General features: G+C 39.5%; 2 protein-coding genes across 4 annotated transcripts in view; both read left to right on the forward strand.

Moving 5' to 3' along the window:
* Positions 1 to 31,082: 31,082 nt before the first annotated feature.
* On the forward strand, positions 31,083 to 58,302 carry map1b (microtubule-associated protein 1B). 2 transcript variants are annotated; one of them, XM_041810087.1, is made up of 7 exons: positions 31,083 to 31,460; positions 35,488 to 35,589; positions 46,011 to 46,093; positions 47,969 to 48,109; positions 48,336 to 53,400; positions 53,502 to 53,737; positions 55,054 to 58,302. In XM_041810087.1, exons 1-7 carry the CDS (start codon positions 31,277 to 31,279, stop codon positions 55,207 to 55,209), a joined length of 5,967 nt encoding a protein of 1,988 aa, XP_041666021.1. In that variant the 5' UTR covers positions 31,083 to 31,276; the 3' UTR covers positions 55,210 to 58,302. The 2 variants fall into 2 exon arrangements, with proteins under 2 accessions (XP_041666021.1, XP_041666022.1); XM_041810088.1 differs by lacking the exons at positions 31,083 to 31,460; positions 46,011 to 46,093 and having other exon boundaries at positions 35,520 to 35,589.
* A 9,031-nt stretch (positions 58,303 to 67,333) lies between these two features.
* Positions 67,334 to 72,089, forward strand: part of ptcd2 (pentatricopeptide repeat domain 2) — a 7,652-nt gene continuing 2,896 nt past the window's right edge. The window contains exons 1-8 of one of the 2 annotated variants that reach the window (XM_041811277.1): positions 67,334 to 67,463; positions 67,866 to 67,958; positions 69,143 to 69,272; positions 70,132 to 70,249; positions 70,762 to 70,840; positions 70,980 to 71,071; positions 71,880 to 71,993; positions 72,082 to 72,089. The exon at positions 72,082 to 72,089 is cut by the window's right edge and continues 67 nt beyond it. In XM_041811277.1, the coding sequence (XP_041667211.1) occupies positions 67,334 to 67,463; positions 67,866 to 67,958; positions 69,143 to 69,272; positions 70,132 to 70,249; positions 70,762 to 70,840; positions 70,980 to 71,071; positions 71,880 to 71,993; positions 72,082 to 72,089 (764 nt within the window). The remainder of the gene's footprint in view (positions 67,464 to 67,865; positions 67,959 to 69,142; positions 69,273 to 70,131; positions 70,250 to 70,761; positions 70,841 to 70,979; positions 71,072 to 71,879; positions 71,994 to 72,081) is intronic. The other variant, XM_041811278.1, reaches the window with a different exon arrangement.

Here is a 72,089-nt window from a genome sequence, read left to right on the forward strand (position 1 = left end):
TTGTGAGGATCTGTTACAGGCTGTGTAATACCTCTGGAATGGTAAATCGAGAGGCAGCTGTATGCTGTACATCTTTAGAAAACCAGGCAACGGGGCAATGTATGTCTTATGCATATTAAAGGCATTGAAACAACCCTCGTATTGCTTGTCTAAGAGATTCAATACCTAGTCTGTATGTGTTTTATCACTAACAAGCCTCTAAATATTTAGACCTAAAGTGCATTAATGCAGTTTCTTTAGGATGTGCATGGAAGAGAAACAGAGATTTGCAAGGCCAAAAGAAAAAACCAGGACTGCAAGCAGCACTGATCAGGCCCTCGCATCCCAGTACGTCGGGGTTTGGTGCATATGGGCGTCATGGCAAAACTGCGACATGAGCTGACGCACTGATGTTTATCAGTCACAGTAAAGTTTAACAGCTATGGCACTCTGGCACATAATTGATGTTGTCATACAGATAGGTTATGACGAGGTCTGTTATCACACAACATAAGTTTGAGGCAGTTTGAACCTTATGTGTCAGAATAATACCTACTTCCTGTGATATTGCAAGACATTTAAGATGAACAAGCTGCCTGAGCCGTGCACCACAAGTTTCACTCATGAACTGAATAACCTTTTGCATACAAAGTCTTTTCTAGCTCCACACAGAATGATACATGTGATTGCATCCATTTTGTAGGAGTAGTGCATCCTGGAATAAAATTGTTCGGTGTTACTAACGTTTTTAGCAAACATTTTGAAATGTCGGACTTCCTGTTGATTTGGCAGTATTAGTCCAAGAGGCTTGTTTGTAGGTCCAAGCATGCTGGATAAACCTGCCAAATTTCAAAACCCTAGGTTGAAACTGCTACAGGGGCTGATTTTTTGAATCACTGTAGGGGGTGCCGCTAAACAATTTTGCCACGCCCACTGACAAAATCCATGTCAGTCATCTTCTTTTTGCCAGTGGGTATTTTTGTGTCAAGTTTTATGGTTGTACAAGTGTTTTATCCCTTCAAGGAATGACTTCCTGTTTCATGGTGAAAAAGAGGTAACTGTGATGACAGCTTTAGACTCAGTTCTTTGGATTGTAAAGATAGCATGGGTTCTCAGGACTTTTAAAACCACTTTTGAGTGAGATTTGATCAACTTTGAAGGAACTGTGCTTGTTAGTTTAAGGAAATGCCATTTTGAGACATCAAAGTATGACAAGCAGGCATGACCACGCCCTCTAGGATTTGTACCACATTTGAGGAATTTTTCATCCTTGAGGCTCTTCTAACTTTCAAGCAAAAATTATTTTAATGAACGGAAGCCATCAGTGCAGATAATCCTGAAAAACCCCAGGAACAGCTACTTCATGCCATTTTTTAAGCAAAAATTAAAATGGCAAACTTCCTGTTGATTTGGCAAAATGGGTCCAAGAGGCTTTTTGCAAGTCCTGAAATGCTGAATATGCCCGCCAAATTTCAAAATCCTAGGTTGAATCCTAGGGGCTGATTTTTTTAATCACTGTAGGGGGCGCCACTAAGCAATTTAGCCATGCCCACTGAGATAAACGAATTAAATAATCACTTTCTGCCAGTGGGCATTTTTTTTTTTTTTTTTTTTTTTTGTGCGAAGTTTTGTGTCTTTAAGAGTGTTTTAAATGTTTACAAAAGCTACTTCCTGTTTCATGGCGAACAGAAAATTGTCATGGTAGCAGTGTTGGACATGTCTTTCATTGTGGCGCATAGTGAGGGTCTTGGGATGGACTTGACCAAACTGAGTGGGATTTGATAAACCTTAGGGCCGCTATGTTTCTTTGTTTTTTGTTTCTTTGTTTATTGTAACATTATAGGTTGACTTGATTTACATATGCTGCATCGCTATAATATGTAAAATGGTGTGTTATGGTGATGTTACCAGCACATCACAGATGATTACATTTGTCTGCAAACATTTTTTGTCACTGAATATTGTCTACAATGTTGACTCATCTTTTTCATCCTAACTTGAGAGCACTTAAAACTTTTTTGTGAGTACAGGCCACATACTTTTGAAATTAGCTTTTTCAGTCCTTGTCCTTTAAGGGCCTCCGTACATCCAGGGACTAGCAGTTTAACATTTCATAGCAGGCCCACTTCAAGCCATTTTTCATCCTAAACAAAAGGCTCTGTATAAAACTTTTTTGTCAAGTTACCACAGATAAACCATGGCTTAGTTTATTACTCAAAAAGATTACCCATAATTCTCTCTTAGGCTGTGCCAACAGATGCAGGGAGACTAGATGAGATGGGAGATTAGGTGATTTGGAAGCTCTTCATGGGATCATCTTGACAAATTGTGCTCAACAGAATGTGCTTCACTGCCTCTTCAACTCGGACCAGAAGATTTATTAAAAAAGAACAGCATCTCAAAAACATTCCCAAGGATGCCTGTCCCTTGGCCTTTCTTGGTTTCATAAACAGTGCCAAAAACATATTGGAGTCTTGGAAGACGATCAGTTCAGTAAGAAGCTGAAATCCCAGCTGGCAGGAGGCAGTGACATTGACCAGGTTGGGCCACTTCAGCCACGCAGATCTCCCATCAACAGACTGTCAGACAGGAGGAGTGCGTCTCTTCAGACTGATTGATAGTAATACCAACAACATCCATGTTAAAGGGGGCAAAGCATGAAAAACATACTTCTCAGTATTTTTGAATACCTGTATTTGTTTATTTTATTTCTACTGACCCACAAAATGTGAAACAAGCTCACCAAGTCTTTTGTCTGTGTCTGAAATATGTTCAGAATCTGTGCTCCTTGTCATAAAGAGTTATAGTAATACCTGCCTCTCACCTGTAAATCCACTCATAGATCTCCACCCACAGCTAAACAAGCATCCAGCTGTGCTCACGATGACACACCCTGTGGAATGAGCGGCGGACGGAGGAGGAGCATTTAAAGAGACACACTCCAAAACTGAGGGGCAGATCTACATAAGGGTTAATGCCTGACAAGGTGTGCAATTATCACATAAGTGGATGAACCATCAAATAGTGCTTCTACAAAGCATCCCTGATAACTAAACTCCTCCAACGACATCAACCTGCTTATACCACGGTCACTTGTCAAAGAAAATTATCAATAAAGTTTTACTAAAGCAACATTTCCTTTTCCTGCTACTCAAATACCACTGTTCAGTCATCAGGAGGGTTTTCAGACAGTAGGATTTAGTGCTCTCTGACAGGAAATGTGGGGCAAACATAGTGGTTTTATTCTAAAGCGCCTCACCTTCAGGGACACTAAAGGGTCCTACCAGCTCCCTCCCCAAGACATGACTCCTTCACCTCCTTGCTGACGCTGCAGCCTTGTCGGGACATGGTGGCCATCCACCAACCATCCACTCCTCCTCCCATATGGACCATCCAGGGTTGCACAATACCATCCATGAGTTTAATCGAAAAACAAAAAAATTAATGTTTATGACACTAAAATCCAGTTTGCATAATAATGTGGAATGCGGTGTAGTCACTCAATTCTGAACTCTCTATAACTTTGGCTTCATATAATAATGTTTGTTTTGCAGATTTGAGGAGGTGAAGCGGTGACACCCTGGCAATTCTCTGTGCATCTTTGGCTTCAGCTGGATTCAGCAGAGCAGAAGTGGAGTCCCATTTTCCTTTATGAGTCAATGCCTTCTGTCTTACCTTGTCACTAACAGAGCAGTGGACATCATAGTGACGAAGAGAAACATGAGGAAGCAGTTTCACGACACATTCACACAGGTGGGGCACCAGTCACATGACCTAATGTCATCACCTGCATGCTTCCTTCAAGTGAATGTTCCTGAAAAAGACCTGCTGCATCCTCACAGCGGCGCAGAGCTTTTTCTAAGGGGTCCTAAAAGAAATGTGTGTTTGTGGTCATAGGTTTTCAGGTGTTTTGCACGTGTTCAAACACTTAAAGGCTCCTTCAGCTCATCACTTTTATTGCCTGTGACTGACTTGTTTTGCTTTCCACTTTGTGTTACATTAATTGCCAGTTTGAGGTGCAGAGGGGAGCAATTCAATATTCCTTCCTTTAATTGTGCCTCTTAGACTTTATTTGACCCATCTCTGACCTACGGTGTTTTCTTAGTGTGTTTGCTGAATGCTTTTACCAGAAATCGTTCCTGTTGGTCTGCCCTGTAAGCATCATGTTTCTTTTGCCATGTGTTTGTTCAGCTCCTTCCATGAAACTTTCAAGGGCTTGATTTCCTGTAAAGGTCGTTTCCTTAGAGTCTACTGCCTTCATCAGGGTTATTTAGTTTCTGAGATTAAAGGACATCTGACCCATGTGTCAGACATGAGTTAATGTGAGCTCATTAAATAAACTACTGTGTGTTTTCACTGCACATGTGGACTCCGCCCACAAAGTCAGTCTATACACCGATATCATGTTATGACAAATGTAGAGATGTGTTTTTATCTCCAGAGTAAATCTGAGCGTGCTCCACGTGTCCTTCTGAACTTCTACACAGGCTCACAGCTCTGCAGAAAATTTTCTAAATGATGTTTCTGTAACCTTGATGTGTCGGAAAACCCCAAGGTAATGTTGGGGAGAGAGTGCAATATTTAGATCTATTTATTTGTATTTTTATTATTATTAATCATATACTTTTTGTTATCAAGAAACTAAAAAATATGTCTGTATCTTTGTTTTAAGCAGCAGTCATTTAGCACATTTAAAAACGTTGTTTACCAAAGAACTGCACAGAAATAGAACACAAACATACAGACCACTGATCAACTGGTGGCCCGGGGGCCCAAAGCTTTCAGTCCGGCCCCAAAAAGATCATTAAATTCAGAAAAGGAAGAAAAAAGGATGTTGTGGTTTTAAGAGTATCCTTTGGCTTTAAATGTCTGCAGCTGTTAAATCCACCCCACAAACTGAAATACTGAAATAGTCTTAGAATGAATCATTTGATCTGTTGTTACTGAAATTTACAGTCAAAATCAGCAGATATTTAAAAAATGGTTAAGTTTGGCAGACATGCTGCAAAATGAACAGATAAAGTGGTGAAAAGGGGGTTAGAGAGTAGCTAAAATAGGTTGCGGAGTGGCACAAAGGGACAAAAAATTGGCAGAAATGTGGCAAAAATTGGTAAAAGATGAAAAAAGAGGCAAAAAGTATCAAAAATTGGTTACAAATGACAATAAAATAGTGCAAAAAAGTCATAAAAGGGATAAAAAGTGGCCAAAAATATAAGAAAAGTGACAAAACTGGAGTAAAGAGTGGCACAGAGGGGATAAAACATGCATGAAAAGTGGTTTTAATGGGTTAAAGAATGGCAAAAATTGGGTTAAAGAGACAAAAAGTATCAAAAATGGGTTAAAAGTGGCAAAAATTGTTTTTACAGGTACAAGAATTATTGAAAAAGAATGTAATGAAAAAGGGTTCAAAATAACAAAAATAGAAAAAAGTGACAAAAAATGGATAAAAGTGGCACAAAGGGGATAAAACATGCAGGAAAAGTGGTTCAAAAGGGGTTAAAATCTTGCACAAATTGTGTTAAAGAGGCACAAAGTATCAAAAAGGGGTTTAAAATGACAGAAGTGTGTTAATACTGGTGCTGAATCTCATTGTGGAGGGCCCATTCTTTGGGACTTTCAGGACCCCAGCCAGTTCTGTTGTCAGGCCTGCTGCATTATAGATAATAGGAATAGATCTCATTGGTAATGACTAAAAATGTCCTGCCTTTTGAAAGAAAATACAAATAATACTACATTGATATTTCAATCAGACCAAAATATTTATTTATTTTTTGTTTATGTGAAAGTCCAGCCCCCAGAGTTTCTGTCGAAACGAAATTTGGCCCCTGTGCAAATGTACTTGATGACCCCTAATGTAGACTATAGAAAGTATTCACCCACTTGATGTTTTACCCTTTTATTGGTTTTATAAATCATCATGGTCAATAAAATTTTTGTCTTATCAAAAAAAAAAAAAAAAACTTTAATAGCTGAGTTGCTTGGAGTGTTCTTTTGTCTACATGGTGTAATGGTTGCCAGGAATACTGATGAACCAGTATCTGGACCTTCCAGACACAGGTGATTTTATATTACAATCACTGGAGACACATTCACTAAACTCAGGTGATCCCCATTACAATACTTTTTAGGAACTTTACCTGTTCAGCTGCTCATCAGTGAAATATCTCATCAGCCAATCAGATTGCAGAACCCATGCATTAGACATGTCACCTACCAAATTCAAACCTTCTAGCTCATACTAATGCTTTAATTGCACATCATCACACCATCTTGACAGTGTGTCAATGAGCAGTTGAACAAGTGTACCTAATAAAGTGGTCGCTCAGAGTAGTACTGATTTGCAGGGCTGTTTTGATGAGTAGCAGATTGTTTTCTTCTCAGAGAAGCAAACCAACCCACCAGTCTAAAGAGAGCATGAGTGGGTAAGAGCTCTGGATGAACTTCAGTCGTTTTCATGATAACAGGTGGAAAGTTTACAGTTAAAAGATCCAGATAAGCAGCGAATGAGCCAGAGCCCCGTACAGTCCAGTACAAACACAGAAGGACATGTTTTAACTTCTTGTTCTGAAACTCAGAAAGAACTGGCCTGGCTGAATGGGAAAGCTTTGATTTAGAGTTGCACCCATGGGAGGTCTTTATTCATTTTTTACGTATAGAGGCATGTGACATCACTGTCAACTTGAGTAAGCAGCTCCAGCTGCCGAGCAGCAGGAAACTGGTGACAGAAATGAGGAGATGGGGGGCCATCTTTTTAAGAAGTATATGCAAGTTTCCCTTCACAGGAAAAATGACCTTTTCCTATAATGGTTGTAAAGTTTGTTGAGGTGTTAGGAAGCTCAGCAGGAAGAAGGTCAACAATAACTGTAGTAAAGTGAGGGAATTGCTTCTACCACTGTGAGTCAGACATCCTCACATCACTGTACCAACTCCCCTGTGTGTACGCACACAAAGACAGTATCACCGTAGCTCTACTCTATACATGTGAACACACCAGGTGGGATTGTAAGGAACTGAGGTCAGAGGTTCCAGATCAGCCGCTCCTAACCGGAACACTTCCTTTAATCAGGCCAGCCATGTGCAGGCTGTTGTTACAGACCTACAGAGTATCAGTATCCTCATCTAGAAAATGTTCAGAGCATTCCTTAAATGTTAAGATGAGATGAAGACGTCATGAGAAAGTCAGGGAGTTTTTGCGTAGGAAGAGGGGAATTCTTCTCGGTTATTTATGGACATGTAGGCCAGCGTACACGTGCGCTTGTGTTGTTGTATGCCAATGATTTCCAGTTCAACAACAAACAACAATACTGAACCGACTCAACTCACTTCAGTGGAATTACTTGGCAGCAGATTGGCATTTCATACGGCAACACCCTTCCCCTGACGATGATTCATTGTGCCAAACAGCAGAAGATCAGAACATACACCAGAACGTGCTTTTAGCTGGGAACATCCAAAGAACTAATTAAAATCCTCTTCACCTTTAATAACAGTACATGGTTTCAGCCATTATCATAATCACTGAGAAATATGTGACCCAGAGATCGGCCCCTCCCCAGCTGTTTTAATGATCTGTCAATACAGGTGTTGGACCAGCAGCATCCCGGCTAACTTAATTATTGAGCAGTAGGTGAAGTTATTATTGGGTTCTGATGTTGAAATTATTCATTCATTCAATCCATCTAACTAGTTTTTACCCATTTGTCACTTTTGTTTGCCACTTTATACCTATAGTTGCAGCTTTATTTTCTTATCTGCCAAATTTAGGCCACTTGGAACATTTTTTAACCTTTTTTGCCCATTTTGCCAATTTTTTTGCAACTGTAACGCGTTTTTACCTCTTCTTTTTGCAACTTTAAACAATTTTTCTTGCTTTCAGCCCATTATTTTCACCTTTGTCCCATTTTTGCCACTTCTTGTCACTTTAATATTTTTTTCCTCACTGTTTTATTTTTGCCACTTCTTTTTGTCACTTTAATATTTTTGTCTTTACTGTTTTATTTTTGCCAACTCTTTTTGTCACTTTAATATTTTTATCTTTACTGTTTTATTTTTGCCACTTCTTTTTGTCACTTTAATATTTTTGTCTTTACTGTTTTATTTTTGCCAACTCTTTTTGTCACTTTAATATTTTTATCTTTACTGTTTTATTTTTGCTACTTCTTTTTGTAACTTTAATATTATTGTCTTTACTGTTTCATTTTTGCCACTTCTTTTTGTCACTTTAATATTTTTGTCTTTACTATTTTATTTTTGCCACTTCTTTTTGCTATTCTAAACCTATTTTGCAGCCTTTTGCCCATTTTTTACATTTTTCCCCCTTTTAGACCATTTCTGCCCTTTTTTCAACTTGTTGCTTTTTTTGCCACTTCTTTGCTACTTTCAACCCATTTTTGTTGCTTTTCACCCATACTGACACTTTTTTCCCCATTTTTGCAACTTTTTCACAACTTTAAACCATTGTTGCTTAACCTGACACGCCAGATGGATTTGTTTCACTCATCCATCTGGAAAACCTCTCATACACAGTTTGGGAAAGGGCGGAGCCTTTGAAAAAAAAACTCAGGGGGTGATTGGATGAACGTTCTATCTGTCACATCTTTATGGGCCAATCAGAGCAACAAAACACGTGATATAGCTGTGACTGAGGAGTAAACTCCATGGAGAACAGCATAACGGGAACCATGGCAACTGTAGACATGTCAGTACACGACTTTTGTCATTTTTGAAAAGAAAACAACTCACAGCTGTTCTTTGTTCTTCTTTTAACGAAGAAATGTCCTCAAATGGCGCTTTAGCAGCATCCATGCTAATGTCTTCCGCCATAATTGCACCGGCCTTTTGTTGCTGCTTGCTTACGTCTCGACTCCGCCCCGCCGAAAGTACTGCCCCTCGATGCTGATCAATCCTGTCACTTTCTAACCGGGCCCAAACTGTTCAGACGGGAGCTTTGCAAGATGGATTCGCCAGTGAGAACCACGTAAACGGGCAAATCCATCTGCTTTGCAAGGTTACCATTTTCCCCTGTTTTGCACCTTTTTGCTACTTGAACCATTTTTTGACGTTTCTTTTTGTCACTTTGACCCTTTTTAGTCACTGTCTGCCCATTTTTGCAACTTCTTGTTGCTATTCATCACCCTTTTGCCAACTGGTTTTACCACTTTCAACCCACTTTTTTTTTTTTGCCCCTTTTTGTCACTTTTGTTTGCCACTTTGACCCCATTGTTGCAGCTCTTTTCCCATATTCTCCACTTTAAGACCACTTTTTGCCCATATTTGCTACTGTAACCAATTTTTACCATCCCTTTTTGTAACTTTCAACCCAATTTTGCCACTTTTTAAAATGTATTTAACCTTTATTTTACCAGGTTAGTCCCACTGAGAGCAAAGATCTCCTTTTTAAGGCAGACCTGACCAAGAATGGCACCCTGTTTTTTGCCTCTTCATGTCATTTCCTTCCACTTTTTCCCATTTATACTGCCGTTTGCGCATTTTCCCTACTTCTTTCTGTTACTTTAAACCCAATTTTGCCGCTGTTCACCCATACGGACACTTATAGCCACTTTTTCCCCATTTTTTGGTACTTATTTTTGCAAATATCAACCTATTTTGCTGCCTTTTGCCAGGTTTTTTGCTACCGTGTAGCCACATTTGACCCATTTTTATCCCTTTTAACCCCTTTTTGGTCTCTTTACACAGTTATTAAATTCTTTTCCATGACAGTTGCCTAAGTTTTTTCTAGTTTATTTCCTTGCATCTCATCTGGCACTACTTTCCCATTCCTTCACATCAGTGTGCCTGTCAACATTAACATTATCAATAAAAGGTCATTCTGTTTTAAGAAAAGGGGTTTACATTTGAATACCTGCTGCAGCGTAAAGGAATAAAATTATTTTCAGTCTTTAGTAGCTTTAATAAGAGTGGTTATAAAATATGGTTAATGCAGTTTAACTTTACAGCAGACCTCAGCATCAGGGACGGATTTGAAACAGGATATCGATTCTCCTTTGGGCATTTGTCCAGCCAGCAGTCTTCCTGTGAGGGTGGTTGTGTGAACTGAACCAGAATGAGAGAATGAAGATAAGGAAACCTTTGCTAACTGGACTTTTCCAGAATATTCTACTATTTTGAGGGAGTATGTTTTGATTTTCATTAGTTGTAATCATCAAAATTAAAACAAACATTTTTGACATGTTTCACTTTGTATGAGAAGAATCTAGAAATGTTTTGAGCTGCACCTGTAGGAGTTTTAACCTCCTAAGATCCTTCATGCACACATGAGGACATTACATCTTGTCTTTCCTACAACATAGCAATAATTTCTGCTGTTAGAATTTTGGAGTTATTCATCCAGATTGCCATCAAAGTTTAAGTAATTAGCTTAATTATTAAATATTTCAAAGTTGGAAAATTTTCAAGCATTTTCATGGAAGTTTGAGGAGAATGTTTTATATTTCAGAAAATTGGATTTGAAGTTTTAGGGGAATTAGCTTCGGATTTTTCTTTTGGCATTTTGGTAAAATTTCAGGGACGTTTGGGGAAATCTGTTGGAAATTTTTAAGTCTTTTCATGGACATTAGGAAATGTTTTTGCATTTTGGGGAATTTAGAGGTGGGGATATTTCCTTAAAATGCTTACAAATTTCCTTTAAAATTTGAAAGAATTTGTTTGAATCTTTCATTAAATTTTGGATGATTTTTTAAAAATTCTTTATGAAATTTACTATGAAATTTTAGGGCGAATTTGCTTTGAAATTTTGTAAATTTTCAGGAACTCACATGGATTTTTAGAGGAGTTTTTACTGGGATGTTTAGGCTTTATGATAAAGTTATGCTGAAACATTTGAGTACTTTGGAGAGTTTTTATGGAATACTTTAGAAATATGTTCAGGATTTTCCACAGAAATTTCAGGTAATTTCTTTGAAATTTTAGGGAATTTGTCTAGATTTTGGTTAGGAACATTTTCAAGGAATTCCCATCCAAAGACCAGGCTGTTGTTTTAATTTATCAGGTCCTGCTGATCCTAAATAAGAGGGAGAAACTGAAAATGCATTCAGAACAAAAGTTCAGGTCTCACGAGGTTAAAGTCAAGTTTCGTCAGAAACCAAATCTTTGTGTTGAGATGAGTTAAAACGTTCAGCTGCTTGTGCTTCTGCTCTCTGAAACATAGTGAAAGTCTACCAGTTTACTCTGCTGGGACTGGGAGACATTTATGATTTATGTCTCTTACAGCAGTGACTCAGTCTGAAGAAATTTATTTCTTCAACTACAGTCTAAAAAAACTGTCTATAACCATGGTACGTCACACTAACTGTTTTCATGGATTTATGTCATCATGCTGATGCGTAGCATCGGGCTATATGACTCCTGCATCAGAGTGAGTCATCACTGAGTACCTCTCTTATCTCTATCATGGCGTCCTGGGACAATTTCAGCACACACATTTACACAATGATATGCTAGCTCCATCTGGTTTTAAAAGAAATGGAAACAAGTGTGTAGAAGGTGTTAAAGGTCGCATATTATGCAAAAATCACTTTTTCATGCTTTTCTAACAAAAACACATGTCCCTGGCCTGCCCACAATCCCCCCAAGAATCAGAAAACCTTGCAAAGCAGATGTATACGCCCGTTTCTGTGTTTCTCACTGGTGAATCCATGTTGCAAAGCTCTCGTCTGAACAGCTTGGGCCCGCTTAGAAAGTGACAGGACCAATCAGCGATGAGGGGCAGAACTCTCAGGCACGTTGGAGTCATGCCGTAAGCAAGCAGCAACAAGAAGCCGGTGCAATTATGGTGAAAGACATTAGTGTGGATGCTGCTAAAGCGCCAGTTTTATCAGAACTTGATGACATTTCTTCGTTAAAAGAAGAACAAAGAACAGCAGTGAGTTGTTTTCTTTTCAAAAACACCAAGTGTCCAAATCTTTAGTAAAACTTAGAAGTCCTAAAGTCTATAAAATACGTGCCTTTTAATTTTAGCTGGTAATTTTGACATCACTTTTAATTTGGTCAATAACTAAATACGTATGTGATATATCAGATAATATGAGACATGGCTAAAATAATGCCAAGCCGATTTAAACTTAGGCACTAACCCTTTAGAACCCAACATAGTGCTGGCGCTGTGATTAGCACATTCATTTTTGATTGGCAGTAGATTTGAAATCGGATAAGCTAGATCAATCATTCATTTTGCTTATAAAATCTGGGGAGTGGCACTAACATTTCACACATTCACCATGTTTCAGAGCGCTTTTCGTTGCAGTGATGGGTTTGTAAAAATACACAATAAAGCGCATATAAGTAAAATCTTACATATTATTAACACATGGGATGTAAGAGTTATATTGATGTAAAGCAAATAAAAATAGTCCTAAAAAGGCCCCACAGTATGTAAAAATGTAAGAATATGTCCTGGCAGACTCACACAATGGTAGGTTTTAAAGGGTTAACTTCATGACTACATTCCTCTTAAGTGTCGGCCTTTCCTAAGGTTGATCTCTGACCTTAGAAGAACGATTGAATGAAGAGCAACAGGAGGACTTTGGCTGGGGAGTACAAAATGAACTCTGGTTTTTATTTAAAGGACACATATTATGCAAAATCCCCTGGCCTGTCCACAATTCCCCCAAGAATCAGAAAAATCCATTCCCCTCCACCCCTCTTTCTCCACCTTTAAGAAAATGTGTTCTCAGATTTTCCCCTCATGATGTCATATGGGGAGTTAGCCCCGCCCCCAGGTTTGGTTGGCCCTCCCCGCTTGAAAGAACGTTCCGTCCTCCTTGCCACATCCATTAGGCCACATCCATTTCCTGAGAGGGGCGGGGCCAGAGGCGGAGTCAGACGCTCAGTAACATTTTAAGCCACAGAGACAGAAACAGCTCGTTCTGAGCAGGGCTGAAACAGAGGGGTTTTTCAGACATGCAATAATCCAATACTGGACTGTTTTTTTCAGAAACTTCACAGGCATGTTTTGGGGACCTCTGAGACCAATATAAACTTGTTTTATAAGGGTAAAATATGTCCCCTTTAAAGTCTTAGTAAAAGTCCTCAAATTCTTCACCCTCCATTTCCTCCTGAGCTGAGCCATAATTGGACAACATCTTCAGAACATCACTGCTTGTTTACTGAATAGCATTCATACCTTAGGCTACAGCCTCCCTTGAAAACAACAGGCTTAATAGCATGAGATCACAAGGCTGTGACTTCATCAATAGTCAAAGAGGTTAAGAGTCACAAGCTTTAGCTTCTACAATAGTCAAAGAGGTAAGAGGTCTCAAGGCTAGGGCCCCTTATACATGACGAACATGTTACTCAGAAAGTAGAAGTGTGAAATTACATTAGTCATGTGTTCTAAAAGTCAGTGACTGTAAATGTAGAGGACACAGAGTGATTTAACTCCCAATACTCACATGTTCATCACATTTCTGCACAGGATGCCTAGGGTGAATTTCTAATAATGACATCATATATTCATGTAACTCTTAGCAACAAACTAAATAAAGTTTTCTTTCACGTATTGCCCCTTTAAAAGTGTTTTTTTTTAATGCAAATTCATTAGAGAGTATCATAGAGCCTTTCAGTTGGTTTTATAGTGGATGAACTGACTTTAATTTTGGACTGAGCCAGGTAAGCTGCTCCCTACTTAGAGGCCTGTATGCTAAGCTAAGCTAGCTAGCTGCTAAAGTAGCCGATAATTAGCCCTAACCCTGGCGTGAACCAAATATGTGTATGTCCAATTATGTACCAAACACTGACACCACCACAAACACACCATCCCCACTGTGAAGCACGGTGGTGGCAGCATCATGCTGTGGGGATGCTTCTCAGGACAGTCTCATTCTGACTGACAGAGAAGGTTTATTTTCCTGCAAGACAATGAGGCGAAGCGTACAGAGAAAGCTGCACAGAAACGGTTTAAAGATTTTAACTTTTTCAACTCATAATTTCACATTTTTATCTTCCCAATTTTAAATCTTAAGTCATATTTTGACCTTTTCAACTCCTTACTTTGGCTTTTTAATCCCATATTTTTACTTTTAAACTCATGATTTCAAATGTTTTTCTCATAATTTGACATTTTAAATTAATATATTTTACTTATAACACCATATGTTGACCTTTTAAACTCCCAATTTAAAATTTAAGTCATATTTTTAACTTTTTCAGTCATCATTTTGAATTCTAGCTCATATTTGAAAATTTTCAAATATAATTTTGCCTTTTTAATCCCATATTTTGACCTGTCAGGCTCACAAATTAAAATTTTAAGTCATATTTTGACTTTTAAACTCATGATTTCAAATTTGATCTCATATTTTGACCTTTCAAACTTATCATTGCAACTTTCTCCTCGTATATTTGCTCTTTAAAAACATGTTTCTGTCTTTAATATCATGCTCTGATCTTTTGAACTAATAAGTTGGAATTTTTCTCTCAGATTTGATCCTTTAAATGTATCATTTTTATATTTTTGAATTCCCAAATAATTTATTAGTGCTGTTTTTTTTTAATATTTTATCACTGGTGAAATGAGGTTGACAGTTATGGTTAAATGTTGACCCTGTTAGGCTCTCAGGTTAGACCTGAGTCCAGAATCTGGCCCCTGCTGTGACTGAGTTTGACACCCTTGCAGTAGAGCATTTAAGGCTTTACACACCTGACCTGACAGAGCTTGAGCAGTTGTGCAAAGAAGAACGGAGTGAAGCTGCAGTGTATATTTTATCTGCACAGTTACAATAACTCGTGTTTTTCATGTAATGGAACCACAGCTCCTTTCTCTGGCTGTGCATTAAAGCTACAGAAATGAAGGTAATACGCTGACTTTGCAGCTGGCCTCCTTAAAACTGCTCTTGTGGAAAACTAGCTGACAGAGCTTCCTGGTGATCGTGCATGGTGAAAAAAAGACCTCACAGACTGTCTTGCTTTGTGCTTTATGCAATTTATTCATGGGTCACTGCTAAAGCCTCTGCTGTGAGGGTGATGTTCAGGTAAAGGCAAGTCTGAGTGTTTAAATGAGTATCAGAGAGGAAGTGCGCGCTTTAATAGGCATGGATGTAACAGTGGCTCAGAGCTGGAGCTTACGGGTAATACGATGAGCTCCTACGGCAGAAGGGCCTGCAGGTTAAACTTTGCCTGAGAAGAAGGCAGCACAGTACAAGTGGTGTTTATTTTATCTGTTTGCTCACGTGAATTTAAGGCTTCTGGATATGCCCCAGAATCACCAGGACAAACATGCAAACTGGAAGAGGTGGTTTTGAGTCATGGTCCAAGCATGGCAGAATAACTATCTAAAAACAACACCAATCATTTGTTTTTAAATGACTTCCTGTAGCATAAAAACATATTTATGTTCTATTACCTAGGGCCCCATAGTCCTGATCTTTATTTCCAAATCAAAGAAGTTCATCCTGGACTCAGACTGGATTTTTATTTTGCAGTTTTTAAAGAAAACCCTTTAAAATGTTACTGCAATTTTTCATTAACAAGCAAAGTATAAACATGAAGCCCAAGGACCTCCAACTTTGAGCTCTCCAAAATCCAATCATTTTGAAACAGACTCAAGATTTGTGCAAAGTGTGAAGAAAATCCCTCAAAGCGTGCCACTACAAAAGCCTGCTGGATGTTGTGACGGCCGTACTGGATTGTGCCTTGGTACTGGTTTTGGCCTTCTGTTGTGCAGCTTTGGCTCCATCTAGTGGCGGAGTGATTGTTGCTCTCACCTGATGGAAGCTCATGGCTGCAGGCCTCCAGGCTCATTCTTCCCCTCTCTCGCTGGACAGCTGACCCTCTGCTGTTTGGTTTGATTGTTGCTTTGTTTTTAATATATTTAAATATAACCTCACTGTGTAGCCCTTCCCCTTCATGTTAAGGCTGCATGAGTTAGTCATAACCACGTGTACAGATGGATAAACAGGCAGATCCAAAACAGTTACGGCTAATGCTGCAGCACAGGCCTAAAATGTCAACTTTGACACTTAACCAGTAATACTCGGAACATTTTGTGTTTTTCAGTTTTTTATTATCAAGCCATTTTGTTGAAAACCACTGAGAAATTGATTTTTGATCCCATGTTTATCTTAACATAAACTAACGCATTCCTTTATGTTAAGATCTCATTCTGGCCTACTAGCTTTAAATTTGTTATTTTTATATTTGTCCACCAGATGGCGCTACTTTCCCCTTCAAATCATGCTGCAAAATTTCACGCTTTTTACCATCTTCTGCAAGGGTGTTTCGCCACTGAAATGAAAAGTGTGTGTCGCTATTGATGTTGGATAACAATGTGTGTGTGTGTTTAAAAAAGTGTGTGTGTATTTTATTTAAGTTTTTGTGATTTTGTTCTATTAAAACAGTGGAGTTATGTAAACATACTGGCCTTTAAAGGGTTAAAATCCCCAAAATATGGTTTATATTTGATATTTTTATTCCAGTATTACAAAGTATAATTAAAAGAAAAAAATATCTAATATTTTTACAGCTGAGGAAGCTGACATTTTTTTGTCGTTGGGACTTCGAGTGTATGTTTTTTTAATCTGAAACTACAAAAATAAAATACAATAAAATATTTTTTTAAATGCAGTGTTTTTGGGGGGGGCAATGAAATAACGTGGAATTATGTTATTAGTGTAAGTGATTTGAGTGTAAGTTTTTTTTTTGATAAAATAATTTTTTTTTAAAAATGCATCAAAATCAGCTAAGCTACAGACGTTAAATAAAATGCTGATAAAACATGAACTTACTTGAAAATCATATTGACATATCTGTCTAAAAAAGTCTGTAATTCCCTTTTTTATTTTCACACATGCTATTTAAAAATTTCTCTGTGGTTTAACATACTTTTTTACTTTCTCTGTTCCCTCTTTAAGGGCAGACCAAGCTTACAAAGATTGATCCTTTATAAACGATGCAGTTTCATGTTTAAACCACTAGAGGGCAGCATATGATCTTAAACCTTACAGACAGCGTCCCTCTTGAAACATCCAATCATCTGCTCATATGAATACTGTGCTTAAAGGATTTTTTCTCAGTGGCTGGTCCTTCTCCTTCTCCGTCTTAGTCACACCTGCATCACAGAGCATTTAGAGAGTAATCAGACCTCTTTCACTTTTTTCAGTTTTGTTAAGTAGGGGCCTGAAGCTACCTGATTGGAGTACACCTGTGATAAATTAAACCGATTGGATGGGATTTAACACACATACCTGTCAATAGAGGGTGCAGTTTGCAAAAGACTAGTTACATGTGAATCAGACCCATGGTACTTTCTAAAACCAGTAGTTTGTACTCCTCACTTTAACCGTGTCACAACCTCAGCACAGCTGCCTCTGCACCCTGGACTATTTTCAGAGCGCTGAGCTGAATCCAGTCCACTTTCTCAGTAGTCTGCCATGTTTGCTTCCTCAGAAACATGGACCTAAGGAGATTTTTAAAGAGGGACAGAGAGTCATAATCACTGTGAATCAGTCCAGTCCAGCTGACAGACAGCAGACTCTCTGCTATAAGGGGTTTCCAGCTTTCACAATAAAAGCCTCACTGCTGTGATTTTTTCATCATTTTTTGTCATTTTTTCATCTTTTTTTGTCTTTTGTGTGTTTTTTCATCTCTTTTAGTTGTCTTTTTCATGAATTTTTTCATCATTTTTTTCATCATTTTTTGTTGTCTTTTTTTGTGATTTTTTTTAAATCATTTTTGTAATTTTTTTCATCTTTTTTGTGTTTTTTTGAGCATTTTCTGTGATTTTTTTCATTATATTTTTGTTGTCTTTTTTTATTATTTTTTCTTTTAATTTTTTTTGTCAGTTTTCATCTTTTTTTGTAGTCTTTTTGTGATTTTTTTCGTTTTTTTTTTCATTATTTTTCTTGTGTTTTTACATCCATTTTTCTCCGCATTTTTTCACAGGTAAATGCTTTATACAGATGTCTTTTGGTAAAAAAAACACGTTGACCTATATTCTTATGGTTTGTTTTATCAATTAGAAAATTCAAAGTTGATTTTTGATAACATAAAACTCTTTTTTGTGGAGGTCATGGGGGAAGGGGGACTTGGTGTCGATACAAGAAGGGGGGCTCCAAGGAAAAATGGTCGGGAACCACTGCCACAACCAATCAGCGGCATAAAAGTGGCTTTACTTAGCAGAAAAAGAAAAATTAGACTGATCATGACATAAATGCACAGACACGGCTTAAACGTTAAGTTGCTCAGTATAAAGTTTAAAAGACAAAGAACCTTCAATCAAGAAACCGAGGTATTTATAAGAGGAGACAGACTCAGTGACATCATGCTGAAACGTAGTGATTTTAGAAGGAAGTTTGCATTAATGAATTGAACTGGTGTACCTAATGAAGTGGTCACAGAGTGTTTTTGGATTCTTTAGCTCAGCATGGCTTGGATGGTTGGGACTGAGGATGTAGACTAGTTCTTATCACGTAGCAGAATTTCCCCTGTTCAAACCAGCAGGGTCTCGTCTCTGGTGTACCACAAAGATAAGTTCTAGGTCCTCTTTTGTTTGAACAAATCTCACAGATCTGAGGTGTTTAGGGTGTTCTCTAAGACTTCATCAGAAAATCTGATAGAACTTTGATTGTACAGGATCTCTGACCCTGACTGGTCCAGTAGTTTTAGTCTTCTTTTACTACACATAAATCTGTTTTTTCTTGTTAGGCTGACCGTATCAGGATGCCTTGTTTGTTCACAGTTTATTTATTGATCCTTATTTAACTGCTTTATGAAGCTGTTTATTTTACTTATGTTGACATTCTAGCCTTAAAAAATTCAGATTACTGACTCAACGTTTGAAACTGAGATTATCCAAAATAAGCTTCCATGAAAGACCATAAATAAAACCTCATTGTAAACATGTTTTGTTGACAGTTGTTTTGTCTTTGTGAGCCTCTAGCTAGTCCTAAATCAAACATATGGACAACAAACACCTGTATATCAGCAAAGCGGGCACTAATAGGACAGGGTTTACTGTCATGATTTGTTGGCATGGCGACGGCCATCTGCCCGGGCTTGGCATGTGGTCACAAATAAGAAACTTATTGCCATCGTGCTGCGGCTGCTGCAGGAGAGGGAGAGAGTGGGTTTGTGGGTAAATCATCTTCTCGCTGGCTGCGTCTCATCGGCTCCTCCTGCAAGGCCGGCACATCGTGTTCCTGGAGGCACAAATGTGAAGAAATGTTACTAGCATTTACTACATTACAACATTAAGCTTTCATCACTGCAAACATAGTTTTTAATGGCTATAAATCACTTCAGAGCTTTAACACAGCGCAACAAGCGAATGTATTACCTCCTTTAAATCACTTAAATGTTTTAACATAGCAGTACATGCAAATACAATGTTAATAGTTCATTAAATCCTTGAAAATAACATGAGAGCCAACATCTGCAGTACTAATGCTCATCAATGAAACAGTTAACAGCTGCTGAGGGTTTAATAAGTCATACTGTCATCCTCTATAAAGGCTGCTATACAGTGGTTCTTTATACAGATGTGAAATGAGTGTCTCAATTTAAGGTCAAACCTTAAATATTCATTACTTAAAATGCTTTATAAAAACATTTGACAATCTACAGATAGGCCAATAAAAGTAATATACAGATTAAAACCCAAGTAAAAGTTAAACGATTAATCAAAATTAAATGCATCACCTATAAAACAGGTATTCACCCCACTGGATCCTTTTAATGATTTTATAAAGCAATCATATAATTTGGCTGTTGCACAAGGGGAGCAATGACTTACCTGTTAACTTATCAGTAAGAGTCCATAGTAAGTTAACAGGCAAGTCATTGCTCCCCTTTTGCAAACGATATTTTTGTCCATTTCCTGACGACACAGTGTTCGATACTTTGACCCCATGTAGCACTCACCCACCTTTTTCTACATATAATTTGGCTGTTTTGACAAAAAAAAAAAAAAGAAAAAAAAAAAAATTACCGTCTACCTTTACAAGCCCTTCAGGGCCAGCAGCTAAGAAGCATCCCCACAGCATGATGCTGCCACCACCGTGCTTCACAGTGTGTATGGTGTTTGTTCAGTGTTTGGTGTCTTGTCTGATGGCCAAAAAGCTCCATTTTGGCCTCATCAGACCAGAGAAATTTCTCCCACTTGACCACAGAGTCTCCCACATGCCTTCTGGTGAACTCTAGTCCAGACTAAATCTGAGTTTTCTTCAACAGTGTCTTTCTCTTTGCCACTCTCCCATAAAGCTTTGACTGGTGAAGAACCCGGCCAACAGTTGTTGTCTGCAGAGTCTCTCCATCTCAGCTGCTGAAGCTTGGAACTCCTTCAGAGTAGTCATGGGTGTCTTGGTGGCCTCTCTCACTAGTCTCCTTCTTGCACGCTCACTCAGTTTGTGAGGACGGTCTGATCTAGGCGGATTTACACATGTGCCATACTCCTTCCATTTCTTGACAATAGATTAAACTGAACTCTTGGGGATGTTCAGAGCCTTAGACTTTTTGTTTATCTATACCCTGACTTCTACTTTTCAATAACCTTTTCACTGAGCTGTTTGAGTGTTATTTTTTCTTCATGGTGTAATGGTAGCCGGAACAGTAATTAACCAGTGACCTGATCTTGATTTTTTTTCTTCTTTTAATTTGTCATAAAAGAGGTTTTATTTTGTCTAAAAAGGCTTTTTATTGCCCATGATAGATTTATCGGCACTACAATTTGAAAAATCACTGAACCACCTAAATATTGTATTAAGTGGTAGAATGATGCAACCCAAAGCTGCTCTGTTCTTTAGGGGAAAAAAATGTCCTAAAAGACAACAAAAATGACTTGAGCTGTTTTTGTTTCTCTATTTTTGCCTTAATCACTGAATGTAGGTCTTTATGCAAACACAAGGACAAATGTTGTCTCTGAGAGGAAAGCCCAGGTGCACAGACCTCCCTTCATCACTGAGGAGTCCCTGCTCTGCCTGCCTGCATCTCTGTGGTGTTCCTCTGGGCCAGCCTGCACCCTGCTGAGCTGACAACACCGATGTGTCAGCCCACTGTGTGTGTGTGTGTGTGTGTGTGTGAGAGAGTGTGTGTGTGTGAGCATGCACTTGACTGATCAAGACAGAAACGGAGCGACATGAGGGAAGTGAAGCAGAGTTTAATCAATCAAAGCTGAGAGGGAGGGTTACACGCTCAGTTACAGCCTTTAACAAACAATATTATCATTCACTCTGCAGAGATGAGTGAGGGGTTTGTATGAAAGTGGATGAGGGTGCTTACATATGCAGATGCTCCCATGATTAATTACAGTCTAAACTGTACCTAGAACAAAGTAAGGAATTGTGTGTTTGGTAGATTATCTCTTTGTTGTAATAATTTAATTGTATACCATTGGAAAGCCTGTTTATTTCCCTTTTAAATGATGCCACATTTGTAAGGAGCATGAAAATGGTTCAAAAGTGAGTTAAAAAGGATAAAATGGGCATAGAGTGTGAAAAGTAGCATAAATGAACAGAAACAGCGGTGAAAAGGGGTTAAAACGCCACTGTTTCGCTGATCCAGCACACATGCATTGATGCCATCAATAAATCATGACTGTGGAGGGCCCATTCACTGGGTTTTTGTGTTTAAAGAAATGACCCTCAAAATGATTTTTGTTGTTAAATCCAACTGATTTTGACTTATGCTGTATAATACAAATAAAAAGACAAAATTTATCCACGTCATCGTCAAGACTGGAAAGTAAATGTATCTTCTTTCCTAATAGATGATAATTAATTAACCATAAAAGCCCAACGTGACATTTAAGTAACGTTTCCTATCGTTGACATTAGAGATATATATTTTTGTTAAAGTCAGAAATGTGTTGTACGTGGTCTACTGCAGGGGTGTCAAACTCAATCACAGCAGGAGCAGGATTCTGAATTTAGGTCCAACCTGAGGGCCTACCAGGGTCAACATTTAACCAGAAACTGTCAACATCATTTTCACCACTGATGAAATGTGGAAAAAAAGAACTGATGATAGATGATTTTGACATTAAAAAGTCAAAATTATACATTTAAAGTCTGAAAATCTCAGATAAAAAGACAAACGTATCATTAAAAAAGGTCAAGGCATGAAATTAAAATCCAAATTAAGGCAAAAATATTAAATAGAAATTTGAAATCACAAGTTTTATAGGCCAAAATATGAGATAAAATTTGAGTTTAAAAGGAAAAAATAAGACATTGAAGTCAAAATATTCAGTTTAAAAGGTCAAATATGATATAAAAAAACAAAATTCTGAGTTTAAAGGTACACATATGAGATTAAAAGTTGAAATCATGAGTTTAAAAGGAAAAAAGCCTAAAAAATATGAGTTAAAGGTCAAAATGTGAGATACAACTTTAAATTATGAGTTTAAAAGGTAAAAACACGAGAAATTCAAATCAGTCGTTTTAAATTTTTTAACTGACTTTTTAAAGGGCAAAATTAAGATTTAATTCAAAATCATGAGTTGAAAAGGTCTCTTAAAATTTTAAAATGTCATTCTAAAAGATCAAAATATGAAATAAAAAGCCAAAATCACAAGTTTAAGTTCTAATTTTGAGATGCAAAATTGAAAATTTGACATGAAAACAAAAATTGATTTTATTTTCCCACCTTCTTGGCTTTTTAAGTAATCATTTTCTCTTTCTTTTTCAAATTTGGATGACTTACCAAGGATATTTCAAACCAACAAGGTAAAATTTACATTTTTATACTGGAGGAAATCTGCCAACCTATAATAAAAATATGATATGATCTTGCGGGCCGGCTATAACTGTACCACAGGCCGGATTTGGCCCCCCCGGTCTACTGGGTCTGTGTAATGCCCTGCCATAATTATGCTTTGAGGAGAAATGGGTGTGGGCTCTTATGGGTTAAAGTCTTAACTAGTAGAGTAACACATCTTTAATGGCTGATTATGGCCCATTAGCAGGTTTCTGCAGATCTTCTGTCTACTGTTCCTTGGATGCTGAGTTTCAGAAGAAGCATTTGTCCAGAATACCAGAACTTTTGGAGACAATGTCAATCCAAAGTCACATTTTCCCTCCTCATTTCTCCACTAACCATGAGTTTGCAATCATCTCTGCTGGTCCGTCTGATCTTGCAGCATTTTCACAGCCTGAAACCATGCTTTTTCCTCACGTCCTCCCATATGCATCAAGTGTTTGGCTCCTAGCCCTTGCAGCATTGTTCATTATGAAATAATGATGACAACAGATATCTAATTGCAATAGCAATCTTTGATCTTACTCAGGTTGGTCCCTCACTGTCTAACAAGCAGTTTCCAGGGATTCACTCGGGAGTTCAGACAGAAAAAAACTCTTTGAATGTGGAAAAGCTTGCATCTACTAAAAAGCAAGCCATGATATGAAAGAAATCTGAAATCAGAGAGGGGGTTAAAGATGGATAGCGAATGAAAAGAACTGCAGATCACAGGTTTCAAGGCTGTCAGAGAGGATGCAGTGTGTTTGGGAGAGTGTGTAAAACACGTGTTGACGTTAAATGTCGCTGGCAGTGCATAATGAGCCATTCTGTCTGTGATACGGACATAAAAGACGCTCAGAATTTCCCCGGAGGATAATCTGGAGGAGCAGATGAAACTTTGGCCTCAATGGAAGGAAGGACTTCAGAACTGAGCCGACTGCTGCAGGGAGAAACGTCACACATTTTACAGAGGTACGGCGCCACCTTGAATGTTTTATTGATTTTATAAATCACTCATGGTCAATATAATTTGGCTTTTTTGTCAATTGGTACTAGAAGTCTCACAATTAGTGAAATGGGGATTGCCTGAGTGCAGTGAATGTGTCTCAGATGATTGTAGTATAAAGACATCTGTCACTGGTTCATCAGTATTCATGGCTGCCATTACATCATGAGGACAAAAGAACAATCTGGACAAGAGTTCATTAAAAGGCATGTGGGAGACTCCATGATCAAGTGGGAGAAAGTTCTTTGGTCTGATGAGACCAAAATGGAGCTTTTCGGCCATCGGGCAAGACGCCAAACACACCATCCCCACTGTGAAGCACGATGGTGGCAGCATCATACTGTGGGGATGACATTAAAGAGTTTTTTGTGTCATAAAAGCCAAATTCTATTGGCCATGATTGCCTAATAAAATCAGTAAAATGGTAAACATCCAAAGAGGTGAATACTTTTAATAGGCGCTGTAGAGGGATGCACAAAAAGACACATAAGACTGAAGCCTGACCTTCATTCAGGTATTTTCCATAGGGAAGCGTCATTGATGTGATTCCCTCACTGAGCAGGTGTGTTATTGACTTTATAAGGACAAGGAGTCCACTCAGCAGTTCCTAGATGTGAATATTTCAGGCCCTCTGCGTCCTGGTGGGCTGATCTGGGTCTGATCCACCTGAGGCAGTGAGAGGTCGAATCAAACATTCATCACATACAGCTGAGGAAGAAGGAAGGCATTAAAAATACAACAGGCTGCCACCAAAAGTCTCCCTGAACAGACACAGATGTGTGTATGTGGTGTGCTGTTTTCAGGAGGAGGTTTGATGCATTAGACCGCTGTATAGGATTCGGCCTGCACACATATATTTGTTTGTTTGTGTGCAGAGAGGCGGCTCAAAAATGAACATGCAGAGATTTTAATAATTCAGAAACCCTAAAGCCCTCTGGATCTTACAAAACATCAAATCCTGTGCAGCCTCAGGTCATTTTAAAAACAAAAAAGAGGAGTAAGACTCTGGGGGAGTGAGCAACCGAAGAGATTTAGTCAGTAAAGAAACAAAACATGTAGAACAATGTAGAAATAGAAGTGTAAATACAGTGGAACAGACAGCAGCTGTCAACACAGCCCTCCATGTGCTTTACATTATTATCTCTGTGCTCACAAGGGTTGGCAGGATTCAGGTTGACAAAAACTCGTGGGACACTTTTTGATTCTACGTGCTTTAATGAGACGATCAGTCTTACTTTTATGATCGAGACCATTGAAAACATCCTGAGCTTTAAGAATCTGCATCTAATTATAAGCCAGGTTTGCAAATAGAAGGACGCTTTTGTTACAGCTTTAAATAAAACTCACACATGCTGTCTAAATCAGTGGTTTTAAGAATTACTTGCAAATCAATGCATTGCATTAGCAGCATTTCAATACCGACATGCTGACAATGGAAAGTACTTTAACAAACTGCATAGTGTACAGGATTTCACATGCACCTTTCAACCTTGCAAAAGCTGATGCATTAACCAGATCCCATGTCTGTCATTATTAGATCCATCTTGCAAAGCTTCAAGCTGAAACACTTGAGAGTTAATGGACCAATCAGCATCATATGAGGAGAATGAAGCAGTAGCTAGGGGCGGGGTTTATGTAAGCCTGTAAACAATGGCGTCCAGTGAAGAGATTAGCATGTATGCATCAACAGCAGTGGTGTTATCAGAACTATACATTTCTTAATCAGGGTCAAGGAGCAGGATGATGCCACTTTGAACATTTTTTCTAAGATATTTTACAAATATCAGCCTTATGGTGGCATTTATGGAAAAATTGGGGGCTGGAAATAAGAAAAAGGATGATGTCTGGCTGCAAATTCAGGACATCTAGCTCTAGATAAAGTGCCAGTTTTATCAAAACTTGATGACATTTCTTCATTAAAAGGAAAACAAAGAACAGCAGTGAGTTGTTTTCTTTTCAAAAATGACAAAAGTCGATTACTGACATGTCTGTAGTCGCCATGTTTCACGTTAGATTCGGTAGCTGCGTACACCCAGCTTGATAGCGGCGGCGTCACGTGTTTTGTTGCTCTGATTGGTCCGTAGAGATGTGACAGACAGAATGTTCATCCAATCACACTCCGAGTTTTTTTCAAAGCCTCTGCCTTTTCTCAAACGTTTCCTGCTGAAGCTCCCCATCCATCTGGGCGTGTCAGGTTAGCCTTGCCAGTACCTGAGCAAAAGTCGGGATACTGGGAAAGAAAGTGCAAGGGAGGCACACATGACCCCAACAATGACATGTCAGGATGACACTGTTATACGAGACAAATGTAAGCCAGGAGGCTAGCCCTAACATTGCTAATCTTTGCGCTAAAATCAATCCAAGGAGGGTCTTTTATTGAGTCTATGGGTGGGCCTGGGTAAGAGTGTTTAAATTCAATGAATGCATGAGTATTTGTGGTTGTGGCCTTCATACCAATCCAAATAATGGTGATTATGATATCTGCCATAACTGAGCAGCCCTATTACAACCCACCATCCTTGATTTGATGTTATTTATGGCACTCTGGGCTTCAGCAGATCTGGGGAAAAGTCATGGACAGTAGAAAAGATTGGAAAAGCCTGAGTCATATCAGCCATTTGGTTTCTGAAGGGGGCTTCTGAAGCCAACTGGCAGGGGCTGCCATCCTGGAAACGCTGTCTCAAACTCATTTTTGGTCCGTCCAGACGAAGTCAAAACTGAGCATGCTGGCACAGCATGCAGATAGAGAATATGGTGACAGAGCTGTGATGTTGGGTTTTTATAGGCTGCCACCACAGCCAGGTCTCCCTCCCGTTAAAATACACGAAAATATTTTACCTTGCTTTTTGATTTTCTGTGCAGTTAAACCGTTTTTAATTCCACAAAGACAGAGCATGTACATCCTTGTAACACAACTGTGGTGTAGAGAACAATACACAATAATATTCTCCCAGAAATAGGCTAAACCTCTAATCTGTGTTTCTAGTGTCCTCTCTTATTTAAAACTAAATCATAGGAGCACAGATTGTGGTTGAACACAGACAGTAAATCTCTGGAATCCCATTTATGAAGGCATCATCTTTTAAAACAGTATGTCCACAAAAACTAAGCTGTAATCCCTGCTGTAATACCAAACACAAATGAAAAGGACAAAAATAGAGCACCAAAGAGGAGCAGTTCAACTTTAAAATGAGGAGAGACTGGTGTCAAAACACTAAAAATAAACGTGGAACTGCATTTCCCATGGTGCAACCCAAAAACCATGAAGCTTTAAAGTTTTTTAACTAATTTTTTTGCGATCTCAAAACCCCCCACATGCCCTAAAAAGACTCTGATTTCATTTTTAGAATTATTTTCTAGCACAGTGAAATAATCAGTGTTAATTTAACTCCTATTGCAAGAAATTTAAATAAGTAAAGTTTCATTTTTCCCATGATTGACTTCTGAAGGTTAAACTTCCATATATTCTATATTTATATCATACAAACTGGAATATTTCAATCTTGATGATTACAGCTCACAAACATCTAAAATCCACCATCTGAAAATGTAAGAATATTGTTGAAAAGTCCAATTTTAAAAGTTTTCCTGATCCTTCATTCTCTCTCTCTGGTTCAGTTCACATAGCCACAATCATGAGGAAGACTGCTGACTGGACAAATGTCCAGAGGACAATCACTGACACCCTCCACACAGAAGCCACAGAAGGTCCCTGCTGAAGGAGCAGGCTGTTCTCAGAGTTCTTTATCAAAACTAACTCATGGAAAGTTGACTGGAACAGAAACGTGTGGTAAGAAAAGTAGCACAAGTCAAATAAAGCAGATTCAACAACTTAGGGGGGCTTCACGAGGACTGGACTGAGGCTGGAGTCATTGGATCAAGAGCCACCACACAGACAAGTCCAGGAAGTGGACTTCAAGCATCAGGTTCTTAGTGTGGAGCCAATCCTGAACCACAGATGTCATCAGTGTCTCACCTGGGCTAAGGAGAAAAAGGTCTGGACTGTTTCTCAGTGGTTCTGTTTTCAGATGGAACTAAATTTAGCATTTCATTAGTAAATAAAGGTCCCAGAGTCTGGAGAAAGACCAGACGAGCAAAGGATCCAAAGTGCTTACAGTCCAGTATTTCCAGTCTCCACAGTCAGTGATGGTTTGGGAGGTCCATGTCATCTGCTGCTGTTGGTCCACTGGTCTTTATCAAGTCCAGAGTCAACGCTGTCTACCAGGAGACGTTAGAGGCCTTCATGCTTCCATCTGCAGAGAAGATTTATGGAGACACTGATTTCCTTTTCACCGACCCACAGTGAAGCCAGAACTACCAGAAACTGGTTTACTGACCCTGGTGTTACTGCAGGGGTGTCAAACTCAGTCACAGCAGGGGCCAGGTTCTGGATTAAGGTCTAACCTGAGAGCCTAACAGGGTCAACATTTAACCATAACTGTCAACCTCATTTTCCCCAGTAATAAAATATGAAAAAACTAGAAAAGCACTCCATGAGCGCAGACCTCCACCATCAGCCCTATCCCCCAATAGTACAGAATCCTTTAAAAGATTCCTGGATCCAGATGGTGATCCGGATCACTCCCAAAATCTAATCAGTTTATGCCATTTCCGACATTTCCTGAAATTTCATCAAAAATCTGTCCACCTGCTGGTCACATAACCTCCTTGGCGGCGGTTAAAAAAAAAACGGCACTGATGAGAAATCATTTGGGAATTCAAAAAATTAAAAATACTAAGTTTGAAGGCTCATTCTGAGATAAAAAATACCAACTTATTAGTTCAAAAGATCAGAGCACGATATTAACAGTAGAAAAATTAAGGTTTGTAAAGAGCAAATTTATGGGGATAAAGTTGAATCATAAGTTTGAAAGGTCAAAATATGAGATTAAATTTAAAATCATGAGTTTAAAAGTCAAAATATGACTTACAATTTTAAATTGTGAGTTTAAAAGGTCAAAATATGATAGAAAAGTAAAAAATATTAATTTAAAATGTCAAATTATAAGAAAAAAATGGAAATCATGATTTAAAAGTCAAAATATGACTTAGAATTTTAAACTGTGAGTCTGACAGGTCAAAATATGGGATTAAAAAGCCAAAATGATAGTTGAAAATGTCAAAATATGAGCTAGAATTCAAAGTGATGACTTAGAAAGTTAAAAATGTGACTTTGATTTTAAATTGGGAGTTTTAAAGGTCAAAATATGATATAAAAAGTAAAATTCTGAATTTAAAATGTCAAATTATGAGAAAAAATTGAAATCATGAGTTTATAGGGGATTAAAAAGCCAAAGTAAGGAGTTGAAGAGGTCAAAATTTAACATTGGGAAGATTAAAAAAAGGACATTTAAAGTCCAAATTATGAGTTGAAAAAGTCAAAATCACAAGTTTGATTCATAATCTTAAGATGCAAAACAGAAAATATGAAATAAAAACACAAATTAATTTCTTTCCCCACATTCTTGACTTTTTATCAAATCTTTCTCACTCTTTACTTCTCAGCTTTTATGGCTTAACAAGATATTTTAAATAATCAAGTTAAAGTTTACATTTTTATACTGGAGGAAATCTGCAGACCTCATACTGGTGGGCCAGTTAGAATACAAATATGATAGGATCTTGCGGGCCGGATATAATTGTTCCAGGGGCCGGATTTGGCCCCCGGCCTGAGTTTGACACCCCTGTGTTACTGTGTTTGATTGGCCAGCCAACTGGTCTGACCTGAACCCCGTAGAAAATCTCTGGAAGATGAGAATCACCAGACTCAACACATTTGTTGTTTCAGACACAGCATTAAACTTTAAGGTCACCCAGTACGGAAGCCCTAAGTGGCCACACTTCCACATTATTATTTACCCTCTTTTCCTGTGAATTTTGGTGATTTTCTAGTGATCTAGACTGTTTTTATCTTGTCATCGTGTGTTACAATCGTGGTTTCCCATGATGATGAGTTTATTTCTCTGGATCTTGACACTGACAGCAGCTGTTTTTACACAGAGATTCAGCAATAAAGGTGAAAAGGAATGCCGACTCTGTTCAACGAGCAATTCACTCAAAGGTGTAACAGGCCGTGCACGCCCGAGCTTACACACACACCCCGACGTCCCGTAATCAGATGGCAGCCGCTGCCCAAGCTGCTGCTTTCAATGAAACTCAAAACTCTGGATTTCTCGGTTCAAAACTTTGTATTTTCTAAATAAAATATGAACAAAATAATATGAAGATTCATTTTGATCGATTAGATCCAATAGAGTTTTTTTCCTCCATGTTTCTGAGTTGGAGGCCCGACTTTAAGCAGTGTCACAGCGCACGTATTTACGTCTGAGGTCAGAAACTTCAGAGTACCGAGCTCACTTGAACACATGGAACTTTGCAGACATGGCTGTGAGCAGAGATGTATCTGCTCTCTCCTCTCCTGTACAGAGCGTGATCAGCTCTCTAACCTCGCTGTCTCTCCAGTTAATCCACGTTATTCTTTGATTTATCCCGCTGTTGTTTTCTCAGATGAAATGCTGCTCGATTAAACCGCGCTGGTTTTTAAATCTCCCGTTTATGGAGACAGCAGCGCACACTCGCCGTCGCGGAATGCCGTGGCGTCCTTTCACACTCGTTGCGGAAAAGTCTGTTGCGGCTCTGATACTACCTCTCGATCCGGATCAGAGGTGGGGCGAGATCGACCCCCATTGCGGAACGGTCGCTTTCATACAGAACGGCGTCGCGGAACAAAGGCGTAACAGACACGGAAAAGAGAGGCAGCGTGAAAGAAGCTACAGATTTATAAACAAAAACAAAACATTGTTATCCTGTGATGACAAGATAAATACGTCAAGATCTCAATAAAAACAAAGTAAAATAAATGTTTGATGGCATGGCCGCTTTGGGCTTCCATACACAACAGTCTAAATACAATGTCTGATTATTTTTAAAGGCTTTTTTAGTAGTTCATGATTATTAGCTTGAACTTGATGGATTTTCCTAAAGGATTTATTCACAGGAGTTTAAAAAATGTAGGTCAACATTTAGAATTTGTGCACCTCGAATACTTCAAAATAAAAGCCTCGCTCTTCTCATTTAATTTGTTGGTACAGAAATAAACAAAATCAGGAAATAACTGCAGGATAATTTATGAAAACCCTCCTGACCAGAGGAAAACAAAGGAGTGAATCCATCCTAAAACCAGTACATTTATCCTTATTTATGAGTTTTTATTTAGAGGGAGTTTCTCAAAAGTAAAATATAAAATCTGAGGTGTAACAAGTCATAAAGACTCCAGCGCTGATGAATATGACAAGCACAAAGCCTCAAATCTCCTTGACTTCCGGAGACGTTTGATTCGTTGCGGATGACATCAGCTGTGGAGTGAGTGTGCGAAAAAGCGCCCGGCGCCCTCTTCTCTCCCCGGTTACCGTACATGACACAATGTCTGCTGGTATAAAAAGCTAGGGCCACTCCTATGCACGCTCCACTTGTATGTCTGGAGACCACTTCAGTGCTCTGCAGTAGCGACTGAGAGGGAGGAGGCTGCTGCTGCTGCTGCTGTTTGGATCCTGCGCGCGTACGGGAGATACCAGAGAGAGATAGAGAGAACAGAGGAGACGGGAGAGGATGGCTACTCTGGTAGAATCCGCAGAAATGGAGACTTTAGGCGGCCAAAGCAACACCGGGGCGTCTCCGACCTCCTCCAGCCCCTCGCAGCACTTTAACGACGGCAAATTTTACCTGCTGGTGGTGATCGGGGAGATCGTAACGGAGGATCACCTCAAGTGTGCCATTGCGGACATAGAGAAAGGTAAGGGGATGGGGAGGAGGTGGGTGTAGGCCATTTGCAGCTCAACTTATCTTTAAAACAACTCAAACAGCGGATGTTTAGCTTTAAAGTTCGCTTTGTGTTCTCAGAAATGAGGACGCACCTGTTTGTAGCGCCGGGTTTTACGCATGGGGTTATTACTGCGCAAATTACGCATATTAATGCCTAATTAGGACAGCAAAATCGTCTTTATTTGCTCACTATTCGAGCACAAGTTGATTTTATTATTTCGGGATCTCAAGCAGCCCCTCCCAGTATCATCGTCACCAAATCCAGTCTAAAAAAAACGCATCCTTTATTCTACAGGTGCCCTTTTCCGCCCACCCACTGTTTACAAGCACTTTTCATTGTTTTCTCTGCCATATTAATGCAACCAGGCCCGAGTGTTGTCATCCACGCACGTGGGCCAGCTCCTCTGAAGAAGCTGGCAGCAGTGATTCAGCAGTAAATCTGCTCTATGCGTCAGTAATGCAGCGTAAATCATCTCTTTGGTTCCAGCGCAGCTGCGCCTTTCTCCTCTCCTACAGCACCTTGCCAAAGCTTTATTCAGGTGCGTCAGGCTTTTGTTTCAGGGGAGAGGAGGGTCCCACGCAGCAGTTTACAATCAGGAAGAGCCGATAAGGGTTTACAGTTGCTCGTATTTTGTGCAGAAATGCGCCATGTATGCGCTAAAGAGGCTGAATTGATGTTTTAATGAGACTGTGAAACGAGAATAGCTGCCCACTCAGTCCCGTGAGAACATCTTTCCATCATCGCTCCGCATCCAGCTCTCTCATCCCCTCGCCGGCTGGTGGGCGTGGCTCGGTCCGCACTGCGGTCCCTACGGAAAGCCACAAGGAACGATTTTCAAACGGAGCAGCAGGGCGGTTTAGAAATGCTACAGCTGCTGTAGTGTGGTGGCCAGAGTGCTCTGTGGGTGGGTGGTGGTGGTGGGGGGGGTATGGCGCAGTTAGTGTGGAGGTGTGGGAACAAAGCTAGAGAAGAAAACCAAAACACTGGAGTTCAGCTGGTAGACCTTCTACAAGCTGGCTTTACTTTATTATTGGATTTATTCACTCTGTTATTCTGTCAACTACAACATCTTTGATCCTTAGACTGAAAGCTCACTCTTGACCTTGAAGGAATCAAAACAAACCATCTTTAAGAAGCTTTTCTAGTCTTCTAAAGTCTTCCTCTGAAGCTGGGGTCTGCCCAGTCTTTGCAAGTTTACACATCAGCTAAAAAACAGTTCTCTTTCTCTGCTGGACCTGTTTAATTCTAACACTTTGGCTTTTGTTTATGATATACACAATATTGCCAAAAGTATTCGCTCACCTGCCTTGACTGGCATATGAAGTTAAGTGACATCCCATTCTTAATCCATAGGGTTTAATATGATGTCGGTCCACCCTTTGCAGCTATAACAGCTTCAGCTCTTCTGGGAAGGCTGTCCACAAGGTTTAGGAGTGTGTTTATGGGAATTTTTCACCATTCTTCCAGAGGTGCATTTGTGAGGTCACACACTGATGTTGGATGAGAAGGCCTGGTTCTTAGTCTCCGCTCTAATTCATCCCAAAGGTGTTCTATCGGGTTGAGGTCAGGACTCTGTGCAGGCCAGTCAAGTTCATCCTCACCAAACTCTCTCATCCATGTCTTTATGGACCTTGCTTTGTGCACTGGTGCACAGTCATGTTGGAACAGGAAGGGGCCATCCCCAAACTGTTCCCACAATGTTGGGAGCATGGAATTGTCCACAATCTCTTGGTATGCTGAAGCATTCAGAGTTCCTTTCACTGGAACTAAAGGGGCCAAGCCCAGCTCCTGAAAAACAAGCCCACACCATAATCCCCCCCTCCACCAAACTTTACACTTGGCACAATGCAGTCAGACAAGTACCGTTCTCCTGGCAACCGCCAAACCCAGACTCTGCCATCAGATTGCCAGTTTGAGAAGCGTGATGGGTCACTCCAGAGAAGCGTCTCCACTGCTGTAGAGTCCAGTGACGGTGTGCTTTACACCACTGCATCTGACACTTTGCGTTGCACTTGGTGATGTATGGCTTGGATGCAGCTGCTCGGCCATGGAAACCCATTCATGAAGCTCTCTACCACTGTTCTTGTGCTAATCTGAAGGCCACATGGAGTTTGGAGGTCTGTAGTGATTGACTCTGCAGAAAGTTGGCAACCTCTGCGCACTACGCGCCTCAGCATCCGCTGACTCCGCTCCGTCATTTTACGTGGCCTACCACTGGCTGAGTTGTTGTCATTCTCAATCGCTTCCACTTTGTTATAATTCCACTGACAGTTGACTGTGGAATATTTAGGATCGAGGAAATTTCACCACTGGACTTGTTGCACAGGTGGCATCCTATCACAGTACCATGCTGGAATTCACTGAGCTCCTGAGAGCGAGCCATTCTTTCACAAATGTTTGTAGAAACAGTCTGCATGCCTAGGTGCTTGATTTTATACACCTGTGGACATGGAAGTGATTGGAACGCCTGATTTCAATTATTTGGATGGGTGAGTGAATACTTTTGGCAATATAGTGTACATCATGTATGCCAAATTCAATTCATCTGATAGATATTAAAGGTTGGGTATTCAGGCACAACTGCTGCAAGTTTCCAATTAGTGATCTATTTAGTTCACTGCTATAGTTGAAGTCCAAGTGTTTTTCTAAGGTAATGTCAGTAAAATGTGTAAAGTAAAATAAGTGACTGCCTAAATATTCACCCCCTTCAGGGCGGTGTTTAGTAGAGTCTCGTTGGCTGCAGTCACAGTCTTGCATGCTCACTCAGTTTGTGAGGACGGTCTGATCTAGGCAGATCTACACATGATGGATTAAACTGAACTCTGGGGGATGTTTAGAGCCTTGGAAAGGGTTTTGTATCCATCCCCCGACTTATACTTTCAACTTGGGCTGCTTGGAGTGTTCTTTTGTTTTCATGGTGTAATGGTAGCCATGAATCCTGATGAACCAGTGGCTGGACCATCCAGACACAGGTGTCTTTATACTACAATCACTGAGACACATTCACTGCACTCAGGCGACCCTCATTTCACTAATTGTGAGACTGCTAGCACCAACTGTCTGGACCTTTGTTGAATTACATCAGTCACTTTAAAGTAGGTGAATATTTATGCAGTCACTTATTTTACATTACATATTTTTATTTAATTAACATTACTGTGTAGAAATTTGTTTTTAGATTGACATTAAAGAGGAGGTTTTTAAATATATTTTTGTTCAAAAAAGCCAAATTATACTGACCAGGGTTGATTTATGAAATCAATAAAAAGGTAAAACATCCAATGCTTTTTATCGGCACTGTATAAGGAGGGTCAGAATAGAGAAAAAATGGCAGATGCACTAAAGATGCAAGAGGGTTTGACATACTCAGTCCATTTGGCCTTGAGGGGAGAATGACAGCCTTTCCATTTATTATATTTATTACATCGATCTGTTCAGTGACAGTAGCTTAACCATTTCCTTGGCAGCGTCATGGTTTTAGAAGAATCTGAACCAGTTTCATAATATATATTTTAATAAAATGCCCCCCATGTAATGCTTATGATATCTAAAGGGATGCTGGCTCCAAAAATAACTATCCATTTTAATTATCGTCTTATTTACAGAAGTTGTTCTTCATTCTGGTGTTGCATTCGTTTCCATACCCAGTTAGTATCATCACCTGATGCCTTCAGCCTTACTCTGCACATAAAGACAGGATGATACCGCCGTGATCTGAATGGAGGTTACCAATGTACCGTGACAAAGCAGAAACTGGACTATAGATATTTCCTATTATAGATCTGTGTCCTTTTGCCAAACCGGTAACAGGTCCATACATGTCCTCTCTGAGTTGGTCCAATGAGCTGCAGGCAGAGGATCAGTGGAACGATGGAGGACTTGTTGCACAATGTAACGTCTGCTCTGTGAATCGATTCACAGCAGACATATGTTCCCCTAACCCTTTCCTGCTTCTGTCTTCTTGCTGATTTTATTATGTGTTTGTTTTTTCTAACAGGGATCCGATCATGGGATACAAACCTCATGGACTGCAACCTGGACCAGGAGCTCAAACTGTTTGTCTCCAGACACTCGGCTCGGTTCTCTGCAGACGTCAAAGGTAAAGTGGAAGTTGAAGACGCCCTCACTCATTCTCTAATGCTGTAATGGTGATAGAAATGGCTCTAATGGCTTTCAGGGCTTAACCTGTAACACAGAAGTTTGCAGGTACTGATTTGATAACAGGTTCAAGTTCCAGATAAGAGACAAGCCAGGACTATTTGTCTCAATGCTGGATCTACAGAAGTAGGAGTAACCATTTAAAAATGTAATACTGTACCCCTAAATCCATAAACCAGGGGTGTCAAACTCAAGGCCCGGGGACCAAATTCGGCCCGTGGAACAATTATATCCGGCCCGCAAGATCATATCATGTTTGTATTCTAACTGGCCCACCAGTATGAGGTCTGCAGATTTCCTCCAGGATAAAAATGTAAACTTCAGTATGATTATTTAAAATATCCTTGTTCAACCATAAAAACCTGAAAAAGTAAAGAGTGAGAAAGATTGATAAAAAGTCAAGAATGTGGGGGAAAAAATTAATTTGTGTTTTTATTTCACATTTTCAGTTTTGCATCTCAATATTATGACTCAAACTTATGATTTTGACTTATTTATTTTATGACTTAAGGATATTTGATATCATCAAGTTTAAGTTTACATTTTTATACTGAAGGAAATCTGCAGACCTCATATTTTAGAATCTGATGTTATCTTGCGGGCCAGGTATAACTGTACCAAGGGCCAGATTTGGCAACCCGGACCCTGAGTTCGACACCCTTGCCCCGGACAGTTGAAGCATTCTGTTTGAGTAACCCAGGAGCATCTGTAGAGCAGAGCTTTCTCCCAGAAATATTCTTAAAAACATGTAAGACCTTATGGCCTTTGCATTTAAAACTTTTTAATACTTTAAAAGTCTTAATTTTTTTGCTAATTTTATTAGCTTTTAATACTTTTAAAGACCTTGCAAACCCCCCTAGTTTATGAACTAACGCATCTCATCCTTCCTTTCTTTTTCAGGTCATATATAAAATTACTAATAGAGTGATCACATCGCCTGCTCCTCAGCAGCAGTGACACATATTTATAATAAAATAAAGAGATAATCAGTGTCCTCTGTGATGGTTTTGTTTGCTCTTCCAGCTCATAAATAGACGTTAGTATTTATTGCAGTCTGTTTTATAAGCAGCTAAGAATGGGAACTTTAAACATCACACTACCTTAGTAAATATACTTGCATACAACGGCACCTTTAACAGCGTCTGGCCGCTGTCAGCTATAACTCCCCTGCAGCACACTAAGCAGAGGGGTTTTATTACTTCTCCCCCAGTCCGCCCTCTCAGCGTCGCTGCATGCAGCTTTTATTGCTGTGTTATGTGCAAGGTGAGGGAGCGGCTCCATAAAGATGGAAGCGATCCAGTGTGGCAGGACATGTGGGCTGTCAGTGGGCAGTATGGCCTTGACGGTCAGCAGCAGCTACGGCCTCTGCTTGGCCCGGCTCCATATTGAACCGACAGGCAGGGCTCCATACTGCACAATAGATTGATCCAGCCAAAAGAATGCACACCAAATACGGCGGCTCGTTTTACAGCAAAACCCCAGAAAAAGGTCTACAGGGCAGGAATATAATAGTTTGAGAGAAATGCAAACATGGTGGTTTGAATAGACTCCTCTGAATCCCTTTTTATTTTATGCTTTGTGTTGTATTTGTACCATCACATCTTTCCATCCTCCATTCTTCTCTTTCTTCCTCCCTGAGCTCTGTTTCCTTGCAACCCAGCTCTCGATGCTCAGTTGATTCGGGAGTAATTAGCAGTGTTGAATCCCTCGTGGCAAGTGTCCATGAAAATAAAGAAGGGAGGAGAACACAGAGGACTCTGGGAACAGAGAGGGTGAGGGGTAAAGGCAAACAAGGGAGCAAAGGAGGGAGGGGGTGGAGGAACGAGAGACAAAAAGGAAGAGCAGCGTAGAATACATCGATGAGAGTGGTTTAAAAAAGTGACACTTATCTGATCTGAGAATTAGTGAAGCCAAGACTCTGAGAATTAAAGCTGTATGATCAGTTAGACTGATTTATGCCTCTGGCTTTTTGCTAAGTCTCCTCCTTGAGGGTGGATTTACATTTTCTTTCAACTCTTTTCTCTATTAGTAGATGCACAGCTTCATGAAAAGGATCCTAGAAAACTACAATATTTAGCCTGACATTTACAAGACATTTATAATAATTAAAGACAATAACCCTGGATAAATCTGTTCCAGTGGATATAAAAAGTATTATAGATTTTTTAAATCAATCATGGTCAATATAATTTGGCTTTTCTGACCAAAAAAGCCTCTTCAGTGTCATAGTATCAACAGATTTCAGTCTGATGAGACCAAAATGGAGCTTTCTGGCCATCAGACAAGATACCAAACACTGCACATCCCCACAAACACACCATCCCCACTGTGAAGCATGGTGGTGGCAGCATCATGCTGTGGGGATGCTTCTTAGCAGCCAGCCCTGGAAGGCTTGCAAAGGTAGAGGGTAAAACTAATGTGGAAAAATATAGGACAATCTTATTCAGTCTGCAAGAGATCTAGTACATCTTGGAAGAGTTAAAGCCAGACCTCAATCCAATGGAGAATTTGAGGCTGGACTTGAACAAGGCTGTTCATGCCTGATCCCCTCAACCTGACAGAGCTTGAGCAGTTTACAAAGAAGAATGGAGTAAAATTGCAGAGTCCAGATGTGCAAATCTGTTTGAGACCTATCCACACAGACTCAGAGCTGTGATTGCAGCTGAAGGTGACTCTACTAAATACTGACTTAAATGGAGTGAATAGCCTTAATTTTCTGAAATATTCAAATTACTGTATGTAAAACTGTTGTGCATTTGACAGGATGACAGTGGGTGATAAGTGGACAGGCTGAGCTGCCTCCGTAGAAGCCATAAGAAGAAAAACCTCCTTTAGTTTCTTTATTCCAGCCTCTACTGGAGTCTTTGTTCGCAGCTCGGAGGAAAACACAGACCAGTAGGTGGTTTCTGTCAAAGGAAGACAGATGCAATTATCCGTCTGCTGGAAAGATGACATGATATCCATCAGTGTCTCAGTGTGAAGGGAAGCCTGGACCCCACAGAGAGGAGGAGAAGGGGAGGAGAAAAGAGGAAAGACTTAAGACCCCCTGATGGATATGAGACTCCTGGTTCCTTACAGATTTCCCAGCACTTTGCATTCAGAGCAAACAGCCCAGAAAAATCAACCACAGACTTAAAAGGCTGTCTCTAAAAAACTCAACCACTCACTGATGGAGTGTAAAAAAGACGTTGTTGACTATCACAGAGGAATTAACCTAAAATAAAAACATTTATAATATTTGACATGCACAATCACGTTTTTCCTAATAATCTCTATCTAGTCGTGTTTTTATGAGTGGACAGATCTGGAGCTATAAATAAACAGACTGAAAAAAGTATTCTTCACTCCTCCTGATCAAAGCAGAAAAAATAGAAAAAAAATATATATATATTGGATTTTTCAAAAAGAACATGTATTTTTTTTTTTTCCATTGTTTGTATTAATCAAAACTCCAGAAGTATCCTGGCCTTGCCTGGATGTGATTTTAAGCGTCAAAATCCAGAAACAAAGCTTTTGCTTTAAGATTTAAAAAAAAAAAAAAAAAATTATATTTTTTAGAAGTAGTTATAGAAATGGTGGCTCAGTTTAACTTTGTTAGCTTTAGCTAAAGCTAACAAAGCTATGTAATCAGTGTTACTAGGTAAGCCAATGGAGCTAAGTTAGCATTAGCAATATGAGCTTTGGCAACCGTAGCTACATAGAGAATATACCTACCTAGCTTATGTAGCCACTTTGTGAGCTTACCTTTTGCTACATTAGCTATGTCAGCTACATTAGGTATGTAGCTATGTTATCTACATAGCTACAGGAGCTAATATAGCTACATAAGCTATGTAGCTTTATTAAGTATGTAGCTATGTTAGCTACATAAGCTTTGTAGCCACATTAGCTATATTGCTATGTTAGCGACATTAGCTACATTGCTATGGTAGCTACATTGCAACATTATCTACATAGCTACACTAGTTACATTTGCTATTTAGCTTATGAAGCTAACAGTGCTACATGAGCTACACCTGCTGCATTAGTTTGGTTTCCTGGAGGATGAGCTTTTCCTGTTAGCGGACCGTTAATTCAGCTTTATCAAATTGTTTTGTAATCAGGTTTTTAAGGACAGTTTTTTTTTTTTTACCTTTGGTATCCTAACCCGTACCTTAACTCTGAACAAATACAGTTTATTTAGAAAGTTTTAGCTTTATTGATATACAGTGCTTAACAAATTTATTAGACTACCACCCAAAAGTAAGGTTTATGCCACAGCTGCCCTAAATTAACAGCATTGGTAATTACCAAAATCATTTTTTATGTTTCTACAATGGTCAGTACACCAATATATAGAAGCTCTTTAAGCCAAATGATATTTTTAATGCTAAAATATAATTATTATTGTTATCCATGAATTTTCAAATTTACTGATTTACAAAAAAAACCCTGAAAAAATAGTAAAGCACATTATTATTTCTTGATTAATATGTCAAGTTATAGTTATTTATTTGCATTCCTGAACAGAAAAATGAGTATTAGTGGTTGAATGTTATGCTTGATTCATTTGGGATTTATTTTACATCACTGTGGCTGCATGCCTTAACCAAAGTGTACTGAAAAGGCCATTAAAGCATGAGATTAATTAAAGAATTAGTGCAGTAATTATGGACATAGATTAATCATGATTAAGCCTAATTTTAAGGAATTGTTAATGTTTTTGTCTCCAGAGATCTGAGGGAAAATTGAGTAGGTTTATACCAAGAATGAAATAATGATCCTGTTCAACTCTTTTTAGGAGGTTTTGTTGTTGATTATTAGGTAATACTTAATGAGGTATATTTATCCTTTCCAAAAACAATTTATTCATGTAGTGTGACTATAATCACATTTATAAATGCATATAATTTATGAGTAGTCAGAATGACTTCCATATTATTTTGGAAAACCAGCAGGTTAGGCTCCTAGTGTAATTATTTTTATTTGACTGCCAGTTTGACATTATTTGGCAAAATCCTAAATATAAAGTCATTAAGAAGCTTAAAATGAACGTTATTTAGAGGCAGCAAAGCTACAAAACAAGTGATTGACTGTTGTGTGACTCAGCTGGATTAACGCTGTGATTAGCTCCCTGCCCAGACATATTATGCAGGCTGGTCCCTGTTTTAATCCAGCTGTGAGGCTGCTGTGGAGAGTTACACTGAAATACAGGGCTCAGGGGAGCCCCACATCTCTGCTGCTGAGTCGCCGCCATCAGTACTCTGTTCAAATGAAAGACAGCAAGGTGAAATGTGCTGACACATTCAGTAAATCCACCTGAGCTGATGAAATTATAATCCCTGCATGCAGGGTCTTACTGTAAAAGAGAAGGAGACCCTGATTTCAGTTATTCCACTGATCTATTTTTGGTGTGTTGCCACCCTCATTGATGTTTGTCCTGTCTGGCTCAGTCTGTGGCAGACAGGCTACACCAGTCTTGCACTTTCTATTCAGCCAAAAGGAGCAAGCTCAACGATGCATGTCGCATTACCTCGCCTCCTGCTGAGTGTGAGGCATGCTGGGAGTTCAAGATTCTTATATCGATCAAGGTAATTGTCAGGGTCGATCAAGCTCCAGTGAACAATCTGTCATGTTTCTGACAGGTTGACCGAGACACAAGGCAATTTAGTAGCGGTGGCGATGGTTGTGCACCACGCCTCACCTCATCGTCCTTAGCAGAGCGCTCTGTTTTTTGTTTCAGCAAATAAAATGCCAGTAAGCAGGGCGTAACATGCAGAGAGAAAAACAAAAGGCTTTTCCATTGCACCAGCAGTCACAAATAAGGCCTGTGCAGAGTCAGTGGCTTTTACAGGATGAGACGTCCATGATTGATTCTTCTCTTGTTTTACAGACCAATGAAAACCATCCCTCAGTCTGAAAGTGCTCTGATCTGCTGAGCCCTTCAGAACAAGGCTGAGTGAAACTGGTGTCACCAAGAGTCAAGCGAGATTTGATTATAAAAATCAGTTTTAATGTGATTAAAAAATACACATGCAAAAGGATAAGGCTGACTTTAGAAGGCTAAGATCTGAAAAGATGTACAGAAAAGCTAAAACTGCAAGTGTCACATTAAATAAACGCCTTGCGCCACTTCCTGGAAGCAATACAAATGAGCAAAAATCTCTTAGTGTTATTCCAAATAGGGATGTTCTTATGTGCTTTAGGGATGCAAGCGGTTAAATGGTTAAATTTATTTATCAGATTAGCTGGCGTGAGAATTACATGTCAGCTAAACTAATTAACTATCATTATATAATCGTTATAAACATAGGCTTGAAATCCTGGTCTGTAATGTTCCTTTCAACTGTAATGAAGCTCCCGCCACTAGAGGCCGCTGTAGCTTCAGTCAATGGCCTCTGCCTTTATGTGAGACTTTTGGCTGTTTTCTAAGGATACTCTCTTCTTTAGACTAGTCAGTTAAATAAGCGTTTAGCTGAATGAGGAAATAGACGCTCCCAGCTCCCACAGCCAATCAAACCTCTTTATTTTAACACAGTGGCGTATTTAAATATGACACACTTCTCACTAATCCCTGTTTGCACTAATGCTGATGCACCACACTGCTGCTGCTGGCAAAGCTTTACCTCCTCCACCCCAGCCTCCTCCTTTATAGCTTAAAGCTTGTTGCACCCTGATTCAGATTCAAGCAACAAACAATTAAATGCTTTTAAACATTAGCTTTAGCTAAAGCTAACATAGTTCTGCAATTAATGTAACTACATAAGCCAATTCAGCTAAGTAAGCTGAAGCAACATGAGCTTCAGCAACCGTAGCTACATAGAGGATTTACCTACCTAGCTTATGTAGCTGCTTTGTGGGCTTGCCTTTAGCTATGTTAGCTATTTCAGTTACATTATCAATGTTATCTACATAGCTACAGGAGCTTATATAGCTACATAAGCTACATAGCTTTATTAGGTATGTAGCTATGTTGACTACATATGATATTTAGCTACATTAGCCACTTTGCTATTTTAGCTACATTAGCAACATTGCTATGTAAGCTACATTTGCTACATTTCTGTTAGCCTCATTAGCTTCATTGCTAAGTTAGCTACTTTAGCTGCATTGCTATGATTGCTGTCTTCATAGCTACATTAGTTACATTAGCTACGTAGCTTACACAGCTAACAGAGCTGCATGTGCTACGTTTGCTGCATTAGATTGTTCTTTTGCAGGATGAGCTTTTCCTGTTAGCAGACTGTTCACTCTGCTTCATTAAATTGTTTTGTAATCAGCTTTTGAGGTTCATTATTTTTTACTTTTGGTATTCTAACTAATTTTATTGTATTTATTGCTGCTTTTTTGACAAAATTTATACAAAACAAGTACATAAATGTTCAAGATAAAAGGCAGTTACAAACCTTATAGCAATAAAACAAAAATACAACAAAAAGGTGCCCCATCATGACAAAGTTAAAAAATAAAAAACAATCTGTCTGACTATTTATAGTTGAACGTTATTATAAAGAATATACTGAATTCACAATTATAAACATATAAAATTATATACAGGCTACATATAAGATAATATAGATTTATCTTACATTTGAAGCAGTTTTGTGACTTTTTCTTGTAAGCTAATGAAATAATAGATAGTTTTTTGATACCGTAGAGTTCTATGTATCATGTGGTACCTGAATTTGTAGTCTCCAGCACAAACACAGGAAGCCACAACCCTTTCACAAATTGATATATTTGACATGTAGAGCCTAAGATATTATGATGCAAATTTGAAGAAATTAAATTAAAAAACTCCCATTTGCCTTTTCATCTTCCTCCTGACAATTTGTTCCCTGAAATAAATGGAGAACATGAAGGGTTTTTAAATTGCTGGGAACTAACCGAAGAAGAAGAAGCCATTATTTCTCCCTCGGCTGAAATCCACAGAATATTAAAGGTGGATTGTCTGTATGGGAGCCACTTCTCTATTACCAGCAATGATTGAAAGTGTTTTTCCATATGGAGTGACAGCCCTCAGGGAAGCGGAGGCAGGGTTAATGGCCATAGAGCTCTATAATGAGCCTCTGCTATATGAAATATGTATGGAGAAATCATCCCAGCAGCCAGATAGCTGCAGCAGTATCACATCTCTAGGGATGAAGCACAGTCTGTCTGCGGTCCTGGATTCAAAGATCAGATTCAAGCAGCACCTCGCCGCCCTTTAAAGCCTACCGGGAACACACAATAGATGGTTTTAGTCTCAGAATTCCAGCTGCTTGTCTGCACCTTTGTTCAGTATGTTCAGACAGAAAACAGGTAAGAAGGTGAAAAATGATGCAGGAGGCATCCTGTCAATGTCTAATCATCTAGACAAGAGGGTAACCCCTCTGTACATACAGACACACCCACAGCAGGATCAATGTCATTATCGCCATCAATCATCCAAACCCATAAGGTGATTGATCATGAGCCTGTCACCGCCTGCTATTTATTTTCTATGTAACAGCTCTGCCCCATGAGGGGAAATACCATTAGAGGTCCATATGATCCCCATTGAACATGCAGGATAACCAATTATAGGGACTTTGGTAAATCAACATTGTTACATGTCTGTGTCAACCTTGATCGGCTTATTTCAGCTGAAGTCAAGTAGAGCTGGAATGATTCCTTCACACATCGATTAGCAGCAGACAGGAGTTTAATTGGCTGTGTAATTGGACATTTATTTATCTTTATAGCTAATCTCCAAGAAAAGCTGCAAGTAATTCCTTTTCTCCTTCTTGTCAAAGATTTTAATGTTTTTCTTATTATAATGTCATAAGAAGTACAAGAAATACTCACAACACCCATTAAAGTATTCACTCCCTTGGATGTTTTACCCTTTACTGATTTTATTAATCATCTATGGCCAATTTAGTTTGGCTTTTCTGATGAAAAAGTCAGTATTCCTTGCTACCATTACACCATGAAGACAAAATAACACTCCAAGCAACTCGGAGAAAAGGTGAAGGAAAAGCATAAGTCAGTTGATGGATTAAAAAACATTCCCAAGGTACAGAACATCCCCCAGAGTTTGGTTAAATCCATCATCAAGGAATGAAGGAATCTGGCACACGTGTGAATCCGCCTAGATCAGACTGTCCTCACAAACTGAGCGAGCGTGCAAGAAGGAGACTAGTGAGAGAGGCCACCAACAGACCTATGACTACTCTGAAGGAATTCCAAGCTTCAGCAGCTGAGATGGGAGAGACTCTCCAGACAACAACTGTTGGCCGGGTTCTTCACCAGTCAGAGCTTTATGAGAGAGTGGCAAAGAGAAAGACACTGTTGAAGAAAACTCAGATTCAGTCTGGACTAGAGCGGTGTTAATTTTGGCAGTTATTTTCAATTTTAGTCTTAGTTTTAGTCTCTAAATAAAATGCATTTTAGTTTGTCACCTTTTAGTCATTTCTATCCTTTTTAGTTTTACTCTAGTTTTAGTCGACGAAAACTCGAAACATTTTAGTCTAGTTTTAGTCCATAAAAAGTCCTCACATTTTAGTCTTTACTTTTAGTCCAAGAATTTATTTTCTTGCCTAAATCTGGTACCATATCATGGAAGTGTGTTCTCTGCACCCTGCCCAACCTGGGGTCCTTGCTCGCTCCAGCTGAAAGGAAGAATAGCTACAGATGCAGAGTTTTTTGACAGATTTACCCACAGTGGAGAAATATCATGGATTTTGAATGTCTGACAAAAACTACATTACATTTTAGTCTAGTTTTAGTCATCTTGATGAAAACTAAACTTACTTTTTGTCAGTTTTAGTCATCACAGATCTAATTTTGTTAGTTTTAGTCTAGTTTTTGTCATGGAAAAAAAAAGCTGTTGACAAACATTTTTAGTCCCAGTTTTAGTCGATGAAATTAACACTGGACTAGAGTTCACCAAAAGGCATGTGGGAGACTCCATGGTCAAGAGGGAGAGAGGTCTTTGGTCTGATGAGACCAAAATGGAGCTTTTTGGCCTCAGGCAAGACGCCAAATGCACCATCCCCACTGTGAAGCATGGTGGTGGCAGCATCATGCTGTGGGGATGCTTCTCAACAGCCAGCCCTGGAAGGCTTGTAAAGGTAGAGGGTAAAATGAATGAGGCAGATACAGCAAAATCCTGGAGGACAGTCTTGAAGACAAAGTGACCCAAAGTGAATATTTATGCAGTCACTTACTTTAGATTAGACATTTTTTATTTAATTGCCAAATTATACCAACCATGATCGATTTATAGAATCAATAAAAGGGTAAAACATCCAAGGTGGTGAATACCTGTCAAAGGCGCTGTACAGTATGATGCACAGGCATGACGATACATAACCATGAAATAAGATGTTGATATAAAACAGTTTCCCTCTTCTTTCTTAGGTCAGAGAATTCTTCACCATAAAAGTAATATCCTGGAGACCGTCGTACTTATCAACCCTTCAGATGAAGCCGTCAGCACTGAGGTAGAGTGATTGTTGTTGACTGTATTGCTGTATCCTCCTCTCTGTAAATCAGGGGTCATCAAGTACATTTGCACAAGGGCCAGATTTATTCTTGACAGGGTCTCTGGGGGCCAGACTCCCAAATGAAGAAATATTAAATCATTATTTGTTCAGATTAACATATTATTTTATTAGTATTTGTATTTTCTTTCAAAACGCAGGACATTTTTAGGCATTACCAGTGTGATATATCTTGATATATAATGCTGTAGACCACAAGGAGACAGGTATGCCCACAGAATTGGCTGGGCTCCTGAAAATCCCAGAGAACTGGCCCTCAAGAATTATGATTTAGCACCAATATAAACTCCTGTTTAACACTTTTCACTACTTCACTGCTTCATTCTGCCATTTCTGCAACATTTTGTGCCACATTTAACTAATTTTTTGCTATTTAATCACTCTTTAACCCACTTTTCTGCAGTTTCACTACTTTACCATTGGCTTCTTTTTCACCGTTTTGCCACTTTTAACCAATTTTGGCGCTTTTTGCAATTTTATCACTCTTAAACCAACTTTTCTGCCTTTTTACTACTTTGCCATTGGCTATTTTGCACCATTTTGACACTTTTAACCCATTTTTTTACTTAATGACCCCTTTTGCCTCTATAACCTATATAACTTTTTGCAATTCTTTAACAATTCTTTGACCATTACTTTTGTCACCATTTTTGCCACTTTTCACCCACTTTTTGCCCCTTTTATCCTTTAATACTAATGGTTTGCCACATTTTAACCTCTTCTCATCACTTTTCCTGCAAGCTTTTGTCCCTTCGTGCCACTCCACAACCCATTTGGATCTTATCACCCATTTTTGCCACTCCCTAACCCCTTTTCACCACTTTATCTGGCCATTTTTGACAGTTTTAACACATTTTTTTTTAATATTTACTAATAATGTCTGACAAGTGAATTTCTGTTGAAACAGATCAAATGTGAAGTCATTAACTATTTGAACATTAATTGTTTTGGGGGTGGATTTAACAGCTGCAGACATTCAAAGCCAAAAGATACTCTTAAAACCACATCTTCTTTTCCTGCTTTTCTGAATTTAATGATCTTCTGGGGGCCAGACAGGAAGCTTTGGGGGGCCTGATTTGGCTCCTGGGCCACCAGTTGATGATCAGTTGAATGTTTTTGCATGTTATATCCCCTTATATAGAAGTGATGATTATAAATCCATTAAAATGTACATTTATAAAGCAATTACAGTCTGAAAAAGCTAATTATTCAGCCATGATCCATCCACCATGGTTCGCCAATTATCTACCCGCTGAATATGAACAGCTGCTTGTTGTTCTGGGTTGGAAAAGGAATAATACAGGGGCAATTAGGAGCCCCAGGGACAGGACTAATGCCTCATTTACTGCTAGAATAACAAGTGCAGACATTTTTTTGGTAATGCATCAGAGCGATGGCTGCAAAAGTCATAGCCGGGTCAGGGGCAGAGATGACTAAATGTTGTTTTCAGGGTTGTCTTCACCCCCTAGTCATGTGTGTAAACTGTGCTTTAATAATATCTCAGAGCAGGACTGATCTGGCCAGCTGCCCACTGCAGCTGATGTTGCTGCAGTGGAAAGATTTAGTATAGAATAGAATAGAAGGAACAGAATTTGGAGAAGAAAGAGGAACAGGGAGAAGACGTTAGCAGAACGGAGGGAGGGAGGGAAATCAAGTCAGCTAATTAGCTAATGGATGTGAGTGATGTGAACGAGTAAATACAGTAAATCGTTAAGCTGGTTGCTGCAGCAGCATAGTTTTGTCTGTATAGACGGTAATATTACATTTTATCCAAAGCTGATGAAACGCTGAAATAAAGTTTATTTTTATTTCCAGGTTCGTCTGATGATCTCAGACACTGCTAGACACAAGCTTCTGGTTCTCTCAGGGCAATGCTCTGAAAACACCGGGGAGCTGATTCTTCAGTCTGGATCTTTCTCTTTCTTTAACTTCATCGACATTTTCACAGACCAAGAGGTAAGCAAGAGGACTATCTGTTGTTAGCATACAAAATTCAAAAGAAGCCATAGAACAAAACATACTTAGCCTCAGAGAAAAAGATTCTATACCTTCAATGTTGACAGTCCTGTTTGCATTAACAGAAGGTTAAAGAAATATTTTGTAGCTGATTTATGCTTCTGCTTCACTATGAAACTATGAAAATATGATTTTAAAGAACATTTCTGGATTTTTTCATGCACAGATTGGTGAATTGCTCAGCACCATTCACCCTGCACACAAAGCCAACCTGACACTCTCCTGCCCGGAACAAGGCGACTGGAAAAACTCCAACTTGGACAAACACAACCTGCAAGACTTCATCAACATGAAAATAAACTCCACTCTCATTCTCCCTGAAATGGAGGGCCTCTCTGAGTTCACAGAATATCTATCTGAATCTGTAGAGATACCATCTCCTTTCGACATGTTAGAACCACCGACCTCAGGTGGCTTCCTCAAACTCTCGAAACCATGCTGCTACATTTTCCCTGCAGGTCACGGCGACTCTGCTCTATTTGCCGTCAATGGCTTCAACATGCTCATCAATGGCGGCTCTGACAGGAAGTCTTGCTTCTGGAAACTGGTGAGACACCTGGACCGGGTGGACTCAATCCTCCTGACACACGTTGGAAACGACAACCTGTCAGGTATCAACAGCATGCTGCAGAGGAAGGTTGCAGAGTTTGAAGAGGAGCAGTCACAGGGATCGACGGCTAACAGTGACTGGGTGAAGAACATGATTTCTCCAGATATCGGTGTCGTGTTTGTCAATCTTCCTGAAAATCTGGATACCCCTGAGCCCAATTATAGAGTGCGAAAGAACCTTGAGGAAGCAGCATTCACTAAGCAATACCTCAACAAGCTGAATTTGAGGATAGAACCTTTGCAGAGGCCTGTTGGAAACACCATAGAACCAATCACGCTGTTTCAGAAAATGGGTGTCGGAAAGCTTGAGATGTACGTGCTCAATCCATCGAAGAACAGCAAGGAGATGCAGTACTTTATGAAGCAGTGGACAGGCAGCGAAAAAGACACTGCTTCCATTCTGCTGCCAAATGGAAAAGAATCAGAGTTTCCCGTCTCCTACTTGACGTCGATCTCTTCACTCATTGTGTGGCATCCTGCAAATCCCTCAGATAAAGTTGTGCGTGTTCTCTTCCCAGGAAATACCACCCAGCTACAGATCTTTGAAGGCTTAGAAAAACTAAAGCACTTGGACTTCTTAAAGCAGCCAGTTGTCACTCAAAAAGCAATGGCTTCTACTACGCCGTCAACACCAACACTAAAGCAAGCTAAGATGAAACACAGAACAGACAGCAAAGAAAGCCTCAAGTCTACCCCAAAGGCATCACCCAGCAAAAGCGTCAGGAAGGAATCAAGGGAGGAAGCACCGGAAAAGGCAAAGGCGGATGCAGAATTGTCTCATGAAAAACTGCAAAAGACGGAGAAAAAAGAAAAGCCTGTAGTGAAAAAGGAAAAGGCGAAGGCACCAGAGAAAGATTCAAAGACAAAGGCTGAGCAAGCAGTCAAAAATGAAACTCCAGAGAAGAAGAAAGTTGTTAAAAAAGAGAGCATAGCGACTGGGGAAAAGAAGAAAGAAGTTAAAAAAGAAGTGGCAAAGGACGCACCAAAACAAGACAGTAAGAAAGACGAAAAAGTAAAGAAAGAGGAAGTGAAGAAAGTTATCAAAAAGGATACCAGAAGAGAATCACCAATGAAGGAAAAGAAGGAAGAGAAGAAAGATCAGAAGAAAGATGTAAAAAGGCCCATGAGAGATGTAAAAAAGAGCTCTGCTGCGGGTGAAGAAAAGAGCCTAGCACCAAAACCAAAGCCACTTAAAAAAGACACTGCCTCTAAGAAAGAGACAGGAACCGTGTCAAAGCCAAAAGACAAAGCAAAGTCAAAGGTGGCAAAAGTGCAGGCCGCAAGTGCAGCTGCTGTTCCAGACGATCTAGAAGTGGAAAGATCTCTGATGTCGTCCCCAGAAGATCTCACTAAAGACTTTGAGGAGCTTAGAGATGAAGAGCTGGCCGAAGACGACGCAACTGTGCAGCCAAAACAGGAAGAAGAGGTTGTAATGATCCACCATGAGGAAATAATGCAAACCAAAGAGTCACCCGAGACAGTGGAGTCCGTGGATGAGGGTATAACTACGACAGAGGCTGAAGGAGAGAATGGAGGGACTCCAGATGAACAAGTTCTTAAAGTGAAACTTAACGGTAGTGTTAGTGAGAAGTTTGAAGATGAAGGCACTGTAATGGAGGAGACATCAGAGGGAGCCGATTATGAAGAGAAAGGGGAAACGGAAGAAGTTTATGAAGCACAGAGAGTGGAGCAAGAAAAAGTCAAGATATCCCCAAGTAAAGATGAAGTTAAACCAGGATATAGTGAAGAAGATGAAGATGTGACCAATAAAAATGTAGAAAGCCCACTTAGAGAAGCAGAAAAGCCTAAACCCTTTGTGTCAGCCTCACCAAAAGTGTCCTCACCAGTTTCTCCAGCTGCATCCATCCACGATGAAATGCTTCCAGTCGGCTTCGAGAGCGCAACAGCCTCAGATGATGAGAACAGAGATGAACCTCATGAGGATTACACTGTCAACTCCGTCCACACACAGTCCACCATTGAGGTCTCCAGCGTGCCTACTCCCATGGATGAGATGTTGACTCCCAGAGATATCATGAGCGATGAAACGGCCAATGATGACTCTCCGTTGCAGGATGTCGGCAAGATTGGAACATCAGCATCTGGAGAGTTTGATCGGAAGAATCTGTCTCCACTTCAGGATTTGCCAGATCATTCTCACAGTGGTGCAACAGAAGGTCACGACTACAACCACTCCGCATCCACAATATCTCCTCCTTCATCTCTAGAAGAGGACAAGGGGTTTCCCTCTGCAGGAGAAGACAAAGGGTTTCCCTTGACTCAAGAGTCCCGGGATAAGTTCGACATAGACTTTGCAAAACTCACTTCAACCTCCACAACATCTCCTCTTATACGTTCTCCCTCAGTAGACCGCAAGGACAAGTTTGATTCTCCGACACTGTTTGCTGCTCCGATTGAACTGTCCACCACGCTTTCAGGGTGTGGCAAACCAACAGCAGATTGCTCCATCAGCCCCGATGATAACACATTAGAAGGTGCCAACTCACCCCAGTCTTCAGGTCATACACCTTACTACCAGTCACCAGTGGATGAAAAGGCAGGAGCCATACCACCTGCAACAGACAAGCAAGGACCAACAATTGTAGAGGTCACAAGTGATAAAGAAGATTCCTCCAACAGAGTAACTCCAGAGCCTTATGAACGGGAAATGGAGAGTTCCTCCCCTGAAGAGAGAGCAATCTTCTCTCCAAAAAGCTCACCTCCAACTGAACCCGATTCTCCAAAGAAGACAGAAAAGTCTCCCTTTGACTTAGATCAGAAGAAAACTGAAGAGATAAGCCAATCAATCTTGTCTTCAGCACCAATCACCAAGCATGAAACAGACACTAATCCCTTCACATCTTTCAAAGAAGAGAGTAAGATGTCAATTTCCGAAGGCACCACGTCAGACAAATCAGGAACCCCTCTGGAAGAAGTGGTAGCAGAAGATACATTTTCACATCTGGCCTCTGCATCCACAGCATCCTTGGCCACCAGCTCCTTGCCAGAACCAACCACTGACTCTCCTTCCCTTCACGCTGAGGTAGGCTCACCTCACTCGACAGAAGTAGACGACTCATTGTCTGTCTCTGTGGTTCAGACTCCAACCACTTTCCACGAGGCTGAGGGATCTCCTTCCAAAGAAGACAGCCCAAGACCGATGTCCATCTCCCCAGACATCTCACCAAAGACGAAAAGTAGGACCCACATGCAGGACGCAAAATCGCCAGAGCATTCTACCATGTCAATTGAGTTTGGCCAGGAGTCTCCTGACCACTCCTTAGCCCTGGATTTCAGTAAGCAATCACCAGAGCATCCATCTGTAAGTAGCTCACGTGCAACAGAGAACGGCCCGACTGAGGTGGACTACAGCCCCTCAGATGGAACAAATGGAAGACCATCTACAGAGCACAGTTCAAACGCGGAGAAGTCCTTGCTTTTTGAAGAGGGTGATTCAGTCCCTGCAACTTCTGCAACACCATCAGATGCATCTCAGTCCACTCCCTCTGTTACAACTCCATGTCAAATGACAGAGATGCCACATGCTGAGCAGACAGACAAGTCTCCAGTCACCCCAAAGGCATCCTCTCTCACACACTCACCCCGTTCTAACGGGCCGTCTCCAGTGCTCGGAGGTACCCCGGCTAAAGATAGCAGCAGCCCAGTTTCACCGCCAGCAGAGAACATTTCCATTAAATCTGAAACACCACTAAAGTATGACAAGTCCCCTTCACCTCCTAAAGCTACTTCCCCTTTGTCATCTTTAACCTTTTCCCAGGCAAAGGAGACAAATCCCTTTAAAGGTGAGGATTCTAACTTTGACAAAAAATCCCCAATAAGCCCCAAAGTTCCCTCCCCATCATCTTTACCTCTCTCCTCCGATCCATATAATTACAACTCCGCCTGTGGCTCCAGGGACCCAGCCTTCACTAAGAGGAGCCCATCTGCCCCATCCAAGACTGATGTCGACCTCTGCCTGGTCACTTCCTGCGAGTACCGTCACCCCAAGACAGAACTATCCCCATCTTTCATCAACCCTAACCCTATAGAATACTTTATCAACGAGGAGAATGCTTTGGATGAGGAGAAGCCTCTGGCCAAGTCTGGAGGAGGGCCCCCTCCCCCAGGAGGTAAGCTTTCTGCCAAGCAATGCGAGGAGACCCCGCCCACATCCATCAGTGAATCTGCGCCCTCACAGACAGATTCAGATGTCCCACCTGGAACAGAGGAGTGCCCCTCCATCACAGCAGATGCTAACATTGACTCTGAGGACGACTCTGAGACTCTGCCAACCGACAGAACCCTGACCTACAGGCATGCCGATCCTCCTCCTGTGGCACTGAGGGACTCGGCTCCATCTTCAGGCCACCATGATGCCTGCATGGTAGACCCAGAGGCCCTCAAGGCAGAAGAAAACCTCCATAATGCGAACACAGAGGGAGGAGAAAAGCTCAAGAAGAAGAAGCTTACCAAAAAGTCCTCCTCACCAGCCAGGAAGACTGCCCTGTCAAAAGTGAAAGACTCAAAGACGTCCTCGCCTAAAAAGAGTGTTGGGGAAGGGAAAGATGCCAAAAATGCAACCAATACCTCCGCATCAAGAGGTGTAAAAAGTGCCACATCAGGTGAGTAACACTTATAATCACATCTGCACAGTACTTCATATAACCAGTCCAGATTTTTAAGGATTTAACTCACACAGAGGACATTTATTTTTATTTTTCAGGTACTGGCAGTGGAAAAGCATCAGGTGGGGCATTGCCTAGCTGTCCTCCCATGTACATGGACTTGGTTTACATCCCCAATCATTGCAGTGCCAAGAATGTGGATGCTGAGTTCTTTAAGCGGGTTCGCTCCTCTTACTATGTTGTCAGTGGAAATGATCAGACAGCGCAGGAGCCAAATAGGGCTGTCCTTGATGCTTTGTTGGAAGGAAAGGCCCAGTGGGGGAACAACATGCAGGTAAGCTTAAATTCTTACTTAGTGTTTCAGTCATCCTTGACAAATGTTATATAAAATCATTTGGTACTCAGAAAATTTTAGATTCAGTAGATAACCCATAAATCAATCGTGGTCAACATTAATTGGCTTTTTAACCAGATTTCTACAATATTATGTAAAATAAGTTACTGCATGAATATTCACCCCTTTAAAATGACCGACCTAATTCAACAGAGGTCCAGCCAACTGCTGCTAGTAGTCTCACAGTTAGTGAAATGGGGATCACCTGAGTGCAGTGAACGTGTCTCAGCTATTGTAGTATAAAGACACCTGTGTCTGGACGGTACAGTCACAGGTTAATCAGTATTACTGGCTACCGTTACACCATGAAGACAAAAGAATACTCCAAGCAACTCAGAGAAAAGGTTATTGAAAAGTATAACTCAAGGGATGGATACAAAAACATTTCAAAGGCTCTGAAAATCCCCCAGAGTTCAGTTGAATCCATCAAGAAAGATTCAGTCTGGACTAGAGTTCACCAAAAGGCATGTGGGAGACTCCATGGTCAAGAGGAAGAAAGTTCTTCAGTCTGATGTGACTAAAATAGTGCCCTTACCTAAAACAGCCTCCCCACTGTGAGGCATAGTGGTGGTAGCATCATGCTGTGGGGATGCTTCTTGGCAGCGGCCTTTGAAGGCTTGTAAAACATCTTGAGTGACTGAGTCAAAGCCCAATAGAGAATTTGTGGCTGCTGACCATGGAAGGTTTTTAGAGGGTTGAAATTAATATGGCAAAACATAGAAAAATCCTGGAGGGCATTCTTATTCAGTCTGCAAGAGAACTACATGTTGGGGGAAGATTTATTTTCCAGTGAGACAATGACCTGCAGCATATAGAGAAAGCTACACAGAAGGACAACACGGTGAATGTTCTGGAGTGGCCGAGTCAAAGCCCAGACCTCAATCCAATGGAGAATTTGCGGCTAGACTTGAAAAGGGCCGTTCACGCCCGATTCCGGTGCAAACTGACAGAGCTTGAGCAGTTTTGCAAAGAAGAATGGAGTAAAATTTCAGGGTCCAGATGTTTGAGCCTGACTCAGACTCAGTGCTGTGATTGCAGCCTAAGTGATTCTACTAAATACTGACTTTAAGGGGGTGAATATTTATGCTGTCACCTACTTGACATTACATATCTTTATTTAATTGACATTACTTTGTAGAGATCTGTTTTCATGTTGCCATTAAAGAGGCTTTTTCATGGAAGAAGAGAGTGAAAAATGATACTTTTGTGATCTATAAATGCTTTAGCTAAGAGATTCCATTTTTCTCTGGTGTCAGGTCACTCTGATCCCCACCCATGACACCGACGTGATGAGGGAATGGTACCAGGAGACCCACGACCGGCAGCAGGAGCTGAACATCATGGTCCTGGCCAGCAGCAGCACTGTTGTCATGCAGGATGAGTCCTTCCCAGCATGTAAGATAGAACTGTAGGCCTGTTCAACAAGAGATCAGGTTGCCTAGTGACTGGTAATGAGGCAGATCATTATTTGAGGCAGGAAATGAATCCATGTAGCATTAAACCCGAGCAGACTTAAACACTTATAGGCTAAAACGATGCTTCTTGTGTACTAATCCCCAAAACTCAATATCTGCAATGAGGAATAACACTAATATGAATTAGCTGTGCAGTGTTTCAGGAAACATCTTCCACTTCCTCAAGGTGTTATCTAAAGGAAATTGATTTTACACGAAAGATGTGAGAGACAACACTCTAATTATGCTAATGCAGATCAGGTAATGATGATGTTGCTGTACTGAGTTCTTTCTGCACCCCAGAACAACGTGTATCTGAGCTTTTAATCAATGTAATGGCTGTCAAGGAACAAAATATACCTTCATATGATATTTTCCTGAATAATAATGGCTGTTGTCCACACCAAAGGATAAACAAGAAGATTTCTGTTATTGCCTTAGGGAGTCAAAATGAATGTATAAGAAGTGGTGCATCTAGCAGAGGAGTGGGCAGTAACTCACAGCAGAGGTCAACCCCAGTAAAAGATGGTAAATATGGAATAACTTGAAAGGATACTCAACATCAGCAATGTTATGATGTCTGACTTTTCTGATGGGCGAGGCAAAGCGCCCATGCCATTTTAAAAATGTTGCTTTAGTTTCAATTGATTCAGAATGGATGAATGTTTGTAATTTTTAGTAAGGTTTATGTTGCTGCTGGTGTATAATTATTATTTATTCTGTCACATTTAATTCATGGTACTTGATTGTCCAGATTGCCTTCAACACTGTGCAACAAAACGTTGCCCTAGAATGCCATCCTTTGCATCTGTTAGTGTAATATGTCCACAATGCTTTTAGGAGGGTTGCCTTCTCTTTCATATTGCCTGTTTTGTTTGCAGAGTTCACACGCTTTCACAAAGAGAATCAGATCTTCTTATATCTGTTTTAAAGTAGTCACGGAGCTGTGGCAGAGCGAGCTCATTCCAATTCTAAAGCTAGTGTGGCAGGATATTTTCATAAACCTTTAAATGTGTTGTTTTTCTAAAGCATTGTATTATAATTATAAATAGCTTTGTGGGCAAAGGAGTGACTGGAAGACATGCATGAGTTTGAAACATTAGCATCCTTTTTTTTATTTGCTTAAACTTGCATTAAGAACAACAGGGCTATATAGGATTATTTTATGATTTTGGCAAGTTATGCCATGTCAGGATACTTCTGCAACTCTGCCATTTTTAATGGCACTGTATCGAGTGGCAAGGAAAAGTAAGTAAACCCTTTGGAATTCTCTAGTTTTTTTATATTAACTGGTCATTAAGTGTGATCTGATCTGCATCTAAGTCACAAGTATAGACAAGCACGATGTTCTTAACTTAATACCACACTAATAATTATTATATTTAAAGTCTTTATTGAACACAACCATTAAACAGTCACAGTGCTGCAGGGAAGAAAATGAACCCCAGGGCTAATAACTCCAAAAAAGAGCTAACTTGAGTCACATAAAGTCTAATCATGTGATGAGATTTGAGCGAGGTGTAGAGCTGTTGTGACTTATAAAAACACCCAAACTTTTCGTTTGCTCTTCCCAAGAAGCCTCTGCTGATTTGAACCATGCCTTGCAAAACATAACATTGCAAAGCAGATCGGTTTGCCAGGCTCCATTTCTGTCATCATCTTAAAAAGCAACAATCCACAACGTTTCTGCAGAACCAAACACTGTTAGTCCAATCAGCATCATGTAAGGAGAATGAGGCGATAGCTATGAGCGGGGTTTAGCTGTACTCAAAGCTGTTTGTAATGGCTGCCTCCAGTGTAGTGATGAGCTCGGATATAGCTCTAGTATAGCGTCAGTTTTACCAGAATTTGACCATGTTTCTGATGAAATAAAGAATAAAAACAACACTAAAAGCTTTTCATGATGGAAGACATTGTTTCCGCTCTTCTGCCGACATGCTTCGGCATGAGTTTGTGAGAGTTATGAGGAAGAGACTTAGATGTGGTGAGTGGTTGTTTACAATGGCCGCTAGTTGAGGGATTAGCTCGGACTTAGCCACAGCAGCAGTTTGGTCAGAACTGGACAGCATTTCTTTATTAAGGGCAGAGAGCAACACTGAAAGGTTTTCATGACAGACAAGATCTTTTCACTCTTCTACTGGTCTACTTCGACATAGGTTTGCAATTGTTACAGGTGGGGTTTTCCAGTGTATCCAGTGGCTGCTGCCGTGATAGCTATTAGCTTGGATGTAGCTTTAGGAAAGCAGCAGTTTTATCGGACCGTATTTCTTTTTAAAACAAGAGCAAAGAGCCACTCTGAAAGCTAGTCCTGGCAGGAAAGTTGTTGTCGCACGTCTCCCAACCGGCCTTGGCATCAATTTTATCTACTGAGAAACTCCGCCATTAACAATCTATGGCAGCTGTAGCCTGGTAGCAAAAGAGAAGCGCATGCATACAACTTTGTTTTGTCTTGTCACTCTGATTGGCTGGTCATGAATGTGACAGACAGAATGCCACTCCAATCACCTTCCGGAAAATTTTTGAGAAGTCCTGCCCTTCCAAAACACTTTCTATGGCAGCTTTCCCAGATGAATGTGAATGGATATTTGAAACAGTTGATCTGGCGTGTCAGGCTATGCAAGAAGGAGATCTCAAAAGACCTTCAATCAAGAATTGTTGAACTGCATGTGACTAGGGGGTTCCAAAGTCTTCTCAAAGACTTTAGGTATTCACCAGTCCACCATTAGACAAAGTGTCCACAGGTGGAGATGATGCAGTACCATGGCTACTCTCCCTAGAAGTTGGCGCCCAGCCAGGTTGACTCTAAGGGCACAATGCAGAATGCTCAGAGAGGTAGAACTCTGTAGCATAACAGCCAAAGGCTTAAAGGGATCATTGGAACAAGTCAACATCTCATGTGTCCATGGCAGGACACCACGTAGGACAACTCTGCTTTGACAATCCACAACGCTAATGCAGAAATAGGCAGAAATGGGATAAACTGGCAAAAATAGGCATATTAAATTGTGAAATGTGGCGTAAAAGTGGTAAAGAGGGGTTAATAGTGGCAATAATGGGTCAACAGAGCCAACAATAGGCAGAGAGTGGCAAGATTTGGTTTAGAAGTGGCAAAAACAGGCAGAATAAAAGGGTTGGAAAGGGTCTAAAACTGACAAAAAATGGGTTTTAAGTGGCAAAAGTGTGTTAAAGTTGGCTAAATTGGTGGGAAAAAAGTGATGACAACGGGTTGAAATCTGGCAAAATTTGTGTAAAATGGCAACAGTGTAAACTTTAAAATATTTGTTGTTTTTAAGGCATCTGGAGACCCCCTTTCATGACCCCCAATGGGGTCCGGACCTCAATGTTGAGAAATAGTGTCCTACAGCATTGGTTCCCAACCTGGGGTCCGGGGCACCCCGGGGGGGTGCCAAGGATCTTAGGGGGGGTGCAAGGCATCGTCTGCTCTGAGGCTGCCAAAACTAGATTTGCAAATATTGACTAAAACCATGATTGAGCAGTTCTAAAGTAGGTTATACAAAGATCTTTTGATAAGAAAAGCACGTATAGGTCTTCTTTAGGGTTTTATCAGTAAAACAATTAAAATTGATGTCTGTTTTTGGTGGCAGTGCATCACTTTTCTTCTCTTTTGGGTCTTGGAGGGGCTCCGATTTTCTGAGGTACATGTAGGGGGGCCTCCAAGGAAAAATGTTTGGGAAACACTGTCCTACAGGATAATGTCAGGATGGCTGTCTATCAACTGAGGCTCAGAAGAAGCTTGGTGATGTAGCAGGACAATGACCCTAAAGCAGGGCTTCAAAAATACTAAATCCACCTTTTGGAAAGAGTCCAGACCTGATCCAATAGAGATGCTGGAGAATGATCTCAAGAGAGACAATCACACCAGCCTAAGAATATGGGTGAGCTGGAACAGTTCTAGAAGGAAGAATGGTTCAAAATTCCTCCTGAACGTTGTGCAGCTCTACTGGAAAAGCTTGATTGAGGTTATTGCTCCTGCTCCTACTACTTTTTCCAGCAGCACTGTGACTGTCAAATGGCTGTGTTCAATAAAGACATTGAATATTATAATTGTTTATGTGGTATGAGGTTAGGCACTCTTTGCTTGTCTATACTTGTGACCATTTGATAACCAACTCATGCACAAAACTAGATCATCTCAAAGGGTCCACATACTTTCTCTTGTCGCTGTAATTCTTGGTATGGAATGGAGCACAGTGTAGATTTTCAGGTTGATGTGAGCCTTTTGGAGGCTTCCTCTAACGGGGGAGTTACGCCTCTTTTACAAGGAAACAGCAGAGGGACAGCACACAGAGATTACAGAGAGAGTGATGTGTGTTTTAGACGCGAGTATGTTTAACTAAAACTTGACACTTTAAACACAAGCATGAAATACACCAAATCTACAGTACAGAGGCCACAGATCAGCACTGACAGGCCAGCTTCCTGAGAAATACATCACAACCGAATCTTAACAGGCTTTGGGACTCTGGGCTATTCAACACCAGGTTTTTCTGAAACTTTATCAGGTGTCTTTGATTCCACTCTAACAGTTTTCCTGCACCGCAAACCAACAACGAAACTACAAACTCTGAACTGGCTTTTCTCTTGAATGGACATTTCTCTTTTCTCTGTCTTCTTTCTCTACACTTTTTCTCTTTCTCTCTCTCTCTGGCTATTAATCTCTGCCTTTTTCTCCTTCTATTTCTCTCGGGAGAACTTTAATAATGTTTGTCTGCAGCTGTGTGGTATATTTGTCTTGTGGTCTTGCATCCTCTCTGCCCCCTTTACCCCCCAAACTCATATGTAACCTATAGCGATTAGTTTCAAGTGGAAGTATTCCTTAGTGCTTTCTGATGTTTGTGTGCAATATTTCCTCGACCCACACGGTGAGTCTGATGTAAGAGGAAACACTACTAAAGGACAAACATTCAAAAGGAACCACAATAAAATCTGTTGTGAGAAAATCTTTTGGTTGGTTGTTTTTGGTTTGCAATCACAGTTGGGACATCTTCGATCACTGCATGCAGTCATACGAGTCAGGATAAAGGTAACCATGCAACATATTTAGATCCCAATCCAAACACTTGGAATAGTTTGCCAACATGCATGAAACCACTGACACTCAAGAATTCATGCACATTTAAAGAACAGAAGATATTATTTGCAATAACTGCTTACAAGGATGCAACTTTAAATCCCAAAATATAAGAACTTCCCACAAATTTGTAACTATTACATTTGCAGGGAAGGTGAAATCTGCAGCTCTGCAACTGTAATAATTGTCCACAAATGTAATAAGAACATGAAAAATGAATGTTGCCGTCTCCTTAGGAAAATGATAGTCTCAGACGGGCATATGCTAAAGCTGCACTCTGAGTAATTTATGAGTAAATTAGAGAAAAATTAATGCTTTATAATTATTATTATTATTATCATTAATACTTGCACAGTCTGGACCGGCAAAACTGAGCAATCTGGAGTGAATGGCCTTAGCAGGAGAGTGACCAAGACCTCAATGGTCACTCAGACTGAGCTCCAGATCCTGTTAGACCTTTCAGACCAGCAGGGCTCTGTGCCGGTTCCGGTTCCCAAACCTTATTTTGAATCACCTGGCATGTTCAAACCGAAGTTAGTTCAGAAGCTTAAAGGTTACAAACCAAAAAAAGTATCATGAAATGCCAGGCAAAGGATTCAGAGGCAGACACACTCAAAAAAGGTTCAAGTCCATTTAATGAAAAGCAAGGTTTGCTTCACAGGAGGTCAATCAAACAGGCAAAGGTATCAAAATCGGCAGGCAAAATCGAAACTCTAAGAACTAAACTGGGTCAAACACACGGGAAATCTAACAGAAATAAAGGCTCGAAAGTATGCACACAAGGAAACAAGATGAGACACATGAGGGTGATACAGACGCTGGGAAACAGGTAGGGATGGGCAGGAAGAAGTGATCTGGAAAAGAGACACAAGGTAAGTATACAAAATCAAACAGGAAATGACAAGACTAGAAACACGGGGTAAAAAATAACTAACTCAACCCGTGGATGTGACAAAAAGTATTTGCTTCTTCCCCACAGACAGTGGCATCATCAGTGGGCTTGTCATACTCTAGGTTGTGAAGACGTTCGGTAAATGGAGACAAAGCGGTCTGCTGGGGAGACAAAATGTTTGTTTGTGATCAGGGCATCGACAGAATTGTAGGTGAAGCTGGAGAGTAGTACAAGGAAGAGCAAGATATATGCCAGAGATGGCGAAGGCTGGGTTCATCTGAACAAAGAAACCACCTGAGTAACACGGAGTAGTGTCCTCCCACTTTGGTTCCCTAAAACTCTCGTGAATATGGGCTGGTTCACCAGAAAGCCATGAGCCAGAGCCTGAACCATGTCTGTCTGAAAGCAGAACAACCAAACATAAAACATATTTCAAGGAGTATTTGATTATTATTATTATTATCAGGGCCTGATATGGGTCAATGACTGGCAGAAACATTGGTAACATTGATTTTGATGCTTTTGTTTTTTTGTTTTTTTTTTGCAGGGTCAGATTAAAAAACTCACACTTGAAGTCCTAACAACCAAAAATGTCTACTTTGTAAAATCAGCTGTAAAAATATTTTTGGAATTTTAACTCTTTAAAGGGGTGGCATGGCAGCGCAGGGGTCAGCGCTGTTGCCTTACAGCAAGAAGGTCACTGGTTCGCTTCCCAATCAGGGCCAGGGCCTTACTGTGCGGAGTTCGCATGTTCTCCCCGTGTACGCATAGGTTCTCACCGGGCACTCCGGGTACTCCCACCACCAAAAACATGCTCATAATTGGTAACTGGTGACTCTAAATTGCCTGTAGGTGTGAATGTGAGCATGCCTCATTGTCTGTCTCTATATGCAATTGACTGGCAACCAGTCCAGGGTGTACCCCGCCTCTCGCTCGATGACAGCCGGGATAGGCTCCAGCCACCCCGCGACCCGGAACGAAATGAGCGGTATAGAAAACGGATGAATGGAACTCTTTAAAGGGCAGTATGTTTGCATAACTCCACTGTTTTTAATAGAACAATTTCAAACACACTTTTCATTTCACTGGCAAAGCACTCTTCAGGAAAACAGTAAAAAGTGTGAATTTTTGCGGCATGCTATGAGGGGGGAAAGTAGCGCCATCTGGCGGACAAATATAAAAATTAAAAATGGAAAGCTAGTAGTCCAAAATGAAATCTTAACATAAAGGAGTGCATTATGTTATGTTAAGATTAACGTGGGAACAAAAATGTCATTTTCAATGGTTTTTGATGGGACATTTTTTGTTCTAAGGACCAAATGTGTCAGTTTTTTGTGGCTTAGCCATTTTAGGCTAATTGGGACAACTATTCTAAAAATCTCTAAAAATGAATATCCTTTGGCAAATTTGAGCTATAGTCATTCAAAACAGCCCAAAAGGCTTGATAATAAAAAACTGAAAGGCACAAAATGTCTCTAGTCTCTTTAAAGGGTTAATTAAGCATTAGTAAATACTTAACTCATCCTTTCTAAAGCCTCTGACTTACTGATATGTCATATATAAACCCTGCCAGAAAGGCTTTATTGATGCACCAGTAAAGCATTAGTTAAGCTTAAGTCATCATCTACAAAGAGTTAAATATGTATTGATCTGCTCTCTATAAACACAGTTTTAAATGCTTTATTAATGCATTATTCATAACATTAATCCCCACCCTTACCTTAATCCTAATCCTAACTGTACCCCTTTACTTAAGATTTACTAATGCATCAATATATCATTTTATAGATAATATATGAATCAGGTAATCATACTTGAAACATGATAAGTTATTGCTTTATTCATGCTTTACTCATGCTTAATTATGTGCAGTTACTATAAAGTGTTTCCAGTTTATAGAATATAAACAGCTTTAAACAAATTATCCAATAAAGCTTCTTAAAAGGACACCTAGAAATGAAAACATATCAGAAAGGAACATCAGTTGCTCCTGCAGGTCCCTCCTAAAACTAAGAGACCTCCTACAGTAGATCAGACACCCCGGGGAGACTGACTGAGACAGCAGAGACAGAACAGAGCCAAGCAAGGCTAGAGGACATGCCTCTATAATTCAGCATCCTTTTGTGTTCAGCAGGGCAACCATGAGTCCACATGCTGGACGTCTCTCTGCAAGAACACAAAGCTTGTGAGTCAGCCACTCTTAGTACACTGCACACCAGTGAGTAGAACGCTTTTATGTTCCCTTCTATATAGTATGCCATTATTATGCTCAGGGTATGCAAATGAGAGAGCATCCCTCCTATCAAACCCCACATGCAGCTGCAGAGTGTTTGATGTAGTTCGATGTCAGTCAGTGTTTGGATATGCATGCACAGAAATGTAAAGCATAAGTCTTGCTATTAAAGGAAGCAAACCTAACTCAAGGGCAGTGACTTTGGGCTGTGACTCACTTCCACACAGTAATCGGGAGCAGCTGCTTTATTTCTGTGCCAAAACACTTTCAGTGGGGACATTTATTAATGATAACGGGGCACCCCGGGCACTTTCCAAAACCAAAGCGAAGTGCACACAGGGATAAATCAAAGACAACGTAAGAGCTATCTGTCAGGAAATCACAGCCCGATTACAAAAGCTGACCCTTGGACAAACATTACTTTATTACCATGGAGCATCACCGCACTAACCCCTAAACCTGCTGTAAATGCAGCAGCTTTTAAATGCGTGCAAACACATGCATATGCATGCACAGAGAGGGAAATCAACAGAGACACACACCTTGCAGGATACCATAAATTATCCACAGCCTTTCGTCTGATTGGCTGAGCGAGCAATCTCAGCTGGATGTGGCTTAGATGTTGTTGCCAAGGCAACAGTGGGGAACCTCCCTGTCCCAGCCCTGTTTTTCTTGGTGCAAGATCATCTATCTCAGGAGTTAAGACACACTCAAATCAGTGTAATTTTCAAACTGCAAATGTAACTCACATTTTGAAATGCTCTGTTGGTTTGGTAATTATGTACTGAAGTCTATATGAGCTGAAACACTTACAAAGACTAAATAAATTCTGCTTAGTTATGAGGGGTCGCAAGGAAACTAAAAATACATCAACATATAGTTGCATTCATAATTTAAGACCTCAGCCTGATCTCTAAAACTGATGTTACAGAACTCTTTGGTGAGGATGTACAGTCAGTACTCAGTTATGTAATACTGTGGGTCAATGGGTACACACATGGGCAAAAGGATTTGATGCTTAGCACTCTCACTCATAATGTAGAGTGACGGTAAAAGAGAAAATTAACACAGGACAACTAGTAAGTAAACACATTTTTCCAGTATATGTTTTTGTCACCAGTTTGTACGTTCTCCCTGAGCATGCGTGGTTTCTTTTAATCCGGCATCCTCCCACAGTCCAAACACATGCTTGTCAGGTTAACTGGTGAGTCTAAAAAATCACCCCTAGGTGCGAGTGTGAGCATGCTGCCTGTCAGCCCTGTGACAGACCGGAGCAGTCCAGGTTACACCCCGCCTCTCGCCCAGTGACAGCTGGGGTTGGCTCCAGCCCCCCACGACCCCGGATGGGATAAGTGGTGCAGATGGATGAATGTTTTTGACACCAAAAATTGTTATTTAACACAGCTGATGTGCCAGCATCCAAAGGTATTAATAGATGAAAAAATAAATAAATAAATAAACAGTTGAATTTTTGCTCTGTCTGCTTCTAGTAAACCACAGAAAGTCCTGTGAAGTAAACGTTATCTTCTGCAGCACATATACATATATTTAAATACTGATTCATAAAACATTTGGTTGTTGGAGCTGAATCATCTACTGTGTTTTACTGAAGTATGGACATTTTTTTTAAATATAAAAACATTAAGGTTACATCTATACATTCAAAGATAAAGATGCATCTAAAAAACTGAATATCATTAAAGTTCATGTTTTTACCTGTGATCCACTTCGAGAAGCTAAACTTCCAAAAAGTTCAACTAGATTAATCTCACAAAAAAAGTGAAACAACAATCCACTATAATAAAATATTAGAATATTGTGGAAAAGTTGCAAAGGTTTCCTGAGCCTTCATTCTCTCACTCTGGTTCAGTTCACACAACCACAATCACAGCTTCATAAAACCCCATTAGGACCACAGACTGATCAGCTCCATGCAATGTGGCATAGATGCAAAAAGAGCATCAACTAACTACTGTAAGCAGACATTTCCATAAGTTCAACAGTTCTGTATAATAAATCCTTTTTCTTACTGATGTTTTGTGATGTTCTAATATTTCGAGATAGTGGATTTTTGATTTTTGTGACCTGTAAGCCCTTGTCATCAACATTAAAACAACGTCATTGTTTTGATTTTTAACTTTAAAATAAAATCTAAATGGAAAAAAAGATTAAAACAAAAAAAGTGTTCAGATATTTCACTTTGTACAAGACAGATTTGGAATGTAAAGAATTTTAACTTTAAAATTATATCACAGCCAAAACATAAACTTTTAATGATATTCTAATTTCCTGAGATGCACTTGTATAACACTCCTTGCAGTAACCTTAGAGGTTATAAGGCTTGCAGAAATATTCTAATATGAAGAAATAGACAAATGAGTTGCACTGATTCAGCTCTTTTAATTGATAGAGTTAAAGTAAAGCACCTTGTGACGCTGATGTAAAAACAAATCACACTATGAAAACACATTTAAACTGCATGAAATTTTGATCAGACGCTATTATATTCAGTATTACTGGATAGCATAGTAGCTAGGTACAACAAGTAGATTCAGCACATTTTTAAGCCATTAACCAGGGGTGTCAAACTCAATCACAGCAGGGGCCGGATTCTGGATTTAGGCCTAACCTGAGGGCCTAACAGGGTCAACATTTAACCATAACTGTCAACCTCATTTTCACCTGTAATAAAATATGGAAAAAAACAGCACTGATGAATCATTTGCAAATTCAAAACAGTTAAAATGATAAGTTTAAAGGCTCCAATCTGAGAAAAAATAATCCAATTTATTAGTTCAAAAGATCAGAAAGCAATATTAAAAATAGAAAAAATAATGTTTTTAAAGAGCAAATATACAAGGAGCGAGTTGAAATCAAAAGTTTGGAAGGTCAAAATATGAGATCAAATTTGAAAACATGAGTTTAAAAGTCAAAATATGACTTAAGATTTAAAGTCTGATAGAGTCTGATAGTTCAAAATATGGTATCAAAAAGCCAAAATTAGGAGTTGAAAATATGACTTAAATTCAAAATTGAGAGTGTAAAAGCTCAAAATAAAATATAAAAAGTAACAATTATTTATTTAAAATGTCAAAATCTGAGAAAAAATTGAAATCTTGGGTTAAGTTAAAATATGGAACCAAAAAGCTAAAGTAAGGAGTTGAAAAGGTCAAAATATGACTCAAAATTTAAAATTGGGACTCTTAATGATAAAAATGTGACATATAAAGTCCAAATTATGAGCTGAAAAGGTCAAAGTATGAAAAGTCAGAATCATAAGTTTGAATCGTAATCTTGAGATGCAAAATTGAAAATATGAAATGACCACAAATTAATTTCTTTCCCCACATCCTCACTTTTTATGAAATATCTCTTCTTTAGTGAATTATTTGTACATACCTTTATTTGTAATCCAAACTTCATTGCAGCAAACTCATCTCGGTGGCATCAGAGCAGGTTGAAACCGCGGTACAACATCACCATCTGTAGGTCAAAAGAAGTATCTGTTTGAATGCAGCTTGGCCTATAATAAAATTCCTGCCTTTTGTCTGCCAAATCAAACGCTTTGTTAAAAAATAATCAGTAGAAGTCAGAGAAAGCGAGAGAAATACATGAAACTGGCTTCAAAAGTGAGAATTAAAAACTAACGCCTTCACTGGTTCGTGGGCGCAGCCATTTTGGACGATACCAACTGCTTTCGGCGATTCTCAAAATATAAACAAACATCTGCACACCCCTTATCCCGCGTATATTGAATTATTTCTAATAAAAAGTGCACTTAAAACTTTTATTCAATATTTACAGTAGGTATCTTCGCTTTAAACTGTTTTACGACAATGACTGTGTACCCTTTGTTTTCACGTGTATGGTACAGTCTGTGGAAGCTATGGCGCTGGCCAGGGTCTGTACATGTTGTCGGTCGTTGGTACGTGAGCCTTATAAAGGATTGTTTTCTGGTGTTTTACAGCCTGGCTTTATTGGAGGGTGTGTGGAAGGTAAGATTTAAATCTAGTAAACAATTCTACCATGCGAGATTTAGTGGACCAGTTAAGCTAGCTTGTTAAAAGGTAGAGAAGCTACATAAATGTAGCATCATGTAGAGAAAACTGGTGCACCAACAAACGCAGGAGCTGTTTGAACAGTCAGTACAACTCTATCAAAAGTAGGCCAACATTGTTTTTGTTGCAGGTTTTATTCATAAAGTTTAGTGTAATATTTCGAGGTGTTTTCAATCAAAGCTGTTAAGTCGAGTTAGATAGACATAAGGGGTTTGTCATTATGGAAAGAGTTTCTTTAAACTGGGATGATTTTTGGCTCTGGCTGAACTTCTATCATTTCTACCCGTAAAACCTGTTAATTGGTACATCTTTGACATCTGAAGTATTGCTTTTCTGCAGCTAAGAGGCATCTGTTGTCAGAGGATATCATCAGACTACAAGAATTCCAGCAGAAGAAGCTGGCTGTGGCTCACCTGGCCTATGGATCAAAAGGTGAAGTAGTTTACCTTGAAGTGTTGGGAGAATTTGCTGGTTGAGTTTTTCCAATAATTTGTATGGAAATTCTCATGTATTTTCATGGGGATATATTTGTATATTTTGCAGAGTATTATTGACATTTTTGGCAAAGTTGCTTTTAATTATTTTTGGCATTTACATGGGGAATTTTCAGGGTTTTTTGCATGAAAATTTAGGGGGGTTATATATTTTGGAGACTTTCGTTTACATTTTTTATTTGCTTTTAATTTTACAGAATTTCAGCGAGAATTTCAGGATTTGGATGTTTCAATTATGTATTGGAATTTTCAGGAATTTATCTGTATTTTTGGAATAATTTGCTGATACATTTTAGGGGGAATTTGCTTTGAAATTTGGGGAATATTCTTGACAGTTTTGAGGAATTAGCAATTTTATTGGAACGTTAACTAGGGCTGGGAAATTAATAAAAATTTAGATTAAATCGCAATATGGCCTACTGCAATTTTCAAATTGCAAAAGTTGCAATATTTCTTTGACCTTAAATTAGTGTCATAATACCAGTTTAAATTTTTTTTTTTTTTTTTTTTTTTGCAGCAGAGATGTTATGCAGGCAATCGCTCAGGTGCCTTTTTTTTTTCTTAGAAAAGTCTAAAAAAAATCCTACCTTCTTCATTTTTTTGCTTTTTCTTATTAAATATAAGAATGACAAAAACCCTTAAATGTAATAATTCATATACAATTTGCAATACGAGTCAAAATCATCAGAATTAGACACTTTTAAAGAATTGTTTAGCCCTTTTCTTAGGAATAAAAGAAAGTTAAAGAATAATGGCATATCAAATTTGCAATTAGATTATTTTCCAGAATCATTCAGCCCTAATGTTAACGCTTTATGATGAAGTTCCACTTAAACAATTGGGGAATATGTAAAGAAATTTTGAAAAAACATTTTTTAGGATATTTAAAAAATATGTTTAAAAATGTTCACAGAAATATTCTTTAAAGTTTTTGGCAATCAGTGTGTACTTTGGAAAGGAAAATTTCCAAGAAACTCCCGCTCAAAGACAGGGCTAATGTTTTAACTTATACTGTATCAGTGGGAGAAACTACAAATGCATTCTTAACAAAAGCTCTTGTTTTAGAAGTAATGAAGCACTGTCTACCGTTGGTCAAAGCTCATGTTTCTACTTTATTCACAGGGAATTATATTGAGGTCTTCAGCCAGAAGCTGCAAAAGAATGAGCTAATATTAAGAGATGAGCTGAAGCTGCTTCTTCACCTGTGCCAGTCTGCAGATGACATAATGATTGCCAGAGATGCAATGGTCAGGTAAATAATTATCTTTAGTGACAGTTTTGTACGTGTTTTTCAAGTGTGTGCTACAGATCACTGAACAACAAAACAGCTGTCATAACTTGTCCCTTTGGAATAACCATAAAACATTAACATGGGCTATATCATCAGGTTGGCTCTCTTTCATAGGGATGCATGTTATTATCCTTATAATATCAGGACATGGCAGACAACAGTTTAAAAGGTTATTGATGTAAGTAGATATAAACATAAATAGGCCCTCATGCAGGCCTGTTTTATTTTGGCTGCTTGCTAATTTTCAGTGGGTATGTGTAATTGCTTGATACTTTGCTTTGTAAAACCTAATAAAAATACATATATAAAATATATATATATATTTTCAAAGAGGCCCTCATGCAGATTAGGGGGACCTCATATCAGGGTCTGCTTAGGTTCTCACTCAAGCCAGACCCAACCCTGGTGCATATCTTTTACTATATCAAGTCTCTGACAGTAAAATGCAAAATATCCATTTTGATTGTTTTCCCTACAAAAAAGTAATGCCTTTTATTGTGATGTCTCCTCGTCAGCTATTCATGTTGAACAGGAGCAACCAAATTCAGATTGCACCCTTTGTTGGTTAAACAAGTAAGCTGCAGCTTGTCTATATTTGGATCAATTATGAATAGTATTGTTAAGTTATCACTAGTTACTATCACTGATGTGTGACCTGGCTGAGGTTATATTATCTGTATATCTTAAACACGTACAGAGGATTTACTATTTACCACTATGTAGCACCTTAGAGTAGAACTAGGTGTCTTAAAAATGCATCTGGCTGATCATTTATTATATTGGCTGAATTTTGTGAATGATTTTGATTTGCTTTCACAAGGTATAACGAAGAGAACCGGAACCAGCTTCAGGGAGATTTTAGGTTTGGCCCTGTCTTCATGAGACAGTGCTATGAGCTGGGGATGGTGGAATTGGCTGCTGCTACAGTAACAGATAAGGTAACACATGCTCAAACCAACCTAAAATGTGACCATCTAAGTGCTTGAAACTTGATATAAGAGACAGGGGTTCTGATGAACCTCTCCTGTTTTTGGTTGGAAGTGTTCCTTACTGAGTGGCACAACATGGACGTTTTAAAGTGTCAGCCATAGAAGCTGTACAAAATTTAAGATTGGAAAAGAAAGGAGCTTTTTTGATAGCTTTATTATATCCTTTAGCTTAGGAAAAACTGGACCATCCTATTCAAGGGGGGTAAACAAAATGTGACCTAGAATTCCTTGTGTCTACATTAATAAAGTATCAAAAATGATAAATACAAGAGGAGTGCTGGTTGTGCAGAAAATAGTCTTTGCATGATAACCATCACCTGTGGTAACCTGTTTTCCTTTTTCTTTAAGCCAGCCCCTAATGACCCTTCAATGTCAGAAATGTTGGAATTTATGCCTGGATCCATGATCACAACTTTTTAAGGAGAAAACCTCTAACATTTCCCTTTCTGCTTTCTGAACAGAATATGAGAGGATTTTTCAAGGATGCTACCTCCTTCAACATCGCTATAGATATGCTATTCACAAAAGGCTCTTATGAATGTAAGTAATAAACTAGAGTTTTCTAAACATTTGGTCATGTATTACTGAGGTGCTTTGCTGCATTTGTTCCTGATACTTTCATGCCCTTAAACAGATTGGCTTGACTTCAGTGTAATGTTCCATTTCTTTGCTTTTCTAGATGCTTTGGAGGTTCTAAGAACCATGAATAGTCAGGGTATACCATTCAACAAAGACACGCTGATACTGGCTTCTGGCACCTGCTACAAACTGGTAAAATTGTGTTGATGAGTATATTTTAACTTTAAGATAGAAAGAGATGTATTTGTAGGAAGCTAATTCTGATGGATGCTTAAAAGTTCAGAAAAAGTCTTAAATCTGACTTTTTCTAAGGTCACACATCCTCAAGTGTCTGCTGTGAGAAATTGCCATCTTGCCAGCTTTATATGCTTTAATCATCCTTTTTGTGTAATTGTTATTTATTGATTTATGGCAGATTTAAAAACAGCATATTACTTTGAAAAGAGAAGAAAATGGGGAAATGCTAGTTCAAGAAGAGGCTACAAGAATGGATGGTAGTGGCAAACATGAGGTGACTTGCAAGATAATAACGCAAAAAGAAGATGAGGATGAAAGAAATTGGGTTAATGATTTATTTTATTCATTTATTTATTTATTTATTTAACCAGGCTAATCCCACTGAGATCAAAGATCTCTTTTTCAAGGGAGACCTGACCAAGAATGGCAACAATACAGTTTTATAATCAAACACACTCAGACTCACACAGTTCATAAAAAAAAACAGGTACAGTAACAATAAAACATCAGCTAATACAGTGGCATACAGACAGTTTGATTTCAAGAGTTTTCACTAAAGATTTAAAAACATTCAGAGACACAAGGTTCTGCAGTTTAAATTCAGTACTGCCATCTACTGTCCTGTTCAAATAAAGGTAAAATGCACCAAAAAAGTCTTTAAATGTTTTATATAGTTATCACTTTAGTTTTAAAATGTTTTCAGCAACCCTGTTATGTATGTTAAAGCCTTTACACTGAGTCGTTAATGTTTCTTTATGTTCAGAACACGGCAGAGTCATACAAGATTTGTTTGGCTCTGATAGAAGAGGGACAGACTAAAGGAAACTTCATCCCCAGACAAGCTTTCTGCTTTGCTGTAGCATTAGCAGTCAGACAGGTGAGTCTTTTCTTTTCTCTTTCACTAATCCAGTAATATGAAGGAAATATTGAATTATTACCAATTGTCTGGTTTCTCTTTTTTCCAGAATGACAT

This window comes from Cheilinus undulatus, linkage group 17 (genome assembly GCF_018320785.1).
Source record: "Cheilinus undulatus linkage group 17, ASM1832078v1, whole genome shotgun sequence".
Taxonomy (NCBI): Eukaryota; Metazoa; Chordata; class Actinopteri; order Labriformes; family Labridae; genus Cheilinus; species Cheilinus undulatus.

Excerpts from the sequence above, each read along its gene's own strand:
- map1b (XM_041810087.1), top strand. The coding sequence starts at position 31,277 with ATGGCTACTCTGGTAGAATCCGCAGAAATGGAGACTTTAGGCGGCCAA. Across the intron at positions 46,094-47,968 it reads ATGAAGCCGTCAGCACTGAG|GTTCGTCTGATGATCTCAGA; the intron begins GTAGAGTGATTG and ends TTTTATTTCCAG. Across the intron at positions 53,401-53,501 it reads TGTAAAAAGTGCCACATCAG|GTACTGGCAGTGGAAAAGCA; the intron begins GTGAGTAACACT and ends TTTATTTTTCAG.